Source organism: Schistocerca piceifrons, chromosome 1 (genome assembly GCF_021461385.2).
Source record: "Schistocerca piceifrons isolate TAMUIC-IGC-003096 chromosome 1, iqSchPice1.1, whole genome shotgun sequence".
NCBI classification, from domain to species: Eukaryota; Metazoa; Arthropoda; class Insecta; order Orthoptera; family Acrididae; genus Schistocerca; species Schistocerca piceifrons.
In genome coordinates this window covers 356,729,107-356,801,195 of record NC_060138.1, presented here as the reverse complement: position 1 = coordinate 356,801,195, position 72,089 = coordinate 356,729,107, and the positions used below count along the sequence as shown (strand labels likewise).

General features: G+C 41.4%; 1 protein-coding gene and 1 non-coding gene across 3 annotated transcripts; one reads left to right on the top strand and one right to left on the bottom strand.

Annotated features, from left to right (window-relative positions):
* Positions 1 to 16,578: 16,578 nt before the first annotated feature.
* Positions 16,579 to 16,652, bottom strand: Trnas-cga. The gene has a single exon. It is a non-coding gene; the product is annotated as a tRNA-Ser (tRNA).
* A 443-nt stretch (positions 16,653 to 17,095) lies between these two features.
* Positions 17,096 to 55,576, top strand: LOC124790881 (E3 ubiquitin-protein ligase sina-like). Of its 2 annotated transcripts, none has more exons than XM_047257817.1 (6): positions 17,096 to 17,357; positions 17,462 to 17,541; positions 44,203 to 44,409; positions 45,194 to 45,430; positions 45,773 to 45,945; positions 54,927 to 55,576. In XM_047257817.1, the coding sequence occupies exons 3-6, from the start codon at positions 44,218 to 44,220 to the stop codon at positions 55,120 to 55,122; spliced, it is 798 nt and encodes a 265-aa protein (XP_047113773.1). In that variant the 5' UTR covers positions 17,096 to 17,357; positions 17,462 to 17,541; positions 44,203 to 44,217; the 3' UTR covers positions 55,123 to 55,576. The 2 variants fall into 2 exon arrangements, with proteins under 2 accessions (XP_047113773.1, XP_047113774.1); XM_047257818.1 differs by having other exon boundaries at positions 17,096 to 17,377.
* Positions 55,577 to 72,089: the final 16,513 nt, after the last annotated feature.

The following is a 72,089-nucleotide window of genomic DNA, read 5'->3' as shown; positions in this document are numbered from 1 at the left end:
TTACGTCCATACATAAAGATATCTAACTTACGAAAGTGTGTTGTTAAAGAATATATCGGTATTCGAGTAAGGGAGCTATTGATAAATAAGGATAGTGGCTACATTCTCAATAAAGCCTGGGAACCCATGCTGAGTCTGATTTAGAAGACTAAGAGATATCTTACAACAAACTGCTTTCCAGGCAATCAGAGTTACAGCAGAGACATCGCCAGCTCATGTTTCTGGGTGCAACCCTCTCATGGAACAACTTGGCAGGAGGAGGAGGAGGGGCAGAGGAGACAGTGGACGCACACCCACATCTAGCTATGGACCTTGTACAGAATGCCAGGTATGAGGGAGGGTGGAGGAGATATAAGTCCCGTGTTAGCTCTGAGTTACTCAGTTCGTCAGCGCGCCTCATGATGACTATGAGTCGTTTGCAAAATATTGTGCCTGCTAGACACTCACATCCCCCTGTTCATGAGTGAGCGATTTCATCTTCAATTATGCTGTGAGAAAGAACAGACACCACGCCTTCGTGTACAGATTCGCCTCGATGGGAGTGAATCCATCGCCTTCAGTGAAGATGCCTGATTACACCTGAACTCTGGCAGAGATCTCAAAGTAGGAAACAGAAATAATGGACGGGAACTGTGAATAGGTGGCACTAGGTGGAATGTGGGTTGACTGAGAGGCGTGCTGAGATAGTCCACGCAATTGCGATAGACACTTTGTCCAGGTGGCACAGTGACTAACTTCACTGCCTAGAAAGTAGGAGATCCTGGGTTCGAATCTCGGACCAGCACAAAATATCGCTCATTGCCACTGATTCCATAGAATATCCCAATGCAGCTGACGTCAGTAATCCCTTCCCTTTCCTTTCCTTTCTCCACCCCCCCAGCACCTTCAATTTACATAACATGCTTCACAGTTGGGGATTCCTCATGGTGTCTCTTCTTTCGGACATGTCCAAAAGAACGTACACCATGCATTCATATCTGATTCACCCTAATGGGAAATGAATCCACAATCTTTAGTGCGGATAAACAATTACATCTGACCTCCCGTGAGCATGGACTATATGAACAGAAAGTGCAGATATGTGATGCTAGGTGGGAATGTGGGTCAGCCAATAGGCATTCTGACTTGGTGTGTACAGTTGTGATAAATGCTGTCTGGGTGACAAATTGGTAAACTGAACTACCTAGAAAGCGGGAGATCCCAGGATTGAATCCCAGTATTGTACAAATTTCTCTCATCACCACTGTTTCCACAGAAAGTCTCGATGCAGCTGACATCAATAATCCCTTCCGTTTCCTTTCCTTTCTTCCCACCCCCCTTCACTTTCAGTTTACATAATAAGTATCACATCTGCAGTTTCGTGCTGTCTGTTTTTTCAGACATGTCCAAAAGAACAGACACCACACATTTATGTAACTGATTTGCCTCAACGGGCAATAAATCCCCCACTTCCAGTGTGGATGCGCAATCATGTACAACTTCCTGTGGGACTCTCAAAGTAGCGAGCATGGAAGATATGGATGGGGACTGCATGTAGGTAACACTAGGTGAGAGTGTGGGTCGGCCGAGAGGCATGCCAAGATAGTTTGCACAACTGCGAAAAACACATTGTCCAGGTAGAGCAGTAGTTAATACAACTGCCTAGTAAGCAGCAGATCCTAGGTTTGAATCCCGGTCTGGCACACATTTTACTCATCGTCGCTAATTCCACAGAATTTCCCAATGCAGCTGATATCAATAGTCCCTCCCCTTTCTTTTTCTTTCTCCGCCTCCATCTTCAATTAACATAAAATTAAATTTACCACCTCATGAATGTTTACCTAGAGGGACAAAGCTGCTATCATAAGTGTTCCTGGCCGGTGATGCATTTCCAGGAACTCTCAACCAAGGCTCAAAAGAAAGTATTTTTAACTTCTTATTGTCTAGGACCCTACAGTAACGATGGTTGTAGAAAATACATCCGGTATTATGGTCGCAATGTCTTGTGTCTTCCAAAAACCAACGTTGTTGCAGTCTGAGAGGGTATGAACTATCACTATAACAACAGTGTGTCTCAGTTATTTCTTAAGGTGAAATACCAAATTAAACAAATATTACTGCATCGATTCTTATTGTCTACAGAGAGGTAAAGTGATCTCAGTGGCATGGAGATGAGACACTGCAGCGTCATCTATTACTGCACTCTCAAATGTACCAAGGAGAACTTCTAATGCAAAAAAAGAAATTCGTTACGATCTTGCAAATTATTTTGTAAGCCCAAGCGAGTTGTGCCATGATAAAATAATTATCCCTGAGTATTGATATATAGCATGCTATCGAATACGAATAAACACAAACAGTCACAACCTTGTTTACCTATTTATCCACTGTATCCTCTGTTTTTTTTTTGGGGGGGGGGGGGGGGGGGGGTTCCCGAATATCACCTAGGAACTATAGATAATTGAAACCAAAGCACATTGGTTGTTACAAAGAACCTACTCCACTTCAGATTTCTTGTTGTCTTCAATTTTTTGTTTCTCTCGTAGGCACTGTGCTCCAAGAGACTTCATCTGTATTTCCCACATCATTGCTGCTGTTGCCAAGCAACACAGCAACTTTTTGGAGAGAATTATGCTACAGTTTCTACATATACTTTTACGTGATTACTCTGCTATTCACAAGAAAGTGCCTGGCAGAAGGTTCTATGAACCATCTTCAAGCTGTCTCTCTACCATTCCACTCTCGAACGGCGCGCAGGAAAAACGAGCAATTAAATTTTTCTGTGCGAGCCCTGATTTCTCTTATTTTATAGTGATGATCATTTCTCCCTATGTAGGTAGGTGCCAAGAGAATGTTTTCGCAATTATAGGAGAAAACTGGCGATTGAAATGTCATGCGAAGATCCCATCGCCACGAGAAACGCCTTTGTTTTAATGATAGTCATTCCAATTCACATATCATGTCTGTGGCACTATCTCTCCTATTTCTCGATAATACAAAACGAGCTACCCTTCTTTGTACTTTTTCTATGTCATCTGTCAGTCCCACCTGATGCGGATCCCACACCGCACAGCAATACTCCAGAATAGGGCGGACAAGTGTGGTGTAAGCAGTCTCTTTAGTAGATCTGTTGCAACTCCTAAGTGTTCTACCAATGAATCCCAATCTTTGGTTTGCTCTACCCACAACATTATCTATGTGATCGTTCCAATTTCTCTGTAATTGTAATCCCTAAGTATTTAGTTGAATTTACAGCCTTAAGATTTGTGTGACTTACTGCGTAATCGAAATTTAACGGATTTCATGTGAATAATTTCACACTTTTGTTGTACAGGGTCAACTGCCACTTTTCGCACCATACAGATATCTTATCTAATTCATTTTGCAATTCGTTTTGGTCATCTGATGACTTTACAAGACGGTAAATTACAGCATCATGTGCAAACAATCTAAGAGGGCTACTCAGATTGTCTCTTATGTCGTTAATATAGATCAGAAACGATAGAGGGCCTATAACAATTCCTTGGGGAACGCCGGATATTACTTCCTTTTTACTCGATGACTTCTCGTCTGTTACTACGAACTGTGACCTTTCTAACAGGAAATCACGAATCCAGTCGCACAACTGAAGCGATACCACATAGGCACGCAGTTTGGTTAGAAGACGCTTGTGAGGAACGGTGTCGAAAGCCTTCTGGAAATCTAAAAATATGGAATCAATTTGACATGCCCTGTCGACAGTACTGATTACTTCATGAGTATAAAGAGCTAGTTGTGTTCCACAACACCGATATTTTCTGAATCCGTGCTGACTATGTGTCAATAAATCGTTTTCTTTGAGATACTTCATAATGTTTGAATACAGTGTATGTTCCAAATTCCTTCTGCTAATCGACATTAGTGATATGGGCCTGTAATTCAACGGATTACTCTTACTTCCCTTTTTGGGTACTGGTGTAACTTGAGCAATTTTCCAGTCTTTAGATATGGATCTTTCTGTGAGTGAGGTGTTGTACATAATTGCTAAACATGGAGCTATTGGATCAGCATACTCTTGAGAGGAGTCTGACTGGTATACAATCTGGACCGGAGGGCTTGGCTTTATTGAGTGACTTAAGCTGCTTTGTTACACCGAGGATATCTATTTCTATGTTTTTCATCTTGGCAGTTGTTCTTGATTGGAAGTCAGGAATATTTACGTCGTCTTCTTTGGTCAAGAAGTTTCGGAAAACTGTGTTTAATACACTCCTGGAAATGGAAAAAAGAACACATTGACACCGGTGTGTCAGACCCACCATACTTGCTCAGGACACTGCGAGAGGGCTGTACAAGCAATGATCACACGCACGGCACAGCGGACACACCAGGAACCGCGGTGTTGGCCGTCGAATGGCGCTAGCTGCGCGGCATTTGTGCACCGCCGCCGTCAGTTTCAGCCAGTTTGCCGTGGCATACGGAGCTCCATCGCAGTCTTTAACACTGGTAGCATGCCGCGACAGCGTGGACGTGAACCGTATGTGCAGTTGACGGACTTTGAGCGAGGGCGTATAGTGGGCATGCGGGAGGCCGGGTGGACGTACCGCCGAATTGCTCAACACGTGGGGCGTGAGGTCTCCACAGTACATCGATGTTGTCGCCAGTGGTCGGCGGAAGGTGCACGTGCCCGTCGACCTGGGACTGGACCGCAGCGACGCACGGATGCACGCCAAGACCGTAGGATCCTACGCAGTGCCGTAGGGGACCGCACCGCCACTTCCCAGCAAATTAGGGACACTGTTGCTCCTGGGGTATCGGCGAGGACCATTCGCAACCGTCTCCATGAAGCTGGGCTACGGTCCCGCACACCGTTAGGCCGTCTTCCGCTCACGCCCCAACATCGTGCAGCCTGCCTCCAGTGGTGTCGCGACAGGTGTGAATGGAGGGACGAATGGAGACGTGTCGTCTTCAGCGATGAGAGTCGCTTCTGCCTTGGTGCCAATGATGGTCGTATGCGTGTTTGGCGCCGTGCAGGTGAGCGCCACAATCAGGACTGCATACGACCGAGGCACACAGGGCCAACACCCGGCATCATGGTGTGGGGAGCGATCTCCTACACTGGCCGTACACCACTGGTGATCGTCGAGGGGACACTGAATAGTGCGCGGTACATCCAAACCGTCATCGAACCCATCGTTCTACCATTCCTAGACCGGCAAGGGAACTTGCTGTTCCAACAGGACAATGCACGTCCGCATGTATCCCGTGCCACCCAACGTGCTCTAGAAGGTGTAAGTCAACTACCCCGGCCAGCAAGATCTCCGGATCTGTCCCCCATTGAGCATGTTTGGGACTGGATGAAGCGTCGTCTCACGCAGTCTGCACGTCCAGCACGAACGCTGGTCCAACTGAGGCGCCAGGTGGAAATGGCATGGCAAGCCGTTCCACAGGACTACATCCAGCATCTCTACGATCGTCTCCATGGGAAAATAGCAGCCTGCATTGCTGCGAAAGGTGGATATACACTGTACTAGTGCCGACATTGTGCATGCTCTGTTGCCTGTGTCTATGTGCCTGTGGTTCTGTCAGTGTGATCATGTGATGTATCTGACCCCAGGAATGTGACAATAAAGTTTCCCCTTCCTGGGACAATGAATTCACGGTGTTCTTATTTCAATTTCCAGGAGTGTAACTCTGCTTTAGTAGCACTGTCATCAGTGACTTCGCCGTTGTTATCGCGCAGTGAAGGTATTGATTGCGTCTTGCCACCGGTGGGCTTTATGTATTTCCAGAATCTCTTCGGAGTTTCTGCCAGATTTCGAGACAGAATTTCGTTGTGGAAATTATTAAAAGCATCTTGCATTGAAGTACGCGCTATATTTCGAACTTCTGCAAAACTTTGCCAATCTTGGGGATTTTGCATTCTCTTAAATTTGACATGCTTTTTTCGTTGCTCCTGCAACAACGATCCGACCCATTTTGTGTACCATGGGGGATCAGTACCATCTCTTATTAATTTATGTGGTATGTATCTGTCAATTGCTGTCGATACTATCTCTCTGAAAACGTTCCACAACTTTTCTACACTTACATGATCAGATCGGAAGGAGTGAAGACTGTCTCTTAAAAAGGCGTTAAGAGCATTTTTATCACCTTTTTTAAATAGATATACTTTGCGTTTCTTTTTGATGGTTGTAGGTATTACGGTATTCAGCCTAGCGGCAATTGCCTTGTGGTCGCTAATCCCTGTATTTGTCACAATACTGACTATTTGTCCAGGATTATTTGGAGCTAAAAAGTCAAGTATGCTTTCGCAACCATTTACGCTTTGGGTGGGCTCATGAACTAATTGTTCAAAATAATTTTCTGACAAAGCATTCAATACAATTTCGGATGACGTTTTGTGCCTGCCGCCAGCTTTAAACATATAATTTTTCCAGCATATTGAGGGTAGATTGAAGTCACCACCGACTATAATTGTATGAGCAGGGTACTTATTTGAAATGAGACTCAAGTTTTCTTTGAACTGTTCAGCAACTATATCTTCTGAGTCAGGGTGGGGGGGGGGGTGGTAAAACGATCCAATTAATAGTTTATTCCACTTGTCAGGTATAACCTACACCCATGCTATTTCACACAAACTATCTACTTCAATTTCGCTACAAGGCAAACTACCTCTGACAGCAATAAATACTCCACCACCAACTGTATTTAATCTATCCTTTCTGAACACTGTTACATCGTTTGAAAAAAATTCGGCAGAACTTACTTCCTGCTTTAGCTAGCATTTTATACCTATAACTATTTGAGCTTCAGTGCTTTCTATTGGGGCTTGGAGCTCTGGTTCTTTCCCAACACAGCTACGACAATTGACAACTACAATACCGATCGTTTCTACAACTACCTTACTGTATTTTACCTGCCTCCTTTTAGACGGACGTCCTTTCTGTGGTTCCCTGAGACCCTCTAATCTAAGAGACCGCCCAGTCCCTTCCACACAGTCCCCGCTACCCGTGTAGCCACCTCCTGTGTGCAGTGAACTCCTGACATATTAAGAGGAAAATAGAAATCCACCACCTGATGGCACAAGTCAAGGAATCTGCAGCCTACTTGGTCACAGAACCGCCTGAATCTCTGATTCAGACCTTCACCTCGGCTCTGCACCAACGGACCACAGTCGGTTCTATCGACGATGCTGCAGATGGTAAGCTCCGCCTTAATCATGGAAGCAAGACTGTCAGTCTTTACCATTTCCACTAGCTGCCCGAAGCCAGAGAGAATCTCCTCCAATCCAAAGTGACACACGTCATTGGTACCGACATGAGTCACCATTTGCAGTATTAGTATAGTTGTAACGCCAACTTAGAACATTGCAGGGGCACTCCTCTGTCCCATAGAGAGTGAAAAACTCGTGATCTATGTTTCTATTATGTTTCTTGTCCAATCCATATTTTCTACTTTCAAAAAGGAACATACAAGCAACAGAAGACAGTACACAACACTGGACAAAGCAGGAGAGAGCATAAACAAATACTTGCAAAGCATAGTGGCATTCAGTGGTAACAGACCAGAAACAATGTTCCTTTGAAATGTACTGACCAGTGATCTCTGCTGCCGATAAAGTCGTGGAACATGGTGTTTGTGTGTGCAACGAGTTGAAAAAATCGGTATTCTATACAAACTGCAAACAACGTTGTGAAAATTGGCACAGAATGTGTTCCGGACTCAGTGTAAACGCACATTTAAACCACAAAGGTATTTACTTGTGCCATGAAATAAGACATCCTCGATTGCTCTGGTGTCACAAATCTAGGTGCCAAGTGCCTGATGGTAGGGGATTGAAAATCTGTCAGCTACAGGCGGACTAGTACAGAAATGAAACGAACAGAAACGTTAAATTTTTATTACCTTTTACTGGTCCTTATCTTCTATTGGATTTTTTTCATTTGTTTTAGATAACTCGGAAAAAGTTTTTGTTGTGTGTTGAGTCATCAGCATATTTCTTTTTTGTATATTCTAAAAATATTATTTATGTTATTTATCATAATATTTGTTCATGCAGTAACTTTCCCATATTTTCAAGCATCATTTGTTAACAGTATCTAAAGCCAGGTTCACACATGCAACTAAAGTGTCGCCACAGCTGGTGGCATACTGCAGTCATGTGTGAATTCCCAGTTGCTAGTGAACCAACTTTACAGACTCATTTGTCATACCACAATAAGTTCAACATGGTTGTGAAAATAGTGGTCGACAGTAACATCGCAGTCTAACATAATAGTGTTGACGCTCTCTGCTGTAAAAGCTGTTGCCGTTTAACAGCTGGAGCGACACTAGCGCTCCAAGAGGTGAGAAAGGACAATATCAGGTGTGTCATAAGCATAATGTTTGTTCTGTATCCCTTTCCTACGTGATTTACAAAATATTTGAGTTACTTTTTTGCCTTCAAGAGTTTATGTAATGTCAGAAGACATAGATGTTTCTAAAAATGATTCTAAAATAAGCCCAAGTAGGGATAAAAATCATGAATCCAGTAGAAAGTTACAACGCATTTGTGAAGAAACACTTGTAACGTTGGACAGAAGTGCAGCTTACCATGTAAGAAGCACGGACATGTACCTCTGTGTGGAAAAGTGATCTACACCCCATTTGTCGTTCTATAGGACTACTGTGTTTTAGTCATTGTCGCCTGTTGACATATAATATTATTATAAGTGTGACAAGCAACTACCAAATAGTTAGAGAAATATGCTGTGCATGTAGACTGCAAGTCCTCTAAGCCAATGACACTGTCAGAAGTGCTGTCATATGTTAAATTTGTCATTAGAGACATTTCATACAATGTCATATTCACTAGTTTATCAGAATCAGAGAAATGCTACACCTTCTGCTTCAAAAGGTGGAATATTTTGTCACTTAACCCACGTTTTATTTTTATGCCTTCCGCATACATCTGTAATGTATGCACTGATGGAAGCGTAAAACATTCTGACAATACCCGTATGCCTGAGCGCCGTAATATAATAAATTTAGAGGAAACAGTTTATTTTCGTTTTTCCATCTTGCAGCACGTCTCTCCTTCAACGGTATGGTTGGTTCAAATGGCTCTGAGCACTATGGGACTTAACTTCTAAGGTCATCAGTCCCCTGGAACTTAGAACTAAGTAAACCTAACTAACCGAAAGATATCACACACATCCACACCCGAGACAGGATTCGAATCTGCGACCATAGCAGTCGCGCGGTTCCAGATTCTAGCGCCTAGAACCGTTCGGCCACCCCGGCAGGCTCAACAGCATACTAATCTATGTTAATGTCAAGTCATTGGGATCCTACTCCAGATAGCACAGTAAGCTGGTTTCAAACTTGTTTCCAGATGTAAAGTTCAAGTATGTAAGCTTGATCAAAGCTGGAATATTCAGGCCTGTTAGTTGGATTCAAGCTTGAAGCAAACATCAAAGTTGGCAGAGTTCAAGATGTATTTCAAGCTTGACTTATCAAGTTTGGCTCCAGCTGTATCTACACACGTGGAATACAGCCTGGTATTTACAGCTTGTTTTAAGCTATATAATTATTAATCTGAATTTATTGAACCTAATTAATTAAATAAATATCAGAATGGAAATGGTGTGAAACAAATTATTAAGACAAGTATGTTTAAAAATTTTTATTTTCAAAGTGTTTAAAATTGTTTTATTTTAAAATTTAATTATTCTGAAGCCCCTCCAGCCCCAGCGCACAGACCAGAGCAGGATGAAATATCGCTGACTTCTGCCGGTATAATGATCCTGTAACAGGTAAAAGAAAATGTTAGCCATACCTAAACATAAAAAATGTAAAAAATTGAAACTGATCAACCTAAATATAATTTATGCCCCAGATTACCAAAATAACTTGAAACTCAGTGATGAAGTAAGAATCATTAACTAGTATAAACGTCACTGAGTAAGCAGCTGCTTCTGGTGACTTCATTCCAAAGAGTTTTTAAAGTAATTTGAAATAACTTTTTGTTTGAAATTTTTAAAGTAAAGATTACATTTCGGTAATTTTGCGATGACTTCATGAAGAAGCCACACATCACTATTTCTAACAGTTTCAGGGCCATTTAATCTGAATTATAAAGAAACAATTACTTGAAATTGTGGTGTCACCGCCAGACACCACACTTGCTAGGTGGTAGCCTTTAAATCGGCCGCGGTCTGTTAGTATACGTCGGACCCGCGTGTCGCCACTGTCAGTGATTGCAGACCGAGCGCCGCCACACGGCAGGTCTAGAGAGACTTCCTAGCACTCGCCCCAGTTGTACAGCCGACTTTGCTAGCGATGGTTCACTGACAAATTACGCTCTCATTTGCCGAGACGATAGTTAGCATAGCCTTCAGCTATGTCATTTGCTACGACCTAGCAAGGCGCCATTATCATTTGCTATTTATCTTGTGATGCATGTACCGTCAGACCGATGTTCACCAATTATGGATTAAAGTTAAGTATTCCAGAAGCTTTGTACTTTTCTTGCTAGTATAATTACTTTAACTGTTCCAGACCTCAAGCCAGCCTGTGTGAGATTAAACGTGTGCCTTTCGGCTACCCGTCACTGTGGATTGGCTGTCTTGTCAGTCCACAACAGAAATCATATACACCTCATACTGTAAGCTTGTAAGGAAACTACTGTTTAGAAAAATGTAGACGTTTTATTCTATCCACAATTATGTTAGTGCAAGTAAACACACACTATTTAAGCTAAATACAACATTAAAAAGGTACAAACATTCATAATAAACTCAGATTTTTTTTAAAGTTCTAGTCAAATGAGAAGTGTCCCATGTTGTTCATAAATGTTGGAATATGGTAAGCTTTCTCAACAGTACTACAATCATTCTCAATAGATTCATCCTTCACAGTGCAGCCCAGATCCAAAATTTGCCACTACTTTCCATTAAAAGTAATGTTACACTTATTATGAATATTCTTTACTTTTGCCAAGCATGAGTCACAAGAAATTTTGTGTCCATCATCACAGAAAGAATTAACAGCTTCAACAAAATCTCTCAAGACTGATGGCGTAATAACAGACTTGAATTTCTTGAGTATGTTTACTTTGTACAGGAGTGTCATACTAACGGGAAGAAATTTCATATTACCGCAATTAAAGAGTAGTCAAAGCTACGTAAATAAAAAAGACTGACACCTATGTAGTGACTGGTTCTTGATGTACTCTGTCCCGTTCACCATGTCATTACTATTTGTATTCGCAAAGAAACTTTTCGCACTTCACGATTATTCATTCATTCATTACAAGTAAACAAATGTAATAGGGCGATATATATATAAAGGCGAGATTTTAAAAAGGTAAAATAACATTAAGTTTTAATTTATTAGTGAGATGTACTAGAGAGCTAGTTTGAAATGACCTCTTTTTGCTGAACAACTTGTAATATGTATTCTTAGCTGGTAATCCATTTCACTTTCACCCAGGCTCAATATTTCTACGTAAAAGAATATGATATTCCCTTACGTTACATGATAATATTTATCATTTGTAATATTAACGTACCACTAGAGAAAAATGCACCAACGTATCTGTAATACACTAAGACACTATATATCCTCTTGAGACCCGGTATAGCTGTAAGGCAGGAGACGCCACACATTTACCGAACTATTTTCCAGTATAAAACAAACTTCACAACAGTCAACGATCATTAACGCGCGACAAAAAGGTAAAATGGCCGTCAGTGCAACGCTTATAAACGCTTGTGGCGCTTCCCGTGGACGTGTATGGAATCTATGTTGCGCGCGCATCGGCTGTACAGCCTTCCAGGAAAATTACAGATTATTTCAAGCTTGGGAAAATTATTTTAATTCAAGCTAAATTTTTACAGCTTGATGTAAACTGTGTAACAGCTTGATTTTTCAATCTTGAATTTTCAACTGAACCTAAACTCAATATCCACCTTGAAATAAGCTGTGTAACAGGTTGATTTTTCAATCTTGAATTTTCAACTGAACATAAACTCAATATCCACCTTGAAATAAGCTTGAGTGCTAGCTGGGACAGTCTTCAAAATTTGCTTGTACTCCTTCACTTGATCCTTCTAATGCAATTTCTGTAGCGGTCTGTACTTAAAATGATAGGCACATCTTTGTCCCATAATAGTTTTGCACGAAGTCTAGCAATCTGCACATTCTGAAACGTCACACGCTTTTGCGAGACACAAATAACTTCACTTAATCTAACAACTTCATCGGCAAAGCAGGTCTGTGTTGACGAGTAAGGTGAAACTGGCACTGATATATGGGTAGTTGAACTGGCTGCTTCTGTGCCATAGGACTGTTTTTCAGCTTTATACGGATTGTCAAAGTTCTGTGGCAGTTTTCTTTTCGTCAGTTCAGGTGGCTAATCTGAGATGTCAAACACAGTGAGTACTGCACTCCACAGAAGTTTATTATTGTCTCCATTCATGAACTGGTTTGGTTCGTAGTGTAGCAAACAAAACATAACGTTATTATAAAGGTCAACAGGGTATTTTTTCATAAGATCTTCTCGTCTGATATTCACTAGCCATTTTCTGCTCCTAAAACGAAGCATTAATGCACATGTAGTTTGCAAGCGAATCCTAACGATACCGTTTAGTAACATGATGGTGTATACCTCTCAGGGTCCTTAGGAAACCTAAAACAAAAAGATGTGGTGTCTTCTTGTTGTTGTTGTTATTGTTGTTGCTGCAATTTATTGCGCTACAGACGCTACCGTTTGTAAAAACCGTTCTACAAACCAAAATAAGCAACTACTATTCGCTTTCACGACCGTGCCGAACTGAACAGTTTTACTTACGGGTCTCTTGGCACACTGCTGGCACAATAGGCAACAAAATTGACGCGAAGTGTCGCGACTGTCATGTTAGATTCTAGTAACACTCGCAACTTCTGGAATTACAAGAACAGCAACCTATGTTTGATTTTCTGCAGCAATGTGTGTGTGTTTGTGTGTGGACAATATTTGCAAACTAATGATATATTCCACAATCTTCAAAGATTGTTTTGATGAATAAATAAATAAACATAATATATGTACCTCCTCAGGGGACACCGCCTTAACGTAGCACTGTCCATGCGGGTGAGGAGGTTTGTGTGCTCTGGATCCAGACGGCTATGCTGGTAGTGGCGTAGCTACCAGCAGGGCCACCCATGCTGGACAGGCTAATGGGGAGGAGTCAGACGAAGTGTGTCCCACAATGACCTATCTCCTGTCTCCTGTCCAATCCTATCCTAAGCCTATCCCTTTCCCTTACCATTCTTGACATCCTACAACACTACAACACAGGGCAGGGAGGGCTCTAGAGACATGGCGAAGCCAGTCTGCCTAAGGGAGTAAACCCAATACAAATCACCTATTGCCTTGCAGTTAGTAGGGAGTCTACAAAGGCTAAGGATGCTGCCCTGAACATGTAGCCAGCTACCCTGCAAGCTGTAAGGGGCAAGCCCCCAAACGGTTGGGCGGAAGATTAACAGTCTCACCCCGTAAAACATCAATTGTTGCGAATGCTAGCAAAGGAATAAGCCGGAGAGATATTTCGATGACGACCCCAGCAAACAAAAAAAGAGATATGTACATAGGAATATGGAATGTGCGGAGCCTATACCAAGCTGGAGCCTTATGTCAGCTGCTAATGCAAGTAAACAACTACAGTATAAAAATATTGACTCTCCAGGAAGGGGAGTGACATAATGGATGCAGGAAATTTCACTATCTTCTATAGTGGTTGGAAGATGATTACCTTTGGAACAGGTTATGTGGTGGCTAAAGAACTGAAACATGCGGTGATGTGCTTCCAACCAATCAATGAATGGATCTCCATATTAAGATTAAGGGGAAAATTTTTCAACATTACAATGATAAATGTACATACACCCACAGAGGAGGCAGATGAACAACTAAAGGATGACTTTTACAACAAGGTAGAACAACTGTATGATCAGTCTCCCAAACACGATGTCAAGATATTAATAGGAGATCTGAATGCAAAAATAGGAAGAGGCCTTTCACCCACCATAGGAAGACATGGCCTCCTTGAAATATCAAATGACAATGGACTTAGGGCTGTAGATTCTGCTATAAGCAAAAACATTACTGTCAGCAGTACATGTTTCCCACACAAAAAAAAGTACACAAAGAAACATGGATTTCACCAGATGGACAAACCAGAAATCAGATAGACCATATAGGGATTGATCGGAGACATCGATCAAACATAATGGATGTTAGGAGCCAACGTGGAGATGACTGCAATTCAGACCACCATCTAATGAGAATTAAATATAAACAAAGGATCTCACTATTGAGTAAACAAAAAGGATACAAAAAAGAGGTTTGACATTAAGAAACTGAAGTTAGAAGAAATACAGAGAGCATATCAGGCAATAATAGAAGAGGGGATTAAGAATGAGACTGACACATCAAATGAACATACAGGGGTAATGTGGAGACAATGTAAGACTGCAATCCTTGAGGCAACTGGAGAGGTTTTAGGACATGAATGGGCTCAAAGGAAGGAAGATTGGTTTGACGAAGAATGTATGAGGAGAACTGAGGAACATAATACAGCACGAATGAAATTATTGCAGAGAAGAACTCGAGCAAATCTGAATGAATACAATGAAAAGCGCCATGTAGCGAAGAGGGTCTGCAGACAGAAAAAAAGAGCACTAGAAAAAAAACTGGAAAAATTGAACAGCTAGGAGAAGAGAAGGAAAGTTGTGAAATTTACCAAAAGGTTAAAGAAGGAAAGACCAGGTTCCAAGCCACAACAAATATGTGTAGGAACAAAGAAGGGGATTTGATACGGGAGAGTAATAAAGTACTTGACAGGTGGGCAGAATACTTCCAAGAATTACAGAACTCAGAATTAGAAGGGTTAGAATCAGAGGAACTGGTGGAACTAACTTACTATGGACCACAGGTTTTAACACCAGAACCTACACTGGGGGAAGTGATGCAAGCCATTAAGACCTTAAAAAACAATAAGACGCCTGGAGAAGATCAGATCCAGGGCGAACTTCTCAAATGTGGTGGGGAAAGCGCTGTGGAAAACAATTCATAAAATAATACTGAATATCTGGCAAGAGGAGAGCATGCCAAAGGAGTGGAAAACAGCTATAATGTGCCCCATACATAAAAAAGGAGATAAATTAAACTGCCAAAACTATTGAGGAATCTCCCTACTAAATACTACATATGAAGTTTTCTCTAAGATTCCTAACCAACAGGCTTACTCCATACGTGGAAGAGAGAGTTTGAGACTATCAGAGTGGCTTTAAAAGAAATAGTTCAACAACTGACCAGATATTCACATTGCGCATACTACTTAAAAAATGTTACGAACATCAAATTAACATACACCAGCTTTATATCGACTTTAAACAAGCCTATGATAGTATCTCAAGAGTGGCATTGCGGAATGTAATGGAAGAGGCTGGAATACCTAAGAACCTTATTAAACTTTCTATGATGACCCTCAGCGGAACCAAATGTAAAGTAAAAATACAGGGCAAAATCTCTAGAGAAGTGGAAGTGAAGAAAGAACTTAGATAGGGTGACAATAACTCCTCATTGCTATTTAACCTTTGTCTAGAAAAAGTCATAAGTCAGATAGAGTTAAATAAAGGACGAACCTTCTTAAATCGTTCACTACAGTACCTAGCCTACGCTGACGATGTGGCATTACTCGCACGAAACACTGCTGTGCTAGGTGAAGCCTATCAACGACTGGAGAATGGTGCAAGGGAACTTGTCCTGACAGTCAATGTCGAAAAGACCAAGTATATGGCAATGACCAACCAACAAAACCTACCAAAACTCAGGATAGCCGACAGGGAGTTTGAAAGAGTGAGAGCCTTCAAGTACCTAGGGTCGACTATCACTGAGACAAATTACCCATGCTTAGGAGTTCGCATCTATCACGAAAAACCTAAATCCTCATTTACAAAACAATTATAAGACCAGTTGTTATTTATGGTGTCGAAACGTCTACCATGACTATAAATGAGGAAAGGATCCTTAGCATATGGGAGAGAAAGGTACTACGTAAAATATATGGCCCAATATATGATCAAGAAGGTTGGTGGATTCGTACAAATGCAGAACTACAACACCTTTTTGAAGAATCTGACATTGTCACTACCATTAAAATAAGAAAACTGCGGTGGGCAGGGCACATGGTCAGAATGGAAGAAGACAGAACATGTAAGAGGATTTTTGATGGCAAGGCTGGAGGCAGACGCCCCAGAAAGAGATGGGTGGTTAGAGTTGAAGAAGACATGAAAAAGCTGGGTGTCAGAGGATGGAAAGCCATGGATTGGATAGAATGGCAGGATATTGTGATGCAAGCCAAGGTCCTTCAAGGGCTGTAGAGCCGAGGAGTAAGTGAGTAATATATGTAACCAAAAAAGCGTGTCCGTAACCTTCGTGATTTGTGAGACCAAGCATCGTATTAATTGTGGATTATATGCGGGAAAAAGCTCCCGATAGTAATGTGGCAGCTGTTTTAAATGTATCCAGAATGAGATTTTCACTCTGCAGCGGAGTGTGCGCTGATATGAAACTTCCTGGCAGATTAAAACTGTGTGCCCGACCGAGACTCGAACTCGGGACCTTTGCCTTTCGCGGGCAAGTGCTCTACCATCTGAGCTACCGAGCACGACTTAGAGCACCTTTGCAAAGGTCCCGAGTTCGAGTCTCGGTCGGGCACACAGTTTTAATCTGCCAGGAAGTTTCTGTTTTAAATGTGTTTGTGACCCCTGATTTATCTCTGTGCTAAATCTATTTTTCCTTATATTTAACATTTGTCACAGCTCTAATGTCATAACCGGCACTAGAATATTCATACCCATCCATATGATTTCAATAGACATCATATTGAAAGCTGCGCAAATATACAGAATATGTGGTGTCCTGTATGAAAGGCAGCTCACAATGCCACTACGGAAAGCCAAAAGTTGTGGCGCCACATTACATGCGTGTATGAACCCAGCTTAATACCGTCCCCAACTAAGTTTTTAATTTTTCACACTTGGTCAAAAACTTCTCGAATTTTTTCAGTGCTTCGAATCTGACTGTGCTGTTGTGGTAATAAATTTCGACACGTATTTTGGAAGTACGTGGTATTCGATGTATGCATTGGTCAAACTGCGAAAGCCGGGACGTGACAACTTAATTTGTTGTCTAGGGTATTTGTAATTGTTGAAATATACATCAGTGCTCTCATAAAAGAAATTCTTGAGGGTAACAGAAGAAACGAAGGCACAATGCTCTGATGATACTTCAAAGATTGAAGTATGCGAATCAGTTTCAGAAAGATAAGAGCGCGAAGCCACTACGTCATTTAATATCTGGGAGTAGCTTGGTAAATAGTAAATACGAAACGTATGGTATTGTTACGCGGAAACAAATTTATAACATTTATGTTTGCGTTTCGTAGAACCATTCAGTGTGTTAATCTGCTTTCAGGAGACAACCTGATAGTCGCAATTCCGACTACTTGAATCGGATCTTGGTATGAGGGTCCGGTGCTAAGCTGGAAATATTCGGTATGATATTTAGTCGTAGTGATATAACGTATGTTGCTGACATCTATCTGTGACATTTTTGATAACCGGACATGCATTGAGTCTCACAGACAACACAGATGCAGTATCTAGAAGCCGTTTAAGTTTATGATAGTTGCCGTTAGTTTCCACGATTTGGATTCCGATCCATACTTTTTTTATGTTGTAAAACAGAAGCTGCATCCTTTATTTGTTAGTTACTCAGACACATTTAGTGCAACGTCGAGTCACACACATAAAGTGCCGAAAATTTAACTGTAAAATTGAAGTAAATAAATGATTTTTGTCTTTTACGTAATAGAGAGTGTATTATTTGCGTTAACAGATATTTTACACTATTGTATGAAGTCCCATGTATTTCCTATGCTTTCAAAATTCTGCTACTAAAGTAATGATCTACTAAATATACCCATAGCATTTTTGCTAAACAATTGAGGTACTTTCTTTTGTTTGTTCTTATCACATAGATAGCCATCATCACGTTTAAGGTATAGTGATGATGTGTATGGGCAGAAGTTCCTTGATTCAGTGTAATTATGTGCCTTTTCGATTACCACTGGGGGATTCCATTGTCACGGGTGGGACAGCTGCGCTACGTTTTTCAACATATAACATAAAGTATAAACAGAAATAAAGTAAAGATTGACTGGTTGCCTTACAAATAATTGTTTTACCTTCCCTTTAAATCTGAATGTCAGAAGTTTACAAATTGAGCTGTTATTCATCTTTAAAACTTTGTCACAGGTGGGACAGCAAATAGACGTAGCATTGAACAACCACCAACATTTTAGAAGAATTCTGTGATTTATGCACTTATTTTCTTCTGAAAATATTGAATTCACATTAATAAAACAATTCTCTATATGACATAATATCAATAAATATTTGATTAGTAATACTTACTTACAATAATTGCAATCAAAGACTGTCACGGGTGGGACAAGGAATTGTCATGGGCGGTACTCATGTGAAGTACAATTTGTTTTTTTTTTTTTTTTTAAACTGATTTTATTATGTCAGTTAGCTATGAATCAGTAGGTAACATATACTTAGAGGGCACTTTAATAACTTTGTAGAACATTTTTGTTGCTTATAAATAATATAAATTTTGGTATAGTATTAGTTTACAGTTCTGAGTACTTAATTATTTCACTTGAAGAATGTACCACTTCGAAAAAATATACACTTGACCTCTCACCCACTTTCGAAAATGTCTAAATTGCCGGGAAACTCATAATATAAGGTGTCCCTAACATGTTTGACATTTGGATTCGGGAGAATAGCAATAACTTGTTTAAACTCTATGTGTGATACATCCTGCTCATCAGCTTTAAATACCTTTGCTGAGTCCCCAACAGATCGCATACACATAATCTGTATTTCCCCATTGTCTTCTACACGTCTCTGTGCAATTGCAGCATATCTGTATGTAGTAGATTTCTTTCTTGCAGTTTGGAACTCAACTAAAATAAATGTTCCTGGCATGATTTGTTCCGCATCTGGTTCTGAACCTGTAACTTCTTGGGAATTGGGTGTCAACAGGATATCACGATATGATTCCTCATCACTCATCTCAGAATCTGTGTAGATTAGTGAATATATGTTGGGTGAAAGTGGAAAAACATCCACTTTCTCTAAATCTGATTTTAGGAAAGTTCTACCACATACTGGGTTACAGGTATTGTAACCGTTGAAGTAATGCTTGCTGTGAATATCTTTTTATTTTTTTAACAGCTTTCCAGCATCCATCCAGAAGGTCTCTGTTTTCGTCAATATGATATTTTGTCAGAAGAAGAAAGTTTATTCCAGAAACAGATGATTTGGCACAGTCTAAAAATTCCTGTGCATTGCTGACGACGACTTTTCTTTGCTTAACTTTATTCCAAACAGCCCTTTTTGTTACAGCTCCAATGCCATCCACTGCACCTTTCCCATGTGCTGTTGGAAAGAAAAACCATTCTCCAGACACTCCAAAATGTTGTATCATGTAGCAGAGGTTAGAAACGGTGAATTTGTTCTTAAATTGACCTGCGCAACCATCAGAAAAAATTTGTATCGAGGTCAAATTGGGACGCTCTTGTTTCAGCTTACTTATTATAATCTTCAAACATGCATAAACTGAATACTTGTCATGGCACAGTTCTTCGCTCACAATTGCAAATGACTGTAGCCCTGTTTTCATCCAAACACAAATAGTGACCACTGTAATCTGTGTATGACTCCAGTGGGCACTTTGTATCTCATCTTGTGCCAGTGCTACATAGTTTTCTGCAAAATCTATTTGCAATATCACTTCATCATCACTAACTGATGCTTTCACAGTCTTGAAAGCTCGAGATTGCATCCTTTTGACAAAGAAGTGCTCCTTGAATGTTTTTAGTTGAGACTGAAGTTCAGAGAGAGCTTCACAAAGTGTTCCAGTGGTGGTAGTCTGTTTAGGGTGACACTCGTGTTCGGTCCATTTTCTCTAAGATATTATGTCACACAAATCAAACTTTCATCTATTAATGTGTGCTGAATGTTTTTAGTTGAGACTGAAGTTCAGAGAGAGCTTCACAAAGTGTTCCAGTGGTGGTAGTCTGTTTAGGGTGACACTCGTGTTTGGTCCATTTTCTCTAAGATATTATGTCACACAAATCAAACTTTCATCTATTAATGTGTGCAAATTCATGATGCATTTCTTGTATTGACTTGTCACACATATTTCACTTTCTACATCACAGCAAACAAGATTCATAAGGTGAGTGTGAGTAGCTATTTCTTTGTGAATGGCTTCAATGAAGAAGTTGAAGTTAGCATGATATCTGCACACACATACATTGTGAGGCATTTGAGACATTAGAACAACATTTTTAGGCCACAACTCGTAGAATTTTGAAATCTTGATGTCAATATCTGGATTGTCTTGCTTAAAAAGAAAAAAAAATGCTTCCTTAATTGTCATACTCATGTGACGTTTCTGCAAGCTTACTCTTTTCCCAGTTTCATGGTCTACAATAGACTTTACATCCTTTATACCAGGTGTCTGTCTGCTGATTTCATCATTTGTGAAAAATTTTTGTATTTTGAGCAGATTATCATCTGTAAGTTTACGAGATGTTTTCTTCATTACTTTACTACCTTTTTAGGTAAGGTTTCATTTACAAGCTTTTTTTATTACTGCTGATTTTTTTTTTTGAGGGGCTTGAGGGAAGCACCTTCTTTACCCGAGAAACAGCTTTGCCAAGGGACTGAGGACGTTTATATGATCCTAACTGGGAAATACAGGTCTCAGACTAATCTTCAATTAATACTGACTTTAGTTTGACTGTACTTTCTTTTTCTTTCAGCTTCCTTCTTTCGATATTCCAATAAAGATTTTTCGCTGGAGGGTACCTTCATCTTCATATTTTCCTTTCTTCTTTTATCCCGCTCTCTTTCTTTTTCTTTATGGTCATTGTACTTGCTGGTATCTTTCTTCAGTTTTTCTCGAAGTTTTCTCATATGCTCTGCTGATGTTGTTTTCCCCATTTTCTGAATAAACAGTAAGTTTTTATTTAGTTTAACCCATCAAAGCACTTGTTATATCAACCAATTTAACTTAACAATAACAAGAAGTGTTAAATGGTTTAGATTTGAGTAACATCCAAAAAACTGTCATGGGTGGGACACAATTTCTTTTAACATTTATAAATGATCGTTCACAACTTAGAAGATGCCTTAGGGCTCATTGGATGTTTTTATTTATTTTTCTTACTTCTAACCTAAAATATATAGAATTCCTATAATTGCTGAGTTAAGGTAAACTTTTTCATGTTTTTTGTCACGGGTGGGACACTAAATACATAGTAACTTTTGTGAATTAGCTGCATACTTAATAACTTACCTTTCTTTAAAAACTGAAGTTTGTCAGAAAGATAAGATTCTGCTCATGAAATTTAACAATTAAAACATCAACAATCGCTGCAACCCAAATTTAAACAGCTGCCAACACAAAAAGTAAACCTTTTGTTTTTCATCCTCATCTGTAGAATCGCCAACTTTGTTTAACTATATTTCTTCAGCTAATTATGTAATTTTTATAATTTTTTCAGGACAGTAAAATTCAACTTTTGTAGATTCGAAAAACTATAACATTGTTAAACTTGGCATTTTTTCAAAAAATAAGCCTCAGGCTCAGTTTGGCATGGAATGACCCCAGTGCTAAGGCCACCATCATCAAAGAAATGATATCTAAACCATTATAAAAAGTGAAAAGGAAATGCAAATGTTGTGGAGATGAAAATTTGCATGTTGTCACTGGTTTGTGATAGTGTCCCCAACACCCTTCATTATCTTGGTTGTGGTACATTTATCTGTACTGTTCAAGGTCTAGGTTGGATTGTAAGATTGCGGTTTAGTTGTGAGTTGGCAAAGACGGTTAATCTAAATACAAAATGAAGGCTAATATTTGCTCCTTGTTTAACATATTTTAGAATAAATAAATGAAATGATGAGGTAAATTCAGGAAAGTTGTACTGCAAAACAGCCAGATTTTAGAAATATTGTGTGTGTGTTATGAACTTTATCATACATCAGGTTCTTCCAGTGCAACTTTAGTTTTGTTTCCCAATCATGTTTGCGGTCTTGATGCCTTAACTGCACATGGTTATTTTCATCATTCATACCAAGAAAGAGGTATCCAGGATTATATGGGAATATAAGGAATTGTACAGGGATTCAATGATAAATTAGAAAAATAATAAATAATAATGAAATAATAAAATATCATTGTGGCAAGGTAGGTTTGTAGTTTAACAAATTGAGAAGTATCATGCATAATTCTGTGTGTTTCAATTTTTCTTGCAGAACATCTCAACTTTTTTCTCAACTATACTTATGTCTTTTAATGTATGTAATGCTCTGCTTTATTTAATAAGAGCATTGGAAAATCAAAATGCAGTACTGATCGTCATAGAAATAAGTAATATTAGCAATGTCAAAGTTGATGACACAAAAAGTGAAATACGGAACAGAAATACGGAAGAAAAACTAAGCAAAGACAGTAGAGCGGAACCTAGTAACAAAAGAGACTGTGTGACCAGATCAGTATGAAAACACTTTGACAGTCGCAGTTTTTCTCCAATAGGTGGGCAGGTGTGTCAATAACTTGCAGATTACAAGTTACTGCTTGTGTTTTGGCTACCTTCCTGTATCAGCAATCATTGATGCATGCATTTCGATCATGGCTAGTGAAGTATTGTGTTATATTCACAATACATTCATCACTGGTTGGTTGCTTGAGAAAAGGATATGGTCAGTATTTGCCAAAGTTTCTGAGGAGTGACGCTATCCACACCTGTAGAATTTAATAAACTGCTTTTGCCAAATAGCAAGCACCTCAGAGACTCATGCCTGAGTTCAGACTTGGCAAATCAAAGGTTTTTCCACTTAGGGCTGGTCAACGCCACCAGTCCTCTAATACTGTAAACTAGGGGGCACGCTTTAGTAACAACTGTTGAGTATGACAGTTAAATACTGTGTGTGTTTTGGCAGTGGGAATCATGGCTCAGTCATTCAGATATCAAATATGAGAGCACATCTCTGTAAAATTCACTGAAGGAAAAAATGAGTTATATGCTCTTCATATGGATTCTTGTCCAGGTGAAACATTCATTTGTAACAATGACTGAAAATTATTTCAAAATGGGGATTCACACAGAGATTTCATGCTGGTTGCAAACGTTCACCTTCACCAATTAGGCCAGTCTTTCAGGACTGGTTCAAGATGTGTCAAGCTGAAAGATCCAGGGATGTTAATACCCATGAAAACAATGAAATAAATTAATCAAATCCATAAAGCAGCCACGAAATCTGAAGTTGTATGGAAAATATGCCATAAGTACTGAGCTGTGCCGTTCACTGTACTTTATAGGAAAGGGATGTTCAGTTGTATAGCAAAGGGATGTTCAGTTGCAGTATACGACACCAAAGAATTGTGAAACAGTTGGGGAGACTATTCAAGACAGTGGAATGTTGTGCATTTCATAGACTGAGGCTTTTGGCCTAATTGATTTGAATGTGTGTATTATAAGGGGGGGGGGGGATGACTGTGAAACTATCTGACACATTTTACTTGTATTAGTCTAAGACAGAAAACCAGAGCTCCTTCCATAGACTGCTACTTGCATCAATGGAACATTCTTTCAAAACGTGATAGACTGATGTAACATCTAATTACTGTCCAGAAGTCTCAACACTCTAAATGTTGTTAACAGTATTGTCATATGCAAAGGATTTGCAAAAATGATTCATGGGTAGAGTAATGTATGCAACATGTTGAATATTGTCAAAAAAGAGTTACTTGTAATTTGAACTAGATTGTAGGAGTAGATGGGGAAAGAAACAGGCAGCTTTTCTTGTACTTACTTTCAAATCACTCATTCTGCCAGGACATATGAAAGTTGATTTTACTCATCTGACAGCACACCTCTGCTGTTCCAATCCTTTGTAATGTTTTAAATACTAGAATTATGCAAGGTCTTGTTTTCATGAACAAGACAAGCAACTTGTGAAAAGTGATGCACACTCACAATTTAGCAATTCAAAATATGCTAAGATTATCTGTTGTGGTAAATTGGTGTACGGTAAGAACTTTTTATTTGTCCCGAACAAGAGGACATTTTGTAGCTCTAAGGTATGTTATGCTGAGCCCAAAGAAATACATTTGATTTGATTCATGTGCTCATCCAGGGATCATCTCACAATGATAAATTATTTTTCATTGTAATACAGTGAAAATAAATAGCTCAAAATATACACACACACAGAATATGTAAATATGTTTGTATATAATAGAGGGAAACATTCCACATGGGAAAAATATATCTAAAGATAAAGATGCTGTAACTTACCAAACGAAAGCGTTGGTATGTTGATAGGAGACAATAAAAAACACACAAACACACACACAAATTTTGAGCTTTCACAACCCAAAGTTGCTTCATCAGGAAAGAGGGAAATATGAAAGGATGCGGGTTTTAAGGGAGAGGGTAAGGAGTCATTCCAATACCGGTAGTGGAAAGACTTACCTTAGGGGGGGAAAAAAAGACAGGTATACACTCGCACACACACACATATACAGACACATATATGTCTGCTAGTGTCTGTATATGTGCAGATGGATATATATGTGTGTGTGTGTGTGTGTGTGTGTGTGTGTGTGTGTGTGCGCGCGCGCGAGTGTATACCTGTCTTTATTATTCCCCCTAAGGTAAGTCTTTCCACTCCCGGGATTGGAATGACTCCTTACCCTCTCCCTTAAAACCCACATCATCTCGTCTTTCCCTCTCCTTCCCTCTTTCCTGATGAAGCAACCTTGGGTTGTGAAAGCTCGAAATTTGTGTGTGTGTTTGTATGTTTTTTATTGTCTCCTATCAATATACCAACGCTTTCGTTTGGCAAGTTACAGCATCTTTATTTTTAGATATAAATATGTTTGTATATAGATAGGCCAGGTGGTCAGCTTAGGCTTTGCTGAAGGAACTATCCCTCCGTTTGCCTTAAATCATTTAGAGAAACCTAAACCAAGATGACCGGACAGAGCAAAGTCCACCCTCCCGAATATAAAGTCGGTATCTACAACTGTATTGCCTGATTTGGTTGCTCCCTGTTGCACAGTGTTCTTTGATTTACAGACAATTTGCACCTAATAACTTATAAAACGAAATTTTACACTTCATCACTGCACACTATGGACTCCTGGACCACGAACATGCTGCTATGTCCCTTGCACTCCCTCCAGTATGTGCAGGAAACTGATCACATGCCTGTAAACTTGCACCAATGCCACATGCATGTCTTCATGTTATCCCTCAGCCCCTCATGCGATGGTAAAAAGATTTAGGCACTAGACCCATGTTTGGGAAGAACCAGGTTCACATTTCATCTGACCATCATGATTTACGTTTCCTGTTGTGTTTCTGCATGAGTCATGTAACACAAATGTCAGAATCATCACTCCGGTAATGGATTTATCAGGAATGTCACTTCTGGTAAGCCTGGTGCTCACTCATTACTTGCCTATGAGTACAGCAGTAACACATCCATTTCATGTCATAATTTTTCAAGAAAATAAGTTGCCATAGTCAGTATCTTACCATCTAGATTTTAATATCTGGCCCCACTGACAGGGAAAGCCAGTGACAAAGTAATAACTGAAAACCTAGCAAGGTGATGGAATGGTAATACAGTGGACATTCAGGAAGATTATTGTTTAAATCTCCATGCTTCTATGCAAATTTAAGTTTTCCAGGGTTTCCAGAAATAGCTCATGGCAAGTGCCAGCATTATTTCTTTTGACTAGGGTTTGGCTGATTTCCTTCCCAATCTTTGTACTATCTGAGCTTGCAGCCCAACAATGCTCCTTCCTTGGTATGACAATTTTTTGAATTTTGTCTTCAGTAGCTTCCCCAGTTGTTGGAGGTCCTCTACCATAGCAGCAGTACTCCGTCTTCAGGCCACAAGTGGCACATCGGGACCACCCGACCACCATGTCATCCTCAGCTGAGGATGCGGATAGGAGGGGCATGTGGTCGGCACGCTGCTCTCATGGTCATTATGATGGTTTTCTTTGACCACAGCTGATACTGTTCGGTTGAGTAGCTCCTCAATTGGCATCATGAGGCTGAGTGCACCTCGAAAAATGGCAACAGCAATTGGCGGCCCGGATGGTCACCCATCCAAGTGCCGGCCACGCCCGACAGCATTTAACTTCGGTGATCTGACGGGAACCGGTGTATCCACTGCAGCAAGGCCATTGCCACTTCTCTGCCATAACAAGACAATAAATAAATCACCATTAACACAGTTTTACATTACAGTTGGTCCTAAACTGGTTTAGAACTCATATGAAAAAACAAGCTCTTGGCGCAAAGAAGACATTTCTGCATTTGCTGACAAGACAGACTTTATCCAGTTATCGATGATTATGTGCTGAGAGGTTTTGTCCTCCACCAAGAGGGCATTTGCAGTGCTGCATAAGCAAGTAAAGGTATACTAACTTTACTTACCACCACTTAAAACTGTTATGCAATAGACTAAAGAAAATCCAGTCAGTCAAATCATTACCTCTTTTCTGCTCCTTGGATACATTCATGCACATCTGGCCAGTTCTGTGCATATAAACTAATTGGAAATCTGCTGTATGAGGAAATACTATATAATCTACACAGAGAGTATGGCATGTAGTTAGGCACATCAGTGTTACCCGATTGCTCACTGTTACCTTATGTGATCTTCTTGCTGATGTTAAGCAGCTAAAGATCTGCAGTCATATGACAGCTTTCTAGTGTGGATTAGTTTATATAATAGGACGTCCCTTCAAAGAAAGCTGCCTAAGTGGATTTTCTGTTATGTCAACAAGACACTGTCCAACCATTTTGTAATGTTTGTATGTTGAGACAGTGATCAATAAATGACGAACCATCATGCCAGGTGGCCTTTGCAGTGGCTGGGTGGTGCCCATGGGGAGAGCCCCTGATCGTAGTGGGTGGCGTCAGGGCGGATGACGTGCAGTGAAGTGGACCAAGTCATCTCTCTCTGGTGACCGCACGGCACCAGCAATCTCTAAGAAAGGCAGGATGGGAAGGAACGTAGGGCTACAGAAAGAAGAGAGCTATATTCACCTCTGTATTTAGTCTGTAACAGAATGAATGGGGACTCCTTTCTGTCTATGAAGCCTCAGTTTTTCGTTGAACATCTTGAGGATAAGTTTGGGGAAGTGACAGTGCTGTCCAAGGTGAGAAACGGTGCAGTCTTGATTCAGGCAGCATCCCCAGCCCAATCCTGGGCTTTACTCGCCTGTGACCGGTTGGGTGATATTCTTGTTTCTGTCACTCCCCATAAAAGCCCCAGCATGGTCCAGGGGATTATTTTTCATCGTGACCTCCTCTTGCAGTCTGATGACAAGCTCACCGCCAATCAAGAAATGGCAGAGTGTTCACTTCATCCGGTGCGTTTACAGGGGACCTAAAGACAACAGGGTTGCTATTGGTGCCTTCATCTTTGCCTTTGAGGGTGATTCATTGCCTGAAAATGTAAATGTGATGGTTTATTGCTATGACATTAAACCATACATCCCTTCCCCTATGTGGTGCTTTAAGTGCTGGAATTTCGGGCACGTCTTCCCGCTGCACTTCCAACGCCACATTTCGAGACTGCAGACGTCCACTGCACCCAGATACTTCGTGTGCGCCACGTCCAACTTGTATCAACTGTGGAGAGCGGCACTCCCCCTGCTCGCCAGACTGCACAGTACTCCAAAAGGAGTGGAAAATCATGTAGTACAAGACCCTGGACTGGTTGACTTACCAAGAGGCTAGGTGTAAATTTGAACGATTACACCCCATTCAGTTAACGTCCACATATGATCTGCAGCTACTTCCACATCACCATCACAAGTGCCAGTAGTTCCCCACTCTGTGCCATGAACAGTGGGCCCTCCGGGCTGCCAGAATACATTCGCCCCTTGTTGGTAGGGGGAAATCTCCTTCCACTGCCCCCAAAGCACCTACTTTGGGAGCAATGTCCCCCCACCCCCACCCTCCAAATGCAGGGGACATCAGTTCCCTCTCCCCAGCTGGAAAAGCAACAGTGTCCTCCGCCCCTCGTGCGGAAGGGGTCCCTTGGGACACTTTCTTCCAAGGTCTCTACTAATGCCACAGCGGACACAAGCCAGTGGCTAAAAGAGCCAAGAGCTGCTGGATGAAGAGCTCCACGGTCTTCCTCCATGCCTGAAGCTACTTCAGAGCAGTCCTCCCAGCAAGTCCCTAAAGAGAAGCAAGAGGGCAAGCAAACCAAGAAGAAGACTGGTAGGAAACGAGGTCTTCCAGTGGTCCCAACACTGCCACTCCCTACCACTTCTGCATCTGAGGATGAGTTGGAGATCTTAGCGGCTCCTGTGGGCCTGGATGTCACTGATGTCTCATCCGCAATAGGAATGGATACAAATACTCAGTCGGCGGCAGCAGGTGACCCTGAGGCGTGACATGCCTCTTTGCGTGCTTCATGCCTTCTCAGCCTCACAATAATGTCATCCTCCAGTGGAATTGCAACGGTTTCTTCCACCAACTGGCTGAGCTACAACAACTGTTAAGCTTTACACCTGCTTTCTGTCCCCCTGTGAGTCCAGAGGTTAGAATAGGCCCGAGGTATCCATGCCTGTTGTAAGAGGTGACAAAGGATTCTCACACTATTTGGCCCTATAAGTTCAGGTCCCATTTTATGCTTCAACTTGCCACTTTCCAAATTCTACAGAAGTGCGGGCCATATGGGAAGGATGCCTTATGTGGTGCATGAGTTACCCATAGTGCCCTTAGATTCAGTCTCCTGAATCTCTTGTCATGCTTTGAATCTTCACCTGCAATTCAACTATTTGGGCGAGGACACTTCCCGGGGTATGTCATCTTCTTCTGTTGTCTCTTGTCCTCTTTCGCCCCCAAGTCAGTATTGGATTTCTCTGTGCCCAATATCCAGCATGGTAGCCAGTCCATTGTAGTGGGGCTGTCATTTACCCATTTCGTGGTATCCCCCTGACAACACAGGCATCGCACTGCTGATGCCTGAGCTGTAAACTCCCCAAGTATGCCAAGGAGTAGATGCCTGTCTTCCTGGGGCATCAAGACTCCTGGCAACGGCCATCATGCCAGGTGGCCTTTGCTGTAGCTGGGTGGCATCCGTGGGGAGAGCCCCTGATCAGAGTGGGTGGATGACCTGCAATGAAGTGGACTGAGTCATCTCTTGCTAGTGACAGTATGGCACCAGCAGTCTCTAAGAAGGGCAAGATTGAATACAATGCTGACATGACCCTAAATCATTTCCCTCCCTCGCTACACCATGGGAGGAACATAGGGCTACAGAACGGAGAGAGCCACATTCGCCTTGGTTTTTTGTCTGTAGCAGAACTGGTGGGGACTCCTTCTACCTATGAAGCCTCGCCGGCCATGGTGGCTGGGCGGTTCTAGGCGCTTCAGTCCGTCAGCAGGTTCGAATCCTGCCTCGGGCATGGATGTGTGTGATGTCCTTAGGTTAGTTAGGTTTAAGTAGTTCTAAGTTCTAGGGGACTGATGACCTCAGATGTTAAGTCCCACAGTGCTTCAGAGCCATTAGAATCATTATGAAGCCTCAGTTTTTCATTAAACATCTTGAGGGTAAGTTTGGGGAAGTGACAGCACTGTCCAAGGTGAGAAGCGGTGCAGTCTTGATTCAGACAGCATCCCCAGCCCAGTCCCAGGCGTTACTCGCTTGTGACCGGCTGGGTGATATTCCTGTTTTTGTCACTCCCCATAAAAGCCTCAACATGGTCCAGGGGATTATTTTCCATCACAACATGCTCTTGCAGTCTGACGATGAGCTCCGAGCCAATCAAGAATGGTGGGGTGTTCATGTCACCTGGTGTGTTTACAGGGGACTCAGAGACAACAGGGTTGCTACTGGTGCCCTCATCTTTGCCTTTGAGTGTGATTCGTTGACTGAAAAGGTCAAGGTGATGGTTTACCGCTGTGACGTTAAACCATACGTCCCTCCCCTCTGTGTGGTGCTTCAAGTGCTGGAATTTCGGGCACATGTCTTCCTGCAGCACTTCCAATGCCACATGTCGAGACTGCAGACGTCCACTGCATCCACATACTCCCTGTGCGCCCCCTCTCACGTCTATCAACTGCGGAGAGCAGCACTCCCCCTGCTCGCCAGACTGCACAGTACTCTAAAAGGATTGTAAAATCATGGAGTACAAGACCCTGGACTGGTTGACCTACCAAGAGGCTAAACGTAAATTTGGATGGTTACAACCCATTCGGTTGGTGTCCATATATGCTGCAGCTACTTTACCATCACCATCACAAGCACCAGTTGTACCACACTCTGTGCCACGAACAGTGGGCCCTCTGGAATACATCTGCCCCCTTGTGGTAGGGGGCAAATCTCCTTCCATGGCTCCCAAAGTACATACTTTGGGAGCAATGACCCCCCCCCCCCCAAACGCAGGGACATCGGTCCCCCCCCCCCCCCCCCCCCTCCTCCTCAGCCAGAGAAGCAATAGCCTCCTTGGGCTCCTCTCATGCAGAAGGGGGTCCCTTGGGATCCTCTCTCCCAAGGTCTCCATTAATGCCACAGCACACACTCGCCAGTGGCTAAAGGAGCCAAAAGCTGCTGGATTAAGAGCTTCACTGTCTTCCTCTGTGCCTGAAGCTACTTCGGAGAAGTCCTCCCAGCAAGCCCCTAAAGAGAAGCGAGGGGGCAAGAAAAGAAATAAGTCTACTAAGAAAAAGGACCCTCCAGTAGCCCCAACACGACACTCCCTACCAGTTCTGCACCTGCAGATGAGGTGGAGATCTCAGCGTCCCTGAGGACCTGGATCTCACTGATGCCTCATCCACAATAGGAATGGATATAAATACTCAATCGGTGGCAGCAGGTGACCCTGTTGCGTAACCTGCCTCCTTGCATGCTTCATGCCGTACCAGCCTCACAATAACGTCATCCTCTAGTGGAATTGCTGTTGTTTTTTCCACCACTGGGCTGAGCTACGGCAACTGTTAAGCTTTACACCTTCTTTCTACATTGCCCTCCAGGAAACCTGGTTCCCAGCAATGCAGACCCCTGCCCTTTGTGGCTATACGGGATATTTCAAGAACCGTAGCGACTATAATAGAGTGTCAGGTGGAGTTTGTGTCTATGTCCTGAACTCAGTATGCAGTGAACGTGTGCCCCCTCCAAACCTGTGTTGAAGCTGTGTGTGTCAGGATAAGGATGACACAGGAAACAACTGTCTGCAACGTATATCTTCCTCCAGATGGTGCGGTACCCCTGAACGCATTGGCTGCTCTGGTTCAACTCCCTAAACGTTTCCTACTTTTGGGAGATTTTAACACCCATAACCCTTGTGGTGTGGCACTGTGCTTACTGGCCGAGGTAGAGATGTCGACACTTTCCTGTCTCAACTCGACCTCTGCCTCTTAAATACTGGGCCCCCACACATTTCAGTGTAGCTCATGGCACTTACTTGGCCATTAAATAATCCCTCTACAGCCTAGGACTTTTCCCATCTGTCCACTGGAGAGCCCACGATGACTTGTGTGGTAGTGACCTTTTTCCCATTTTCCTGTCACTCCCCCAGTGACATTTCCCCGGACGTCTACCAAGGTGGGCTTTAAACCTTTAAACAAGGCAGACTGGGAAGATTTCACCTCTGCTGTCACCATAGAATGTTCCCCACGTGGTACCATCGATGTGGTCGAGCTCTACAGTGACATAAGCAGCTCCCTTCCCTAGAGCACCTAATAGCTTTTAAACGGCTCCGTGGCTGCATTCTCCAGCTTATAAAAAGACTGAAACAGGAGTGTTGGGAGCTCGACCATTGGGTGCCGTATGTCACCTTGCCAAGTCTGGACGAAGATCAGATGTGTTTGTGGGTACCAACCCCGATAAGTGTTACTGGCATTAACATCAATGGCGTGTTATCTACTGATGCAAACGCAATTGCTGAGCACTTTGCTCAGCACTATATTCTAGCCTCGGCATCAAGGAATGTTCCCCCAGCATTTCGCACCCTCAAACGGAGGATGGAAAGGAAAGACCTCTTGTTCACTGAACGTCACAGTGAACCATATAATGCTCCACTTACAGAGTGGGAGCTCCTCAGCATCCTTGTACATTGTCCCGACACAGCTCCTGGGCAAGATCAGATCCACAGTCAGATGGTCAAAAATCTCTCGTCCGACTACAAGCGACATGTCCTTGTCATCTTTAACCGGATCTGGTGAGAGTGTCTTTCCATCGCAAGACGGGAGAGCATCACCATTCCAGTGCTCGAACACGGTAAAAACCCGCTTGATGTGGATAGGTATCGGCCCATCAGCCTCACCAATGTTCTTTGTAAGGTGTTAGAACATACAGTAAGTCAGCAGTTGTGTTGGGTCCTGGAGTCGCGTGGCCTACTGGCTCCATGCCAGGGCAGTTTCCTCCAGGGTCGCTGTACCATTGATAATCTAGTTTCCCTCGAGTTTGCCATCTGAACAGCCTTTTCCAGACGCCAACACCTGTTTGCCATCTTTTCTGATTTACAAAAAGCTTACGACATGACCTGGCGACATCATATCTTTTGCACGTTATATGAGTGGGGTCTCTGTGGCCTGCTCCCGATTTTTATCCAGAATTTCCTATCGCTCCGTACTTTCCGCGTCCTAGTTGGTGCCTCACGTAGTTCCCCCCATATCCAGGAGAATGGGGTACCTCAGGGCTCTGTATTGAGTGTATCTCTATTTTTAGTGGCCAGTCTAGCAGCATCTGTCTGGTCGTCAGTCTCACCTTCTCTGTATGCAGACGAATTCTGCGTTTTGTACTGCTTCTCCAGTACTGGTGTTGCTGAGCGGCACCTACAGGGAGCCAACCACAGGGTGCAGTCATGGGCTCCATCCCACAGCTTCCAGTTTTCAGCTGCGAAGTTGTGTGTCGTGCAATTCTGTCGGTGTTGTACAGTTCATCCGGAACCAGAACTTTACCTTAATGACCCTCCACTCACTGTAGTGGAGACATATCAATCCGTAGGACTGGATTTTTGACGCCAAACTGACGTGGCTTCCTCATCTTTGTCAGTTGAAGTGCCTCAATGCCCTCAGCTGCCTGAGCAACAGTAACTGGGGTGCAGATTGCTCTACATTGCTGCAGCTCTACGGAACCCTTGTTCAATCCAGCCTTGGCTATGGGAGTCTGGTTTATGGTTCGGCGGCACCCTCAGTGTTGTGTTTACTCGACCCAGTGCACCACTGTGGCATTCAACTGGCAACAGGACCTTTTAGGACGAGTCCGGTGACCAGCGTCCTGGTGGAGGCCGGAGTCCCTCCATTGAAGGTTAGGTGTGCACAACTGCTCGCCAGTTACGTTGCACACATTCATAGTTTTCGTGATCATCCAAATTACCGTCTCCTTTTCCCATCCCCAGCGGTTCACCTCCTGCGTAAGCGGCCCAGGTCTGGGCTTAAGATTGTGTTTCACATCTGATCTCTTCTGTCTGAAGTGGAGTCCTTGCCTTTACCACCTATACTCGAGGTCCATTCACGTACACATCCATGGTGTACACATAGGCCGAAGCTTCGCCTGGACCTTTCACATGGTCCTAAGGATCAATTTAACCCTGTAGGTCTCTGCTGTCACTTCCTCTTGATTCTTGACATGTACCAGGACCATGAAGTGGTTTATACTGACAGGTCGATGGCTGAAGGTCACATTGGCTTCACGTATGTTCATGGAGGACATATTGAACAGCACTCCTTGGCAGATGGCTGCAGTGTTTCCACTGCAGAGCTGGCAGCCATTTCTCTTGCTCCACTCGTGCCCTGGCGAGTCGTTTCTTCTCTGTACTGACCCCTTGAGCACCTGACAAGCTATTAACCAGTGCTACCCCCACCATCCTTTGGTAGCAACCATGAAGGAGTCCATCTATACCCTGGAATGGTCCAGTCGCTCCATGGTGTTTGAGTGGACCCCAGATCACGTCAGTTTCCAGGAAATGAACTAGCCGACAGGCTGGCCAAACAGGCTACACAGAAACCGCTTCTGGAGATCAGCATCCCTGTTACTGACCTGCCATCATTATTATGCTGCAAGGTGTTTCAGCTTTGGGAGACGGAATGGCATAATCTCAGTACACACATCATACTGCGTGCGATTAAGGAGACTACGAATCTGTGGAAGACCTCCATGCGGGCCTCTTACAGGGACTCGGTGGTTCTCTGCCGGCTGTGCATAGGCCATACGTGGGTAACACATGGCTATCTCCTCCATTACGAGGACCCACCTCGGTGTCACTGTGGCACACATATGACTGTCGTCCACATCTTGCTGGACTGCCCACTTTTAGACGCTCTGTGGCGGACTTTTAACCTTCCCAGCACTCTATCTTCGGTGTTGGGTGACAGTGCTTCAACAGCAGATTTAGTTTTTACATTTTATTCGTGAGGGGTATTTTTATCGTACCATCTAAAGGTGGGCATTTAGCCTTCCCTCTGAGGTTGCCACCCTCCCTCCATTTTAACTCAGTTGCAATTACTTTACAATTGTTTGTCTTGGTGGTCGTCTTTTCCATACATGTGTTCATCTTGCCTTGTCTTTTTAGGGTGGACATTTTACATGTTGCAAAGTGACTGGCTCATCCTCTTTTATTATTGTGATCAGCCAGCCCGGACCATATGCTCTATGGTTTTAATACCTTCTTCTACTTTTCCTGTGGTGTATGTTTTCCCCGTTTTTTGTTCGTTCCATTTGTTTTCTTTTTGGGTGTTGGTGTTGGGTGTTTTTGTACCCTGAGCCTTGCTTGCATCAGGAAAAAGGGACTGTTGACCCTGTAGTTTGGTCCCTTTACACCCCAAACCAACCAACCAACCGACCAACTTGCTTTCTGTATTGTCCTCCAGGAAATCTGGTTCCTGGCTATGTGGACCCCTGCCCTCCGTGGCTGTAGGGGATATTACAAGAAGCATGCAGAATATAATTGAGTGTCAGGTGGAGTTTGTGTCTGTGTCCTGAACTCGGTATGTAGTGAACCTGTGCCCCTTCAAACTACTCTTGAAGCTGTGGCTGTCAGGGTAAGGACGACACAGGACATAATCATCTGCAACATATATCTTCCTCCAGATGGTGCAGTACCCCTAAATGTATTGGCCGAACTGATTCATCAACTCCCTAAACCTTCCCTATTTTTGGGAGATTTTAATGCTCATAACCCCTTGTGGGGTGGCACCGTGCTTACTGGCCGAGGTAGAGATGTCAAAAATTTACTGTTTCAACTTGACCTCTGCCTTTTAAATACTGGAGCCCCCACACATTTCATTGACCATTGATTTATCACTTTGCAGCCCAGTACTTCTCCCATCTGTCCACTGGAGGGACCATGATGACTTGTATGGGAGTGACCACTTCCCCATCTTCCTGTCAATCCCCCGGCGTCATGCCCGCAGACTCCTACCCAGATGGATTTTTAAAAAGGCCGACTGGGAAGCTTTCACCTCTGCTGTCACCATCGAATCTCCCACACACGGTAACATCGATGCTGTGGTTGAGCGAGTCACCAGGACAATCATTTCTGTGGCCGAAAACGAGATTACTTGTTAATTAGGGCACCCCCGGCGAAAGTCAGTACCTTGGTGGTTGCCAGAAATCGCTGAGGCAATTAAGGAGCATCGGCAAGCTCTACAGTGACATAAGCGGCACCTTTCCCTGGAGCACCTAATAGCTTTTAAGCGGCTCTGTGCCTGTGTTCGCCACCTTATAAAAAGGTGGAAACAGGAGTGTTGGGAGAGGTACATTGGGTGCCATATGTCACCTTCCCAGGTCTAGATGAAAATTACACGTATTTTTGGGTACCAGACCCTGACAGGTGTCCCTGGCATTAACATCAATGGCGTATTATCTACCGATGCAAACGCAATTGCTGAGCAACTTGCTGAGCATTAAGCTCGAGCCTCTGCATTGGAGAATTACCCCCTAGCCTTTCGCATCCTCAAACGGCAGATGAAAGGGAAACTCCTCTCGTTCATTGAATGTCACAGTGAACCTAATAATGCTCCATTTATGGAGTGGGAGCTCATCAGTGCCCTTGCACATTGCCCCTACACAGCTCCTTGTCCAGATCATATCCACAGTGATTATATGTCTCTCATCGGACTACAAGCGATATCTCCTCATCATCTTCAACAGGATCTGGTGCAATGGTGTCTTTCCATCACAGTGGCAGTAGAGCATCATCATTCCATTGCTCAAACCTGGTAGAAACACGCTTGATGTGAATAGCTATCAGACCATCAGCCTCACCAACAATATTTGTATGCTGCTAGAATGTATGGTAAGTCGGCAGCTGTGTTGGCTCCTAGAATCACGGGGCCTACTGACTCCATGCCAGGGCAGTTTCCTCCATTGTTGCTCCACCATTGATAACCTAGTTTCCCTCGAGTCTGCCATCCAAACAGCCTTTTTCAGGCACCAACACATGGTTGCTGTCATTTTTTATTTACGGAAAGCTTATGACACAACCTGGTGACATCATATCCTTGCCACTTTCTATGAGTGGGGTCTCCGTGGTCTGCTCCCGATTTTTATCCAAAACTTCCTGTTGCTCCGTACTTTCTGTGTCCAAGTTGGTGCCTCCTATAGTTCCCCCCACATCCAGGAGAATAGTCTTGCAGGGCTCCGTATTGAGTGTGTCTCTACTTTTGGTGGCCATTAACAGTCTAGCAACAGCTGTAGGGTCGTCAGTCTCACCTTCTCTTTATGCAGACGACTTCTGCATTTTGTACTGCTCCTCCAGTAATGTATTGCTCCTCCAGTACTGGTGTTGCTGCGCCAGCTTCCTGGTGGAGGCTGGAGTCTCTCCACTGAAGGTTAGGTGTGCACAACTGCTTGCCAGTTACGTTCCACACTTTCGTAGTTCTCCTGAGCATCCGAATTACTGTCTCCATTTCCCATCCACGGCAGTTCATCTCCCGCATTGGCGGCCCAGGTCAGGGCTTCGATCACAGTTCATACCCAATCCCTCCTGTGTGAACTAGAGTCCTTTCCTTTACCATCTCCCTTCTGGGTCCATCTGCATACATCTCCATGGTTTATACCTAGGCTGCGCCTTCGTCTGGACCTTTCGCATGGCCCTGAGGACTCAGTTACTCCCACAGCTCTCTGCTGTCACTTCCTCTCAGTTCTTTACATGTACCGGTGCTCTGAAGTGGTTTACACCGACAACTCTATGGTTGATGGTCACGTTGGCTTTGCCTACGTTCACAGTGTACATATTGAACAGCACTCCTTGCCAGATGGCTGCAGTGTTTTCACTGCAGAACTGGTGGCTATATCTCGTGCTCTTGAGCACATCCGCTCATGCCCTGGCAAGTCATTTCTTCTCTGCACTGACTCCTTGAGCAGCCTCCAAGCTATCAACCAGTGCTACCCTTGTCATCCTTTGGTAGCATCCATCCAGGAGTCCATCTATGCCGTGGAATGATCCAGTCATTCAGTGGTGTTTGTTTAGACCCCAGGACACGTCGGCATCCCAGACAATGAACTGGTCAACAGGCTGGCCAAACAGACTACATGGAAACCGTGTATGGAGATCGGCATTCCTGTAACTGACCTGTGTTTGTTATTATGCCGCAAAGTTTTTCAGATTTGGGAGGCAAAATGGCTTAACAGTAGGCACAACAAATGGCGTGTCATTAAGGAGACTATGAAAGTGTGGAAGTCTTCCGTGTGGGCCTTTGGCAGGGACTCTGTGGTTCCTCTGCTGGCTCTGCAAAGGCCACACTTGAGTCACCCACGGCTATCTCCTGCGTCGTGGAGACCCACCTCAGTGTCGGTGCGGCACCTGGTTGATGGTGGCCCATATTCTGTTGTGGTGTGCTTCTTTGGTTGCCCTGTGATGAAATCTTTGGTTATTGGACTCGTTGCCATTAATTTTAGCTGACTATGCCTCATCGGCTGATTTGGTTTTATGTTTTACATGTGAGGGTGGGTTTAACATCCTATCCAAGTTTTAGTGCATGTCCTTTGCCCCTCTGTATCCTCTACCCTATTGCTTTTAGGCTGGAGGTTTTAATGTGTTGTAGAGTAGCTGGCTTCTCCTTTTTATTTTCGTGGTCAGCCAGCCGTGGTAATCTGCTTTCTTGTTTTAATCTCTTCTACCTGTTTCTTGCACCTCTCTATTTTCTTGTCCTCTTTTGTTCATGTAGTGTTTGTTGCATTTCTGTCATTCTTGTGATTTTTCCGTCGTTTCGGTATTGCGCTGTATGTCTCGTTTTGTTTTATTCTTTCTCTTGTGGAATTATTTTAACAGGAGCAAGGGACTGATAACCAAGCAGTTTGGTCCCTTTCCCACCCTTTTAAACCAACCAACCAATATAGCACTACACCTTCAGAACTTAAGAGGTGATGTTGCGGCATAGGCATGGTACTAATACTATCTAATTTGTGACCTGAAGAAAGTACAGACACACATCCAAAGTAGGAGTACATACACAATCTCATCTATTGGAATCCACAGCCAATCTCCAAGTAAAGTGAAGGTGGTTGTGGGAGGACCCATCCCTAAACATGTTATTAGCAACAGAGGTTAGTGATGAGTAAAGCAATATTAAAACCACTATTTGTGATTCTGTTAGAGCTGTGATGAAAAATATCCTTTATTTACAATGACTAGGTTTGGGCACAATGTGTATTATCAAACCATTGCTTTCATTGTAAGTATTGAAACATAATACAGCCAGTACATTTTCAGATAGCCACATTCATCAATCAAGAGTCACATGTACAAATCAGCTATAATGTATTATCAGTGTTTCCTGCCACACAGTATCCTGGTAGCTAAAGGATACTGTGTGGCAAGAACCACTGGTAATATGAGGTTGATGATATGTACGTGTTACTCATGATTGTCAGTTTTGGGTATTTGCTAATGTAATGGTTGTATGGAGTTTCAATACTTATGATGAAGCCAATGGTTTGATATGGATAGTACGTTCGAAACTAGTTGCTGCAAATAAGGATTATTTCTCGATGCAACTTCAACGGTATTAAAAATATTAGTTTTAATAAATTAAGAAAAAAAAAAAAAAAAAAAAAACGTTGCTGACCCATTTCTCCTGTATGCTGTGACTATGAGAAAGGCCGAGGCTGGTACAACTTGTTGCTAGAGTATTGGCTGAGGCATGTTATAGATGAAACTGATGCCCTCAGATGTTACACCCCTGTCCTGGTCAACAACATATATAGCCATAAGTGGCCCGTTCATGTCACTTCTAAGAAGGTGCAGATAGGGTGATGAGATGATGCACCAAGTTCTGTCCACAACATTATTTATCAGGACAGTGTGTGCATTTTTGCAGCAGCGGCAGCAGCAGTGCTTCTCTTGGCCAGTCCTCACTTTTTCATTTTACTTTGAAAATCACCTTCTTCAGTCATCAATGTCGCACTTGACCAGAATTTTTATGTATTATAACTTCGAAAATTGTGGAAATTCTTTCTGTGTCAGCTACTTTTTTGCACATTGAATTTTGGTCTGCAACCGGATCATATGGGACCAAGATGTTACTATAGAATATTATCTAAATAGTTTAGAACTGTTTCTTGATAAATATTAAGTTCATTTCAGATATCATGGGTGCTAATATGCGAACATTGTTCAAGTTTTGTCAATTTCATCAATGTTTTCAGTGCTTTGTGAAGAAGATTCAGGTACATCTCTGACATCAAAATTTCCAGGCAGTGTCTTTTTTTTTCCATCTCATTTACTGATACCACTTCGTGTTCAAAAACATCACATAGTAACCCATATTCATCACTTTTTGTAAAGAAATTTAATACGGTATTGTTCTTCGGCATTTTCATTCAGGTTTGAGATATATAACCTTCACTTGGCCATGTTGTGTTCAGTAATGCCAGATTGGAATAATATTTTCAAAGTTATGCAATCGCAAAGCTTTTTATTGTAGTGCATCAGGAAACCCTTTATGTCACATTTGTTTTTTTATTATTTATTTTATTTTTTATAGCAATAATACTTACACATGTAAATTCCTCCTTCTGCATACGCATAAAAGCCTCTGCATACTGATTGCAATTTTTTTCTTTCTGAATGAAATTACACTTCAAAAATATTAAATATGTTTCTGTCACTAAATTGTTATTAATGTGTCATGCTAAGCTAATTTCTAATGGTATGACTGATAAAACAAAAAGCTGTTGAATTTTACCTTATCCCTTATTGAAAATCTATAAAATATTAAAATAGAACTGTTTGTACCATACAAGATTTTCCAATTTTGGCAATGTGTAATGCATGCCCTTAAATGTTGCCATCCCCTGACTTAAGGCTAGTGGTGGAGTAATTCCTTTGAGGAGTTTGTGGTTTAATTTCACCTCAAACCTGAGCTTGTGCTCCATATCTAATGACCTTTTTGTCTTCGACACCAGTAGACGAGCAGCAGTGTCTGGTGGTACTGTCCAGATCACTTGACAGAATTGCAGAATTGTAATGGGGGACACCCGAGCTGCCATCAGTCGGTCTCCTGGTGAATACTGGCATCCATTGGCTTGTCAGGATCTGTATAATCCTCCACTAACAAAGTTTAGTCTCTTTTGCTGGTGACAGTAGGGAACAAGTTGTCCAGATTCTATGTGCCCAATGTAGTGGAGTCCTTCAGTACCTACAGGTGCATTGATACTGTCTGAGGCAGGGCCGCCTGTGTCAGGAACCGTGCCTTTGTCACAGGATACAATAGTGTTGGTGATGAAGAGGGTACTGTCAGTTGGGGAGGCAACTTCAGTATAACCGGTTATGTTAGTACTTGTAAGTGCCATATTTCATTGCCCTCGTGTGTATGAGGTGAACTTATAGGGTGGAGAAAAACAGTCTGATAATAAGGTCAAAGTATTGTTGAGGACATTGAATCAAGCACAATTTTTCAAGTCACCTTAGGTCAGAAATACACTGTTGCGAAGCTGTTGCTCGAGACTATGACTATCAAATATGACATGCCAGGTATTTTGAGAGAAAAAGTTACAATTATTTTTTCAATGTTGTCAACCTTGTACGTTGGAATTTTGAGCATTTGCTCTTAAAAATGTGATTTGAGAAAAAAAAGTTTAAAATTTATTTTCTGTTTTCTTTTTTACTGATTAGCCGTCAATGTTATGAAAGTTCATTTTCCCAGTACATTAACAAAAATCGAAATATGTGGCCATTGCATTTTGTTAATAACATAGGCACCTCATGGCACCATGTTGACTGTATTACTGCAGTGCTGTTTTTGTTGTACAGCTTATTATCTTAGCAGATCAGTGACATTTCAGTATCTTTAGTATAGTTTAATTTATTGTCTAGCTTTAGACAGTAAACGTCACATCAAACTTGTGGTTAGTGTACCCAATCATGGACAAGAATTTAAAGCTTGCTCAGCTCTGGCTATTTAACTGAAATCGTTAATTAGTATGGCTCCCTTTAGCATAAAGTACTAGCTGTGCCTAGTTAGTTCAAAAGCACACCCTTCTGTGCACTCATTGTGTAGGTATTATCATTTTATGGCCATAGCAGTATATTTTCAGCCTGTGGTTATTTGTAAAATCTTCCTCAATTTGATGTTGCCTATCCTGTAGCTTTTACTGAGATTTATCTTTGAAAAATAGTTACTACTCATTGATTTAGACTGGAATGAGACTCTACAGTAGATTGGTGTTTACTGTGGAATCAAAATTGCCACATTGTAGCAAATGAGCCATTGGACTTTTTTCCTACAATAAACAGTGAGGATTTGCACGAATAAAGTATGTTTTGTGTTTCTAAATGGTCATGTTTCTGTTTGAGATCAGTTTTAGTATTGAGAGAGATGGAAAAAAATTAAAAAGAACTGGAGCATTACTGCAGATTTGAATATTGACATCTGCCTAGAAGTTGATTCACACCCGAGACCTGGTGGGAAATAAAAAAAGCTGAGAATTATTGAAACGAATTGTCTAAGACTGGAAAGGGAATCCTACATGAGATCAAATTTACATTTTCCAGATCTGAAAAACTGAAAGGGTTGGAAGTGTGATGAAAATATAAGTAGGATGAAGTAAAGGGATGGTTAAAACAAACAGCTTGTGATAAACCTATTGTTACATAGTCTGGAGGAATCTTTCCTTAATGGGAACTTGTTTACCTGCAGAGATTAACCCATGATGGCCCAGGGACAGCAGTGGCACCACTAAGGTAGAACAGGATTCAAATCAACCACCTTTCAGCCATCTAATTTCCAAACTGTTATTTTATTTGACTACAAGTTTCGGTGATTTACTATGCCATCTTCAGACCTCCTAACTGATGTGCAGGAAGATTCGAACCTCGGTTCTGGTCAAAATTGGGGCCAGCATTCAAGTACTGGTGTCTGTAGATTTCTGCTTGATACAGTGATCATTTCATCTGCTGAAATTGAAAGGTGTTTGATTTACTTGAAAGTAGACTTCACATTTTGTAAAGTAGAGCATTATGAAAACTTTACAAAGCTTATTAGAATCAAAAATGAAAAAAAATCGGCCTTCAATTGCAAGGTAAAATTTTATTAGTTTACCTAGGTTTCGATACTAATGATGGTATCTTCTTCAGAACCTATAAATTAACCCATATGGACGTATGTTACACATTGAAATATATCACCAGTCTAATTATTTCATAATAAAGAAAATCATGGTACTTACAAAACTTAAATTATTTTGAGGGCCAAACGTTGGCCATGTCACAGAATAAAATTAAAACAGAATAAAGACGCATAGCCATAAGATTATGTCTGTCAAAACTAAAAACATTAAGACAAACTTAGACGGAGCTACACCAGCCAGGAATAAGAGTCACATGTAAGCAACGAGGAAACTAGGCATCGCAAGCAGTTCCACGGCGAGGCTCAGCCAGCAGCCAAGCACATGCGCAAGTGCAAGCACTAGAGACAAGCTGTCTCAAAATTACTTAGAGCAAACCTAATTTGTAAACCAATTGTGATCGGAAGCAGTCCTACAAATGGACAAACCTACCAATTGGTATAGTATATTAAACAATTTACCTGGGAACTAACTAGAAAGTCAGGGCATGAAAATTTACATTCAAATATTATAATAAGAGGGCGAAGCCCCACTACAGTAACTAATAAATTAGTATGGGAAACACAAATGTGCGAAGCATAAAATATCTTAAACATAAAACAGGCAAATTAAGAAACACCTTAGCAACCAGATGTCATTACCAGTACAATACAAAATACATAGACACACATTGTCCAATCACACTGTAATAAAGGGACAAAGCAGATAGGAAACAGCATTAGCCACTCGAAGCAGACTGTGGGTCAACTCCTCTGGAGTAAAGGTTGAAATCCTTCGAAATAATTTCTATTTTTTAGTTGCAGCTGATCATTAAGTAAATTTTCTCTATCGATAATAAGATGTTTAAAAATTTGCAATTCTTCAAGGGTGTCTAATTTACCTCTTTTGACTTCATTATGCAAAAGTTCTGCATCTTTTAGAGGCTTGGTAGCATGGGCCATTAGGGACAAGATGTTCAGCAAATGTAGATCCTCGTGTTCCATCACCGCTTTTAGTCGGCAGATGCTCTTTAAACCTAACGGACAGGCCCCTTCCTGTCTGGCCAATGTAATAACAGGAACATTCAGCACAAGTGATATTATTGGCATCGAAACCTAGGCAAACTAATAAAATTTTACCTTGCAACTGAAGGCTGATTTTTTTTTTTTAATTTTTGAACAATTCACAGTTGCTGAAGAGCTGCACTATGTTAAAGATTTGGTGTGTGATATCTCAGGTTTTCTCATTGTGATTGATTACTGGTGTGCTTTCTGGTGAAGAGTGGAATTTTTTGTTTCGTTTTATTCACAATATTTTGACACCCAACCCAGCTGCCTTCATATGATGCAGTAGGCTGCAAATGTAATGTAGAGCAATTTTTCCCCTGTGTTTAAAGCCTATTTTTTGCATTAATCTTGTGAGGTGCTACTTGTAAATGTGCCATATTCCATGGATTAGAATTTTCACATTTCACTAACTATTGTAAAATTAGCAGGCCTTACCAGGTTTTTAATTATTCTCTTCTTTTGTCAACAGAATATCTCTTCAAGTATGTCTTCATTATCTGTTGAAGATATCAAAACAACGGGGACAAGTTTGTCCCCAGAGGATGAGGTCATGAAGGAACTGGAGTGCCCAGTATGCCTTGATTTCATGTATGAGAATATACGTATGTGTGAAGCTGGACACAACATATGTTTTGGATGTTCTGACAAGCTAAACACATGTCCCCTTTGTAGAAAGGTATGTTAACATTCAGTGTATTCACATCTCACTCATTTATTTGATTTTTTAATAACTTATTGATGGTACATATATTTATTAATACAACTCTTTGTCAGATCCAGAGGGCTTTTTGAAATCTGAAAACTACAGACATATGAATAAAAAAGTATATGTTTGTCCTGTGTGCCTCGTTACATGCAGTGGACATCTTTTGGACACAGGATAATAGTGATATACCACCATACAGCATTTATAGCCTTCAGCATGCTGTGTTGGCATTTTCCCCAGCAGTTGTATAATTTTTCCATTCAGTATTATGTTTCCAGGATGTTGTGTTTGTTTTGTTATTGGAAATTAAGTAATAATATTATTTAAAATTTATGGCTTATTTTTTCTGTTTGAAAGAAGTTCTCTTCTCCCCAGCATATACATTTTAATTGCAAACTATAATTTGAACTTATCCATTTCACATATCTTTGCAAAACTTTTGAAGTAGTTGAAGAAAACTGTCTGAACAGTGGGTGGGAAGTTTTAGTTGTTTCCCACACAGATGTCTTGCCCATGTGTACCAATAACTCGTAGACTGCTGGTATGGATAGTAGGTGCCACATCACCAAATAGACCATTTTTATTTGTTTTCATAAACTTTGTAAATTCGTTAATAAGACAGAGATTTGTCTATGGTATAGTAAAAGCATTGGGTATAGTGCTCCATCAGCTTGCTGAATTATTTTGTATGTGCTCTCATTAAAAATATGTTTGATGGAAATTGTGTAGTTGCACAAAAATTATTTTATTACAGAATATGCTTGTAGGGACGCGAAATAGAGCACTGGAGAAAATGGCATCACGAATGACTTTCCCATGTCGATACCACACTGCAGGATGCTCTGAAAGCTATCCTGCAACTCTGTTAAGTCAGCATTTGCTGGTGTGCCCTCGTCGCCCTTACTCTTGTGCAGTAGATGCTGCAAATTGCAATTGGAAAGGTCAACTGCATCAGATGGTTTCACATTTACAAGAGGAACACCATGAGCAGGTTAGCCACTGATATCTTATTAGACTTCATCCAGTTAGTAGATATTGAACTAATTCCATGGCTCACACATGTGATGTTTGTTTTGATGTGGAAAGTGTCATTTTCTCAAAACTCTCTCTCTCTCTCTCTCTCTCTCTCTCTCTCTCTCTCTCTCTCTCTCACACACACACACACACACACACACACACTTGATATGTGATCCACAAATAAGGTCTTGGAGTCATACTGATGCTACTCAAGACACTGAGAGCCTGTTATGCCTACAGGCAATAATTTAATATTCATCATTCTGTATTTTGATGATAAAATGCTTTTGTAATGACCTTAAAATGCCATTTTCAGCTCTGGGCAGAACAGAGTGTGACATTTGTGTACACAAAATTTGATGGTACAAATATGGATGTGCTGCATGTGCTGGGAGGAGAAATGTTTCTTATCCATCGTCGCATTGATACAACCAAACAGTTGTTTTATGCAACAGTCCAGTATTTGGGCCGAGAAGAAAATGCAAAGCAGTAAGTTGTATTTTTCTTTCTTCTCCGCCTCCTTCTCCTCATCGTCATCGTCATCGTCATCGTCATCATCATCATCATCATCATCATCATCATCATCATCATCCCATGTTGTATGTGGAATTACTCTAAGTAACTGCATTCTAGTTTTGTATTAATATTCATTTTTAGCATTGTTCCATTGGTTTTGATTACTTAGTTACAGTATTGAAAATGTCGTGTCTCTTTACTTCACTGAAGTAGACTGGCAAGTTTAGTTTTGACATCACATTGGTGATGTGTTTGTGAGACAGGTGTAATAATAACTTTTTTCTAAACACATCAGTACCCTAAATTTTTAAAGCTTTGACGTGTACATTATTTCCAAATTCATGTTTTGAAGTGTTTCACTGCCGAGTTTGGTAATCAGAAGTCCTGGTAGAATGTGAATAACTTAATAGTAAAGATAACTATCAAACAAACAAACGGTAGAGGCATTGGGTCGTCAGAGGCCCATAGACAAGACTGAAAACTTTGCTAGCTTTTGGGTTAATCCTTTCTTGAGCTAGTGCCTTTCACATTCAATAAATGCTGGGTGCTCCCCCCTTATACTTTACGAGTAGGCCTCATGGTTCCATGCCCTAGTATACATCTTTATGTACACTATAATTAAATATTCTCTGGTAAAATTAAAAATCTACTTCACATTTTACACTTCCTTCTTAATACTTCATCTCATATCCTACAGTCCTCCTTTACTCAACAACTTCTAACGATGTCTATATGCTCTGTTCAGTACATTTTACTCAAGCTATAAGAGTCCCACTATCATCCTACAATTCAAATTCATCAGAATATTTGTTAGACTGACCTGTCTGGCTAATGTTCTGTTTCCTTACTCACACTTCCTACTTAGGTATACTCGATGTAAAATTAGCATAGTTCTTCTATACCTATGCACATAGGCGATATGGAACGATCATTGTTCTTATATATATACATGTGTTTGTGCTGTAAAACAGTTGCAATAAACAACAATGTGTGCATATTTCACGATGTACACACCTCTTCCCCCACAATACTTGATGGTTTTAAATCTCTCCTTTCATTGTTTGCGTCTTTGTGTTCCGTTGTGTGTATGCTTAAGTGTGTCTGTGTATCCTGATTCTTCGGCCTACTCATATGAAATAAGTTGAAGGTTATTGGAAACCACGGAAAATAAGGACTTCAGCAATAGAAGTATATGAATATGTAAAGAGGGATGGTTAGACAGGTACTCAAATGAGAAGTAAGAAAGGAAAAAGTAGAAGTGTTTGCTAAGATTGAAGAAGAGAACGAGATGGGCCCAAAGACAAGAAACCTTTCCCATCCCCCTTCCCCAGGACCCTACCTCGCCGGTACTTCAGTGAGAAGCTGGAGGAACGGACATTCTCACCTCCACCCTTGAGGTCCCCGAAGAAAAATCTTAGCAACACCTGTGGAACAGCAAATGGTGAAGAATCAGTCACACTTGTCTGTGACGGTTGTCTGGAAGGTGTGATGTGTGTTTAGTGTTAGTCATGATTTATCTATCGGTGTAGATCATGCTATTACTTACACTACCCTCCCCTTTCAAAATTGATACAAACCCTCCCATCTACATCACATTTCATGAAAGATATAAAATATTCTATACTAAATAGAAAATTATACACTATGCTAAATAGTTCTTTAGTCATTAAGTTTACACTATATTTCTATACCCACATAAAAGATTATGTTCAGTTTGTGTCATCTAGATATCATTCTGTTCGAATAGTACCATCATATTATGTTTTCCACTAATACTATATACTGTTCATTGCATTTTGTGTTTACACTGTTCATCTGTGATTCTCTTAAGTCTGTTATCTTTTAGTCATTATAGTTTCCTAGGTACTAACAATATGGGATAGTTTAAGAATTCAAGAAGAGATCACAGAATAGTTTTAAGATTTGAAGGGAATTCGGTGCAGGAAAAATAGTACAGAAGAAACACTGAAAACAACTAGGGATCCAACGGTTGTCCCTCCACCTGTTAACAAAGAACGTTAACATCCCTGGGAGACAGATGTGACTCTGCCCGGATCCCGTGGATCTAACCTTAACGTCACTCGGTTACTTATGGACCAATACTGCTCATTAAATTTTGTGTGAAAGCCTCCCCACAACAAAACAATTACCACTTTATTAGGAAACACAACATTAAGTAGTTATTCTATTTTCTACTCTGTCATGGACAAGTGTAAATTCTTCACACAAGTTGTCTATAGCATTGCTGTTATCATTAAATTTAGAAAAAGCAACAGTCAAAACGTTTCCTTCCTCATGGCAGCTTTTTGATCGATTATTTCCTCTACCTGTTCCTCCAGATTACTTATATTTATTAAGTCTGAAGTTACTAGTTTCTCTTTAAAATTTCTTTCCATGTTATTAACTCATGTGTTAACGCCTGCAATTTGCAATTGGAATATAGGTATTAATTTATCCTGTTTTTCCAAACTCTCTTTTAAGGTGTGCAATCTCTGCTTTACAGCATCAAATGTAACATTGCATACACTTTGAAATGATCCTAACCTTTTGCCAAGTTCAGTTTCTACATTATTAAATTTATTTTCAATATCAAATTCTAGTTTTTTTAGCTAAGTCCTGAAATTGTTTACTCTGTCTCTGACTAAAGTCAGTGAACAGTTGGTTTACATGGATAGTCATGGAATTACTTAATTCATTCTTTAAATCTAATTGCAAACTCTCCACTTTATCATTTAAGACACTGAACTCAGCATTTAAAACCTCGCCCTGTGCTTCTAATTTTTCACTAAAAGTAGCACTTAGTTCCTTTCTTCTAGCAGCGGAATCCGCTTTCTGTTCATCTAATTTAGCATTTAGTTGAGTTTTCACTGAGTCTAATTTAAGACTTAGTGCTTTAATTACATTTGCTACCTCAGTCTAGTCTGGCATTTCTTTTCTTGCTGGCATGGCCATGGCTGGTTCTGATGTTTCCCCAGTTTTTTGAGTATTGTCCATGTTCCCCTTACTTTTAGCTCTAGTGATCATTAAAATAAATTCACCTCTGATTGTGATAACTATATTAACAGTCTATTATTGAACCATGTCCTTAACTTCTCACTCAAATAATTATTGTCTTTTGCTCATCTCGCGTAGAGTCTTAGGCTGCGTCGGTGAGCCGGTGTGGAATCAGCATCAGTGAACAGCATGGGCGCCGGCGGTGTCGAAGGTTGGTTTCAGAATTGGTAGCGGTGAATGGATTTGTAGTCAGCACTGGTTAGCAGCAGCTGGCGCCATTGGTGTCGCTTGCTGGTTACGGGGCTCACGCCCCCGTGATGTGTATGAGGGCTGCTTACTCTCCACACTGGATCTTCATCACCGCATAGATCTCGTCGTAACTCTTCTTAGTCTAAACTGTTGAGATTTTCCTTGCCTCTTTTCTTGTATGGTATTTATTAATTTTCACCCCTTTTTACTGTTTATGCAGAATCCCACTCTGCGAAAGTTTCTCTGTCTTGTTACTATTGGTTGCTATGGCAACTCAGAATATCTTTTTATCTTGATTTTGCTTCAAAATTCCTCTTTTTCGAGCCCTGATCACATCGGTCGCCACGTTCTAAAGGTTTCGACGATAGAATGTGTAAAGTCGGATTGCCGTCCTTATTAAAAAAAGTAGGCAATTCACGATGTATTTTTACATCGTCAAATTCTCTTCTTAGACATAAATGTCTCCGTCATGTTATATTGCACTCATACTTCGGGCTTTAGAAAAACACTTAATTAACATTTACAAATGAGTTTCGTTTAAGAATCACTCGGAAATTCAAAAACAGGTCTTGCTTCTAGGAAGTCTAACACCAAGATTAAGTAAGAGTCTCTAGACACATCATGTTTCAATTGTCTATAACAATTACAATTATTCGACCACCAAGGAATAATATGTAGTTACTCCTTGCACCCTCCATACAGGTTCTATAGCACGAGCAGCAAACGCTTGTCGGCGTCGCTCATCTGACGCAACTCCTGTCCTCCCATGACCAATGTCCATCCTGCACACACGGACATGTGTTGCGCAGTAAATAAGCGCTCTCTCTCTCTCTCTCTCTCTCTCTCTCTCTCTCTCTCTCTCTCTCTCTCTCTCTCTCTCTGTGTGTGTGTGTGTGTGTGTGTGTGTGTGTGTGTGTGTGTGTGTGTGTGTGTGTGTTTTAATAGATAGGCAAGAGTTGAAAGATTATTCAGAAATGATACACTGAGCAGAGAAGTGAGAAATGAATAGACAAATGGCCAGTTTAGAAACCATTGTTATTTCTAGACTAGAAAAGGCATCATGTGATCAAGGCTGTACTGGGAGGGGGCCGAGATAGGACACCTTAGGCTCACAGCAGGTGAAAGGGCGTGGGAGGTGGGGGGGGGGGGGTGGAGGAGAAGGAGGAGGAGAAGAAGAAGAAGAAGAAGCTACCCCTCAGGTTTCTACTTCCTACCTGCAAGAAGAGGTTTTCCCTCAGCCTGGGACAATATATGCATGCTGGTGTCACATTGTCATTGTGGCCAAATAGAACGCAAAGAAACAACTACTGCTGAACAGATGTCTATCACTAACATGACAACATTACACACAGTGTCCGCCTCGATAGCTGAGTGGTCAGCGCAACAATCATCATCATCTCATCCCCATCGATGTGCATTTTGCTGAAGTGGTGTCAACTCAAAAGACTTGCACCAGGCAAATGGTCTACCTGATGGAAGGCCCTAGCCACACGACATTTCATTTCATTTCAGTACACTTGGTGCACACAGCTGCTAAGTATACAACTCACTCCTGTTCAACAGTGTTCTTGTGTCTACTTCAATATAATATTGTATGATCTCAAAGTTCAGTGACTTGTTGCTGAAACACATATGCTATTTCATTGTAGACTTCCAATTTCTGACAACTAGGTACTGAGCAAGACGTGGTTGTGGAGGAAGCAAGGAAAAAAGGTGGAGGGGATAAGTAGTAATTTATTTGCCCCTCCAACCGGTACTTTTTTGTTATCAAGTTTTGGTCTGTAAAATCTGGTGTTTAAACAAAAAAGAATTCAATAGTAATATTTCTGTAGGGGTTAGTCATCATGCTTGTAAACAGCTATCCTCTGTTCACCTAAGTTGAAGCCTCATGTAAACAACGGTATGCTCTGCCATTGGTTATCAGCAACAATTGATCAAGTGTCTGATGCCGTAAACCACTGGAAGTAGGCCTTACATATGTACCAGATATTTGGATATTATTCTGTTTGTTCAAATAAAATAATGATACATACTAAAACTTCTTATGCCTTAAGTTTCTTTGCTAAACATTTAAACCATGTGTAGTGTTGTTCAGAAAGTGTGGTGATTTTCGCATAACAAATTACGAACATTAATTTTTGAAAAAAGCATTAACAAAATTCATGAACATGTTCAACACATCTTGTAATTTCAAGTATAGACAAATGTATGTTTCGTACGACCTCTACAGCACTGGCATGCAAGAATTCTGTCCATGAATTCGCTATGATTTTATGACAAAACTCCACTTGAACTTCACCAAAATCACAAATAATTTCCTCATATAACTCAGAGATGTGAAATATCTGATGCAGCTGACCTTTCCAATTGCAGTTTGCAGCTTGTACAGCACAAGAGTAAGGGTGATGCGGGCACACCAGCAAATGCTGACGTAGCAGATTTGCAGGATAACTTTCAGGGTGTCCACCAGTGTGGTATCGATATGAGCAAGTCATCCGTGATCCCATTTTCTCCAGTGCTCTATTTCGTGTCTTCTATGATAAAAAAATTCTTGCCTGCTGTGTAATTTGCTTCAAACATAAATGTTTTCAGTAAGGACACATACAAAATAGAATGTCAAATCGAACACCTCTCAGCTGTTTAAATTTTCAAATTGCTATTTTATTGGGCTATCAGTTTCGACAATATATTATGCCATCTTCAGGCTCCTGTATACAGACATCAATGGTAAAAGTATGACATAGATAACAAAGGGGGGGTGGTGCAAGTCATATACAGTGGTAATATGTAATAACATAACAATAGCAAACTGTACAGGGAGCTACATCAAAGCTACAGATAATTTAAGAAATAAAATAAGAGAACAGTTGCACACTGTATTAACGTAAAATAGGGAGGCAAATATATGTCATATAATCATAAACAAAAACCTACTAAATGGAGATCAATATTGCATGTTACAATTAGATAATCAGGGTGTAAATCTAATGCAATGCATGTGAAACAACTGGAGTAAACAATATAGTCATTCACTGTATGTGTACAGACTGAATGTAAAACATTTGATTACACGTTGTCGTATACTAGAAGAACATAAACCACTTACTGGAGGTAAGTTCTCATGAAAGTGATAGGTTTGTTGGTAAGCAGGCATGTGATTGGGTGATACACCAAACCGTAAGCTATGAAATGAGTCTAAAGAAGAGACTGCGATGCATACACAGAATATTAGAAAGTTACATATTTCAATCAGAACAACCAAAGACATGTACCTCTATACGTCATGTCGCCCTTAAACAGGTGGACAAAGGGCAATATGACCTACAACAGAGAAACCACCAGAAAATGTGACAGGGTATACCATACAGTGTGTAATATGACAGTTGGTACCTTTATGAGAAGATGGTTAATTGAGAATGTGAATGTCAGGGAATATACCAGAACACTGTATTGGGTATTATCAAGGCATTAGAGATACAGTTGTGCTACCTGAATAAACACCTGTGTCAAGTAATAAAGGTAACAGTTGCATGAAAACTAACACTTGTCATGTACCAGGCTTACACCATAATGACAACAGATGTGTAAAAACCAGAGAAAATTTAGAGAACCGGCATTTGAAACTGACTGCCGAACGATTCTAGTGCCGCCAACATACACCACGCATAAGGACCACAAAGATAAGATATGAGAAATTAGGGCTGATACGGAGGCATGCAGACAATCATTTTTCTCTCGCTCTATTTGCAAGTGGATCAGGAGGGGAAGTGACTAGTAGCAGTAAAGGGTACTCTCCACCATGCACCATTTGGTGACTTGCGGAGTATCTGTGTAGATGAAGATGTGGTTTTTGAAGGTAAGCAAATAAGGCAAATAAGTAGGTCAAGACAATATTAACTTACGTCATACAGGATTTGTGAAAAAACTCGGAAAATACAAAATATTAACATCATCTGTACTATCTCAAAATAGTAACTCCACAATTGTAGTGCAGCCTAGAAAAATGATGTTACAAACCAAGTAAGGAATATGGTGTAATATATTGCTGAAACTGGTAGCCCAATAAAATAACAATTTGGAACTCTTGACATTTCAGTCTGCACAGCCGAGATCCTGCAACCATCTCCGTAAAGGTGGACGTACAGAAACATACAAAATAATTCAGCAGAAAATAGAAATAATGAACTCACACCATTGATTTAAGATAACCCTAAAAAAAATATCACAAGGGATTCAGTTGCATGACCTTGGTTGCCAGTGTTGGTCTCCATTACATGAGATGAGGTGATCCAGAAACTGCTCATGGAGCAACTCGGTTGTTTTGCTGAAAGTGTGACATATGGCACCATCCTTTTGAAACGACAACTCTTGAATGTCCATTCCATTGAAATGAGGCCACAAAAAGATCTCTTATTATTGTATGGTATTGGTTTCAATTAATTGTCACAGCTTCCCCTGCCTCACCTTAAAAAAAAAAAAAAAATTTGGGTTGATGATGCTACCCACCCGAAAGCCACACCAAGCTGTCACTCATTGTGGATGCATTTCCTTCCCTTGAACCGTGCAAGCTTTGGAAATTCGACCAGGGATGCGAAGTTGCCTTGGTACAGCTCTGCTAGTGGTACATAAGGAGGCTTTCACTAGAAAAGATATATGGCATCCTGTGCAAATGCTGAGATCACACTGATCATTCCCAAATGCATATTCTCCCAATCAGCAGAGTTCTAAGAAACTCTTGCTCTACTGGGAAATACATGTTGAAACACTTGGTGCATGTGTTCGAAGTAACTAAGGAGATGCATTTTCAGGGTATGTATGTTTGGTTTGTCTGAGATAGTAAATGTCATGTGAAATAATTTCTGTGTGTGGCTTTTCAATCCAATATTAAGTAGAATATTTTTTGTGACAAAAAATCAGTTTTCATGCTAAGAAATACAGTAGATATTAGTTGTACAATTTTTTTCTGGTTTTTGTAACAAATGACAAATCTTAAATATTTGTAAACTATAACAGATTGTATCTTCTTCAGCAAAATCACAAATAGTACGTGCCACAATAGGCATGTTACATAAAGTGTTACTGAAATTGTATCTACGCATGAAGTAAAGGAAATTAAATATTTCTCACTAAAAGGTCCAATCATACTACAAAATAATGACACATTTTTTTATTATAGGGCGGGGGGGGGGGGGGGGGGAACAAGGTACTGGGTGCTAATTTCAACATTCTACCATTTTATTTATTTATTTTTCCTTCTGAAATATTGGCAATAGCATTTCAATATGTGCCTTCCACAACTGTCACAAGAAAAGTTCAATGTACATTAAGACATCATTCAGCCCTGTATAATTATATTTTCTTCAGATTTGGAGTTAGTGTTTATCTTAATTATAAAGGATTCTGCTGTAGATTTAGTGCACCTGAAAACTCACAGCAAACATTCTATCTGAAAGGGAGTTTGCTGAATGCTTTGGTAAAGGCTAATGATGACCCCTATCATTGGCTAACCTAATTGTGTCTGTGAATTACATTTCTTTGAAAGAAAGCAGATTTGTTTCAACTGTTGTTACTAATTAAGTAAACAGTTTCCTTTCATATAATTTGCACTTTTTTATGTCTGTCTTAAATATGTATTTGATTATTTCATTCTCCAGTTTTGTACTTCACTCAGTTGTAAGAAAGAACCTGTAATATTTTTAATTCAATTACAGGTTCAAGTATACAGTGAGGATTTTTCGCCTTGATGGAAGAAAAAGTGTGTCCTATCAAGATATGACATTTCCTGACACACAGAATGTCGACACTATACTTGAATCTGCCAATTGTGCTTGCTGGTGTATGGACTTTGTGCGAAGCTTCATAACAAATGGTGAACTGTGGTGTACAGTTGAAGTTTCCTATTTGTAAGGTTCATGTGATTCTGACTACATAGTAAAGTAACTCAGTCTTTAAAAAATTAACAAAAGAAAGTTGTACTACCTTTGTTAACGTTAAGCTAGGGTGTTTGAGAATAGAGCCAGCTAAAAGACTAAGTATAATATGTATTGTAATTAAAAGAGCTGTGTTCTATATGGTATTTCTGTATGTTGTATATGAATGATTTTCTTATGCATTTGTTATTACTTGAGTTGTCTCACCAATACATTTCTGTCATGTTGCAAGGACCAGAAAATTTATAGCATTTGATGCTGAATTCTATATTATATGTGGCTCAAAGCCATCTGTTGATTAAGAATGTGTGTTATTTTCTTGAGGCAGTATTTCTATATTGAAACTGTTGTAAATATAGATGGATGTTCAAGCTGAACACAAAGTATTAATGTTGTGACTGAATATTTTGGAATAAATATATTTTATGTAAGAGACAACCTAATAACAGAATAGCACATCCCAATTTTTTTGGCAGTACTAAATATTAACTACTGATGTGACATTGTATAATATATTGTTGTGAACACATCTTGTAAAACATTGCTGCAGCTCGTTGACAGCAGCATTCTGTCTATCCTATCACAGTGGTTTCACCTAAGACTTGTTTAGAACAAATTCTTACAAAAGACAGAAATGCATAGCAAATGATGTTGCATTTGAAATTGGTACTGTAAAAGAAAAACATTGCTGTGTGGCTGAATCTATGGATCTCAACTTACACTTAATAATTATTATTATTGATCAAAATGTAAGAAATCCTCTCAAAAACATGCACTTCTAATATCAATAACGCAAACCAGAGGGCTAGAGGTATATCATCCAATGTGCTTTTACATCAATGCAAGCTGATATCGTACTGTTGCAGAATAAATAAGAGAGGCATTTCCCAGTGTTTTGTTACATGTGTGGCATTTAAAAGTTTAATAGTTTTCACACACCTTCTAATTTACAGATAAGTATACAGTTAGAATAACCACTAATCACAAGTTAGAATTTTATTTTAGTATATAAAATAAATTAGTTTACATCTGTGTGGAGAGTGACAGACAAAATATATGGGAAAAAAAATCATTTTGGTAATTTGAGGAAATCTTTTGAAAATTTGTTGTTTAATGGTAGCCAGAAACTTCCTTTAAGCTTGCATAGTTAGTTTTTTAATCTCTGCATTAATCTAATTTATTAGACATACTTCTTGTGTTTTTGTCAGTGTCTACATAGTTCTGCAGCGTGTGTTCATAGTCCTTTGTTTGTCTATATAGTGTAATTTTCCACAATCTTTAGTATGGATAGGGACTGTGTTTGCTGTGTGCAGATTTGAGCCGAATTGGTGACACTTTGCTCTCAACTCCAGGTTATGTTGGCTTGAGTTACAGAGCTTGAGGCTTGATGGTCATCACTGTTGTAGACCAGCTGTGAGGATCCAACGGACACTCAACATGACCCATGAGTCCGCCAATGAGTATGCACCAGTGGGACAGCCCAGTTACTGCTCACATTGAGGTTGACCCGTGACCCCTGGTCGAGTGGGAAGCCGTCTCGGGGGCTGGCAGGCTACGAAAGACTTCCTGGGGGGCCGAATATAAGGCCTTCCCAGTTAGTCTGACAAACAGGTTCCTGGTGCTGTGTGTGACTGACACTGTCCCTCAGCCAGATGGAATCACTTGTGCTGTTTCAGAGAAAACTTCTCAGCCTGCAAGATGTGGGCAGTCACAGAGGGTGGAATTATTGGTAGTTGGGGGCCCCAATGTTAGGCGCATTATGGGTCCCCTTAGGGACTTGGCTGCCAAAGAGGGGAAGAAAGCCAATGACCACTTGTATATACTGGGTGGAATCATTCCAAATGTGGAACAAGCCCTTCTGGATCCCATGAAGAGTAAAGGGTGCAACCAACTGCAGATGATGGCTCACGTTGGTACCAGTGATGCTTGTCACTTTGGGTTGGTAGAGATTCTCTCTGATTTGGAGCAGCTATCAGAAGAAGTAAAGGCTGCCAGTCTTGCTTTCAAGATGAAAACAGAGCTCACCATTTTCTGCACAGTCAACAGGCCTCTAGTATAGAGACGAGTGGAGGGTCTGTATCAGAGGCACAAATGGTTCTGTGACCATGTAGGCTGCAGATTCCTCAACTTGCACTATAGGGAGGTGGGGTTTCAGGTTCCACTAAATAGGTCAGGAGTCCATTACATGCAGGAGGCAACTACAGGGTAGGAGAGGCTGTGTGGTGTGGACTGGGTGGTTTTTTAGGTTAAGTGTCTCGGGGAAACTCAAAATGGTCTTCAGTCTCAAAAGGTGCAGGTCAAACACAGGAAGAACGTAGATCTAGGGACAATCAGTATAACAGTTGTAAATTGTTGTAGCCATATTGGGAAAGTACCAGAGCTCCAAATGCTAATAGAAAGCACTGATGCTAAAATCATTATAGGCTCTGAAGCTGGCTAAAGCCGGAGATAAGTTCAGCCAAAATTTTTGTGAAGGATCTGTGGTGTTCAGAAAGGATAGGCTAAATACAATTGGCAGTGGCGTGTTTGTTGCGGTTGGTAGTAGTTTTATCTTGTAACGAAATTGAAGTAGATAGTTCCTGTGAGTTATTATGAGTAGAGTTCATTCTTGCCAACAGGAATAAAATAATAATTGGATCCTTTTACTTAACTGCCATCTCAGATATACGGACCACAAAGAATACCTATGTCTTATTACAAAAACCTATTAGACTCATACGATTATGGGTGGTGGTGACGTCGATTTACCCTAGACACATTAGCGAAAATACATGTTTAAATCCAGAGATACGCATAAAACACCATCTGAAATTGTGCTACATGCATTCTCTGAAAATTATTTCGAGCAATTAGTTGATGTGACCACTCAAATAGTAAATGGTTGTGAAAACACACTTGGCCTCATAGCTCCAAATAATCCTGAACTAATAATGAGCACAAAACGGATAGCAGGATTAGTAAACACAGGGGTGTTGTAGTGAGAGTGAATACTCCCAAATTGTCCAAAAATAAACGAAAAATACATCTATTCAAACAAATTTGCTTGACCCCTTCCTGAGGGACAGTCTCCAATCCTTCCAAATTAACAGTGTAATTTTAGACTAGATGTGGCATGAATTCAAAGAAATAGTGTTGACAACAATTAAAAGATTTATACCAAATAAATTAACAAACGATGGAGCTGATCCCCCATCGTACACAAAACAGGTCAGAGCACTGTTGCAGAAACATGAAAAAAGCATGCCAAATTTAAAAGAACACAAAATCCTCAAGACTGGCGATCCCTTACAGAAGCTCAAAATTTAGTGTAGACTTCAATTTTAGATGCTGATAATAGTTTCCACAATGAAATGAAACTTTTGTCTCAAAGCCTAACAGAAAATCCAAAGAAATTCTGGTTGAATGTAAAGTATGCCAGCGTTAATACACAGTCAGTGCCTTCTCTGCACGATAGCAATGGAAACACTTTCAATGATAATACTGCTAAAGCATTGTTACTAAACACAACCTTCGGAAATTAATTCACCAAAGAAGATGAAGTAAATATTCCAGGATTCGAGTTGTAGAATTTGGGTAATGAACACGATGTTCATAATGTGTAATGACTGTCAACGTTACCGATACATGTACATGATATTTATTTATCTACACTATACGGACAGTTACAATTTAAACATTTTGTGTCTCAGCACGCACTGCTGCGATATTCTTGAGGATAGAAGTCCATAGAGCTTGTGTCCCCAAAGGGCACCTGCCCCCCCCCCCCTTTTCAAAGGCATGGAGTGCTGAAGTTGTGTTGCTGTGTGGTGCAGGTCATCTTTGGAGATGCTGTCTAGCTCATACTCGTCTAGATGTCTTGGTCAGTGCAGCGCTCTGCCTGTTGGTGACGTCGGTACTGGCTGAGTAAGTGGTACTGGAGGTGCCATGGTTAGGTCATCTGCTGGTGATTGTTTGTGACCCTGTGTCCAGTTTTCCGTGTTGTGGTCTGTGGTTGACACACGTAGGATGCCGTCCCTACACAGTGTAGATAACAGTGCAGCTGTATCAACTGATTGTGGTATCGATGTGGAGTGGTATGATGATTGCAACACCACGTTGCTGCCGACCTGTCACTTTTCATATGTGGCAAATACCACAATCGTTGTGCCATGTAGAGACGCTCTGATATCTTCAAGAAGGGAGTGCTTAACATCAACTGTGATGGAAAAAGGGGTTGTGTCGTGGCGTAGGGTCAAAGGGGCAGTATTGTTCCCCAGCGTCTCCGCCAAAGTCCGTCCTGGCTTTAGTCTATTGATGGACACAGTAGAGGGTTTGTCGGCTATCATGATTTCGATGCGTTGTGTTCCCATCTTAGTACTTTATATGGTCCACTATACGCTGGGTACAGCGCTGGCTTGATGGTGTCTGTGCATAGCATTACGTGAGTGCAAGTCTGTAGGTTTTCATGCACAAATACAGTGGGTGTTCTGTGGTGCAACGGTGGGGGGCTCTGATGCTGCCTATCCATTCTCTGATCCATCGTACGAGGTCTGGGAGGTCCTCATTGCCTTCACTGTTGTCTGTGTGACAAATTCCGCTGGGAGGCTAATCTTTTCACCATAGAGGATCTCTGCTAGTGAGGCATATAGATCCTCTTTGTGGGCCTTTCTGATACCCAGCAGCACCCAGGGTAAGGCCTCTGAGCATTCAGTATCATAGCACACCAGTGCTGTTTGCAATGTGCTGTGCCACTGTTCAACTAGGCAACAGTTTGACTATGGATGGTAAGTTGTGGTATGGAATCAATGGCAGCCGCAGAGGTGGCTCAGTCCTGTAAACAGGGTCAATTCAAATTGTCTACGCTGATTGGTTGTTAGCGACTCAGGGCAGCCAAATCTCGTTATTCATAGGTCGATGAACAATCTCGCCTCTGTATCCGCTGATATGTCCCTGAACAGAGCGGCCTCCACCTACTAAGTCATTTGGTCGATGACCACTAGGATATAACAAAATCTGTTAGATTCAGGTTGTAGCCCCACTAAATCTATATGTGCGTGGCAAAAATGGCCCTTCGGGACAGGGAAGCTCCCAAATGGCAGCTGGTTGTCATCCTGTCTTCGTCCTCTGGCAAGGAATACACACTCATAGAGTGGCACAATCCTTCTTCATATTCAGCCAGGCATAACATTCCGAAACTAGTTTCATCGTGGGGCGCACTCCGGTGTGAGCTAAGTTATGGGGGAAGTCAAATATTGTTCGGCGATAGTTGACAGAGACGAAAGGTCATTGCTTCCCCATTGACAGATCGCACCAAACTAGTTTGTTGGTTCCAGGCACTGGGCATTGTTGTAGTTGTAATCCCATGTCACCGCCTGACAAGAATCGCTCCAGCTCTGTATCTATTGCCTGCGCATCCACGAGGTTATCGAAATCCAGTTGAGTTGTCATGGCCACTAGGCAGGACAGGTAGGCTGCAACTATACTGTCCGCTCCACTCACGTGGCGAATGTCTGTTGTGAACTGTGCGATGTGGTCCAAGTGCCTAAACCTGCGTGGTGTGGCACTGGCAGATGGATTCTTTACTGCATCAGCTAATGGTCGATGGTCTATACAGGTAGTAAGTGGTCGCCCTTAAATATTGTCGCAGAAGTAGCGCACTGCTTTATACATGGCCAGTAGTTCACGGTCAAAGTTTGATCACTTCCTTTGAGAGTCCGTCAGTTTCCTTGCGAAAAAACGGAGAGTTTGTGTCATCCCTGGCACTTCCTGCTGTAATAGAGCACCTATCAGTCGGTCACTCATGTCTGATGTAATGATAAGATGAGCATCTGGTGACGGTAGTGCGAGTGTGGCCTAGTTGAGTTTTAATGTTGTCAAACGCAGTTTCTATCTCAGCTGTCCATGTTAGCTTCCTCTTCCCCCATGTATTTTTCCCCTGTAGAGCTTCTGTGATGGAAAGTAGAGTTTCAGTTGCATGGGGTAGGTGTCGTCATTAGAAATTGGCAACACCAAGATATTTACATAGTTCTTGGTAATTTGTTGCAGGGTACCTGTTAGTAATCTGCTCAATTTTGTCCTTTGTGGGCCATATGCCTGTTGCGTCGACTAGGTGGCCGACGAACGTGATGCAATGCTGTTACAGTTGGCATTTGTCAGGATTAATTTCCACCCCGTGTTGTGGCAGCTTGCCATATACTCCACACAGGTGTCATTCGTGTTCCTCTGTGGATTTTGAGAATATAATTAAATCGTGTAAATAGCAGTAACAGTGTGGCACATTGAAAAATGACACATCAGTGAATCTTTGCCACGTCTGTGCGGCATTTTTGAACCCAAACGGCATGAATAAGAATTCATATAAACTAAATGGATTGATAATGGCCGTTTTGTGAATGTCCTCTGGAGCTACGGGTATTTGGGAGTGCGCTCTTGTACAGACCAGTATGCTAAAGATGGTTGCCCCTGCCAACTTGTGTGCAAAATCTTGGATTTTCGGGACCAGGTAGCTGTCTATAATCATTCTGGCATTGAGGCACCAGTAGTCGCCGCATAGGCGCCATGTACCATATTTCTTTGGCCGCATAGTGATAGGTTATGCCCATGCATCCTGGAGAAATTCTTCAGTGGCAGCTGTGGCTGCTTTGAGCTTTTGGGGGGCTAAGCAGTGGCGTATGGGCAGTCCTAGAGTGGTATTAATTCTGTGTACGGTGCTGTCCATAGCTATGCTAACTGTTTTGTTTGGCAGGTGTGGTCCAGGGGGCAGAATCCTGTTGTCTGATCTGTCCTCAGAGGTGGTAGCCCTGTCAGTGGGTAACTCGCTTGTGAGAGCAGAAACATTTGACCCACCCACTTGAGCGTAAACACTGTCACTGTTCTACCCGCTCGCAAGAGCTCTGTCACCAAGTATAGTGGGCACTGTACTAACTGGTGTATTCATGATAGTGCTTGTACAGTTATCCTGTGTGTCGCGGGTACGCCGGGTCGTCTGTAGTTGCTGCTGGATTCATTGCAATTGGCTGTCCAGTTCGTGATGGCAAGTGCATAGCTGCTTGCTCTCTGTACATGTTTTGTTGTTCTCTTTGCAGATGTTCTCGTAGGCCGTGATCTTTTTGTGGAGTTCATCGCACATTGTAGCACGTTGTAATGCAAGATATGCTGTGTTCTCCATGTCTAGTGATGGAGAGGGAGGATCTGTGGTGTACAGTAGACTGTCACTGCAGACACACCCTGTAGGGTGTAGTCCATCGCCTTGTAATAACAGAGCCCTGCGAAGATCCGGAATGAAGCAGTAATGATGGAGCAAGTTCACTCCGAGCACCTGTTCCACTGTTTCAGCCACAAAGAAAGTCCATGGACGTGGTGTGTGGCTGTAACAGTTGCGCACTGTCTGCCCATGTGTGTGGCATGTTATGTGCTTTGGTATCTCCAGTAGAAAGGCGGTTTGTTGTAGGGAGGCGGGCTGATGTGCTTAGACCAGTCTGCTGGTGTAGTTTGGGTAGCCACACGGTTGTCGGCAGCGGTGTGCGTTGGCGCCGAATTGCGCGTGAAACCGGTTGTAGCTGCTTGTAGACTTGTTTTGGCTGGGCTGTGTTGTGGCGGCTTGGGTGTTGCCCGTCTCCCTTGTTTGTTTATTTCCTGCAGGAGCTGGGTCCATGCGCCATGATCGTTGCTACGCTGCAGCGGTTGCAGCCTGCAAGTTGGCTGGGGTCCAGTTGCGGAGGGGGGGGGGGGGGGGGGAGAGGAAGAGTAGGAGGAGGGGGAAGTTGCCTGGGGTTGTCATGCAGTGTTTTGCGATGTGTCTGCGGCTGCTGCCGTCCTTGTCTGTTGTGCACTTTATTTGTTGCTGGCATGGGGGTCGTAGGTAGGTGTCCTGACACTGATAAGTGTCGGGTGGTGTGTGAGTGCCAGCATCCTGTCTGCCTGTTATAGGCATGTTTCGAATGGTGTGTCCGCATGTTCTAGAAGTGCTGTCTGTATTTGCTCTGGGAGCTTGAGTAACCATAATGATCATAGAGCCCAGTCTGGTTGTAGGTTGTTATCAATTTCCAGGCTCAGTTTGTGCCATACACCGATGGTGTGTCATTGTCCAGCGTCATCTTGTTTATGGCAAGGTGCAGTTGTTGCTCCAGTGTGCGTGATAATTGTTGCAATATTAATGACTTCACCATCTTATACTTGTGCGCAGTCGGAGTATTTAGCAGCAGATTGATGACGAGATCTGCATGTTCACCGAGATGGTTGAGAAGGATTAACAGCTTGCTCTGGTCGTCCTCGATCCCTGCTGTCCTCATCATACATTCGCATAAAGCAAACCACACAACCACACTTCTAGTGTAGGCTGCAACAAAATAAAATAAAATCATAAGGATGGCTGTAAGTGTTTTATTTTCTCACAACACTTCAGGTGAGTGTGTGAATGGGCAGCGGGTGGAGTTTGATAGATGGCGAGTGGTTCCCATAGTGGTTGTTTTGTGTTGGTCCCACTGCGCTGTCGCCATGCAGTAACAGCATAGTGTTGCTCAGACTGACTGTGGTGACCTGATGAGGTATGTCCACTGTTTGTTGTGCCTGTTGGCATGGTGTGGTGTGATATTGTGGTTGGAGCTGTGGTCCGTCGTGTAGTGTGGCCGGCCGGGCAGTGGCATCATGCTCTTGGAGCAGCGAGTGTTGCGGCATGGTTTATATCTCTGTGCCATCACTTGTGTGACATATAGAGGTATTGGTGGACTACGAGGAAATATAGTTCTGTTGGATATCACAGTTTTCTGGCGGTATTTGTCTGTGTGCCCACTGTGCACACTGTTCTGTTAGTCACATCGAGGTTGCTGTGGTGGCATCGGTGTAACGAAACGTAGCATGCATCACAGGTGGTGTAGCAAGTAATTACATATTAATGGCGTTGCACCCCTTGGTCTTAATGCACATTGCGGTAGGTGGAGTGAAGTCACGATCGGCCAGAGGCCATCACGGCACAGGTCTGTGCAGTGTGCCCATAGGGTTGGCAGTGTATCGTGTATTCATTGTTGGCTGGGTAAATTCGTGGTAGATCGTTGGCCCACATGGTATGGAGTTCACTGTAGGCTTGGCAGTAATGTCTGGCTCGAAGTTCATGCTCTTCGTTGTCAGTGCGGGTGGTGTAGCAGTCAGGCTGTAATTCTGATATCCACCTTGTGGTCGTAGTGCTGTTGATGCGTCTGTTGTGGCATCCTGGTAGCTGTTGATGTGTGGTCGTAGTAAAATGGTCGTGTCATGCGTCCATACGAGCACGTGGCAGGCATCAGCGTATCCCAGTGCGAGCTGGGGTGTGGAGAGTGGTGTGGCCGGCCGGGTCGGGCCATGACGTCACGCCCGAGGTTTGACGTGGTACACAGCGTGGCTACCATAACATCACCCGTGTGATGTGTGTAAGTGAAAGCGGTTTGCAGAAGTATGCCATTCATTTTAAAATCACTGTTAACTGGCACTATCTGTCCCTGAGACCACCAAATACACTGGCCTGCGTGTTTGTTTGTTGTCACTGACTGTTCGGCGTTTGATATGTCACTGTGGTTGGTGTCCGTAATTAGCCTGTCAATGCCTGGACATCTCTATAACGGTGGTCAGTCGGCTGATAGGGAGACTTGTGAGTAGCATTAGTACTGGCTGAAAGTATATCAATTGGAATATTGCACTCGAAAATGGTGGGGGTGGTAGGGTAGCACCATTGTTCATTACCGACAATCGTCGTCATCCGTTCGTTATGTAGTCTGATGAAGTTAGTGTCCACATAAGCACTTGTAGCACTATTTTCAGTGTTCGTTAAAGGCCCTGTGGTCGATGTAAGTTCAATATTGGAGTCCCTATGTGCGCACTGATGAGACAATGGTTACATTGTTGTGCGGGTATTAAACACAGAAGTATTGCAATTTCCGTCTTGTAACCATGAAAAATCATTAGATAAACGCTCGCAACATGTGCTATTGTTGACTGTAGCTGGCTGACCATTGGTGTGTGTGTAGGGTCCACATTGGCAAGGTGTTGCATTCTCACGTTCGGTGCAAGTGGAGCAACGCGTCACACGAAAATGTCACGGCGCAGTTGTCAAAAAACTCGGGGTCACCAATGTAGGATTTTGGTAACAAAAATGATGTTCATGATGTGTAATGACTGTCAGTGTTACTGATTCACATACACAGTATTTATTTACAAACATTATATGGACAGTTACAACTTAAACACTTGGCATCTCAGGACACACTGCTCTAGGTCCAGAGATACCGTTTTTGCTGCAATATTCTTGGGTACCGAACTCCTTAGAGCTTGTGTCCCCACTGAATCAAAAACATCTGTCACCATGACTAACTTAGAAGTAGATATCCTCTGAGTAGTGAAACAAATTCTTAATAAAAGCAAGTCTTCCAGTCCAGATTGTATACCAACTATGTTACTTTCAGAGTATGCTGATGCACTAGCTGCATATTAAATAATCATATACAACCCTTTGCTTCACAAAAGATTCATATCCAAAGACTGGAAAGTTGCACAGATCACACCCAAATTAAAAAAAGGCAGTAGGAGTAATCCACTAAATTACTGGCCCGTATCATTAACTTCAATATGCAGCACAATTTTGGAACATATATTGTGTTCAGACATAATGAATTACCTGAAAGAGAATGGTTGACTGACACACAGTGAGCATGGATTTAGAAAACATCATTTTTGTGAAACACAAATAGCTATTGACAAAGGATTTCAAATTTATTCCATATTTCTAGATTTCCCGAAGGTTTTTGACACCATGCCAATCACAGGTGGCTTGTAATGAAATTGTGTGCGTATGGAATATTGTCTCAGTTATGTGACTGGATTTGTGTTTCCCTGTCAGAGAGATCACAGTTTGCAGTAACTGATGAAAAGTCATCAAGTAAAACCGAAGTTATTTGTGGTGTTCTACAAGATAATGTTATAGGCCCCAGTTACTTGACAAGGCTACATCCATCAACTGTCATTAAATTATAAACAAGGCAACATTATGCTTAAAGTAACTAGTTAACACATGTTGTTCCCAGAAAACCCAAAAGCAAAAATCAGTTCTTCCCTCTTACCAAGTAGTTGTATGAGTAAAACAAATGCTATGTCAGTGGCATCAGCCAGAACGTATTCGTCTGATATATCCAGCCACACAAAGAATATATTTTCTACCTCATTTTTGTCACACAGTGCAAGTAAATGTTCCTGATCCTTTTTACACGTCTTCCCATTGTCCCTCAAGACAAACAGTAAGCTGAACAATTTCTTCTGCAGGAACATATAAATTGCGTGGTTTTCTCAACCCTTGATGCAGCTTCCCATGCAGGACACTTAGCCCTACTGTATTCTTGACGTCTACAATTCCTTTAGCTATATCTTTTCCATGAGCCATTGCAAAAAGCTCCAGTCATCTGGAAACTCTGAGCTTCTTCATTGTGCAGAAGGTTCTCAAAAATAAATCTACTTTTTAACAGAGACACTGTTCCATTCAGTCCAGTAATGACAGAATTAATTTTATGGCCCCATTATTGAAAATCATTGAAATAGCATTATAAAAGTCAACAACAGCATACTTGTTATCTTTTGTAGAATCAGATACACCACCATATGAAACTGCCTTTAATTCACAACCACCAGTATCACAATAGTATGTCACATCTGTGAATAATGTTTTAGTTTCAGAATCACAGTGAGCTTGCAGTGGTTCCTTTTGAACTTGATGACATAATTCTCTGTGAAATCAGAATGTAGAGTTATTTCACCGTCCTTAAAATTTGCCTTCAGTACACAGAGTTCTCTATGCTGCTGTAGGCTTGAAGAGAGAAATCTTTTAGTTACTTTTTAAAAGGGTAAATGTCTCTGTGATAATTATGACTTCAGTCATCCTTGTTGAAGCTGGTTTTCCATAGACCCACTGGATGAGGGAAGTGTCTTCAGTAACATCAACCTGAGAAAGAAATTCGTACATAGTGTTTATTCCCCAATTTTAGAATTCTTGTTTTTCACGTGTGATATTGTCAGTTATGCAAACTGTTTTATCATTTGCATTGCCTGTAAATGATCATATTTTGTTACAAAGTTTGTTCTCAAGTAACTACACTGATCAGCCAGAAAATTATGGCCATGTACCTAATAGCTGGTATGTCCACCTTTGGCGTGGAGAACAGCAACACATCATGACATGGAAGCAATGAGGCCTACACACACAAGCCACCTAATTCCCATAAATACCGGGGACGTGACAATGAGCTCTGTCGCCATGTTCAGTCACATCCCACATGTGTTCAATCATGTTCAGATCTGGCATGTTGGGGTGCGAGTACATCAGTTGGAACACATCACTGTGTTCCTCAAACCACTCCACGACACTTCTATCCTTGTGACACGGTGCAATATCTTGCTGAAAAATGCCAGAGCTGTCAGGAATCATGATCATCACGAAGGGTTTACATGGTCTGCAACCAATGTACAATGCTCCTTTGGCTGTCATGGTGCCTTGAAAGAGATCTTCTGGAACCATGGATGCCCCAAGTGACTGTACCCCATAGCATAATGGAGCCACTGCCAGTTTGTCTCTGTGCTGCAGTACAGGTGTCATGGAGCCGTTCCCCTGGAAGATGACGGATTCGCACCCTCCCATCAGCACAGTGAAGAAGGTATTGGGATTAATCAGACCACGCAATGCTCTGCCATTGCACCAATGTCCAATGCTGATGGTCATGTGCCCGTTTCAGTTGTAGTTGCCGATGTTGTGGCGTTAACGTTGACACATGCATGGGTTAACAGCTGCGAGGCCCATTGTTAGGAGTATTCGGTGCACTGTGTTGTCAGACGCTCTTGTACTCTGCCCAGCATTAAAGTTTGATGTTAGCTCTGGCTCAGTTCACCACTTGTCCTGTTTTACCAGTCTGCCCAGCCTGACATCCGACATCTGTAATGAGGGGTAGCCACTGAACACAATGACATCTGCACATCTTGATAGTAGGTCTGGATGATCAGTATGCACGTTCTCATGACATATGCACACGCAGACCTCTTCAGGTTTCTCAGTTGTAGGAAGTATGAGGCGTCAGATATGAATAAAACATTGAAAAAATCTATATTTATATGTGGAAATTTCAGTGCAGGGTCTACTAAATAATTTGTAACCCCCTTTGGCATGCTTGTTTAGGTGTCTTTTCTGAAGTGGACACCGAGCGAGGTGGCGCAGTGGTTAGCACACTGGACTCGCATTCGGGAGGAACACGGTTCAATTCCGTCTCCGGCCATCCTTATTTAGGTTTTCCGTGATTTACCTAAATCGTTTCAGGTAATTGCCGGGATGGTTCCTTTGAAAGGGCGCGGCCGATTTCCTTCCACATCCTTCCCTAACCTGAGCTTGTGCTCCGTCTCTAATGACCTCGTTGTCAACGGGACGTTAAACACTAATCTCCTCCTCCTCCTCCTCCTCCTCCTCCTCTGGAATGGAGCTCTTCTTTTATCAACTTTTATGGATTTGAATGAGAGACATCATCCCATATCATCACAACATAGAAAGCATTAATCACCTCACAGATATTATGTACTGTCTTGACAAATATCTCCTTCCATGGTGTTTCACCAACAACTATCTCTTAATTATTGGTGATCATTTGCTGCCATACTACTGTCTGTTTATTGGGTAACTTTGGCAATATTTTAATATCTCTGCAGGATGTTTCCCCTCAATGCTTGGAGGGAAACTTTTTGGTCACTTGTGTCTTGTTGGTGCTTTTTAACTTTTTCTCACTCTCACTGAAAACATTTCCTTTTTGCAACTCCTTTGCATTGGTCTTTCTCATCGTGCAGTGTTGCAGTACTTTCCCATCAAAGGCAGGGTTGCCTGTGAAACAGCCATGTGACCTACAAGCCAAGCTGCAACCACTGTGTGTGTGTGTGTGTGTGTGTGTGTGTGTGTGTGTGTGTGTGTGTGTGTGTGTGCAGGTACATGATGAAAAACCCCCAGGATGCTGTAAAATTAAGATTTATTAAAGAAAAAAGAAGAGAAAGAAAAAAAATGAAACACCAAGGGCCAGAAAGCTGGCAAAGATATTAATTATAAATGCACGGTAAGGAGCAGACAAATGAAAGGAAAAACATTCACTCTTGTACTTTTCATTTTTTTACTCTTACAGACTCCCTCATATGTAGGACAATGAAGATGTGTGATTTTGGATATGAAGTATTGCGAGACCTATGTATCATATGTGTGCGTGAATAATAATATGTTCGACAACAGTATCAAGTGGTTTTTTCTTATTTATTGAAGTGAAGTAAAGAGAAGAACATATAATGAGGATTTTCTTGATTATGACAAGCGCCGTTGTTCCCGGAGTCCGCTGCCTCCAGCTACAATTAAAATGTGAGCGACGTCCAATGCCCAAAGGATACAAATAAGCACAGAACATTTTAATAATGCAATTGTACTACATTCTACAAAAATGTGCCTTCATATGCATAACCACTAATATTTAGTAATTTAATTAATTTTATTTTTTTTCTATTACAACTGTCGACCTGTATGTCACTGGTTGTGAGTAATGTTTGTTAACTATTGTGATAGTAACAAATTTCTATGGCATTGTTATGAATCATAAAAACTAATTGCCTGTATTTTCTGTTTGCATGACGGGGAGCAAGTATTACAAAAAGGCAAAAATTCAGGAGAAAAATTTTGAAAGGAATAAGAATTGGACCTAGGTTATGTAAAAATTTCCAATAGTAAGCCATTTTGTTGGGCACAGCAAAGGTAGGACAGCTACGCAAGTTGCTTGCATGGTTACGCTTGGTAGCGCCTCTTTTGATGTAGATAGAAACCTTTTCCTCATTATTCCCTTCTTTGAATTTTATTTACGAAAAATTTACAAAATTTTTCAGTGTGATACATATTATCAGTAAAACATAAATAATTGTGACAATAGTTAGCACATCATAATAGACCTAAAACAGGCTACAATTTTCAAGTATAATGATTAGTATATGAAATTTTAACATTTTTGAGAATTAAAATTTTTGCATATTCATATAACATGGCAGAAAAATATATGTCCATTGTTGATATTGATAGCGAAAACACAATCAGTTAAGATGGCGTAGAATTGCGTGATCAAACAATTGAAGTTCAGGCGCCATGCATGCCTGTTGCAGAAGGCGTAAGTAGATCAGAGATGAGTGTCGCAGGAGTGACAAATGATAGTGACACTCCACAGCAGAACTACCTTGATGACACAATGTTCAAAATTGACGAGACAATGTCATACATCTTCCAGAGGGACGTACCGCTCATGAATGAAACATCAAAGAGCAATCCCAATGTGAATTTTGACAACACGTTACAAACACCACTTGGTCACAACACAAACATTAACTTGGGAAGTATAGCTGACAGCAACCACAGTAGTACAACTGAAGCACTGCTATGGCAGTTACTATCTACAATAAATATGAAATTTGATGATATGAAACAATATGAACACGAATTTCAGTAATTTGACATAAGATATGAACATGGTGAAACAGCAACAAAACACTGTTACACAAGATCTCAGTGCAATGAAGGAAGAACAAAAACAAGTATTCAAGTATTTGCAAGACACAGTTTCACAGAAATTCAATGACTTAGCCAAAAATTTTTGCACTGAAATGGACGAAAAATTGAATGATATGAAAACACAGGTAAAGCATGGGGTACTTGAAGTGAACAGTAACATTATGGAGTTTAAACAGAAGGTAGATTCTTTTAATGACCATCACGTTCCAGTAGAGCATCAAATAAAGAAAATCACAGAAGCAAACACAAGCATTGAAGCCACACAAAACCAGTTGCTTTTGACAGTAAAAAAGGTAACCACTGTCATTAACAAACTAAATAAGACTATAAATGAGTACCTCTAGCTGTAGAAGAGCTTACTTTAAGGGAAGCAACATTAGAAGTTGACTCAACATGCGCTAAGAAGGAGAGAGAGAAGATCAATGAAAATCTGAGTGATATTATTAGTCAGGCTGAAGCAGGTACATTAGATAAGGGTAATACCATTGCAGATAAGTTAATAACTGATCGAAAGTTATACGCAGATGTAGTAGAAAAGGCTATCCAGAAAAAAGAAAATGAAATTGTAAACAAAGTAAACATTAACATACAATCTGCAGAAGATAGGACCCACAATCTTTTTGTAGAAAATATTACTGGATCTCGAAATATGCATGTAAATAATACACAGGCTACAGCAAACAAACTACAACCTGTCGGTATTTATCCACAAATGGTCACGAGCCCCACTGCAGGTACCAGTGACAGTTGTAGAATGCAAAATGTAAACATACTCACAACTCCAATAGCTGAACAGTTACCAGCCGGAATTACATGTAACTACAATAACAACATAAATACGACTGAAAATGCCACATTTCTATCAACTATTTTTGCAGACGAAGGTTTGCTGAGACATCAACAGTTTCCTACACTCACTACCGAAGGTAAAAAAATGAATCCTGTAGTATTTCCACGCAACTGTACGGAAGCACAGGAAATCAGTTATGTCATCGGATATACACAAGGTGATGTGCTTTTATGGACAACTGAAGTGGCCGAACATTGCAGCACTTATATCCAATTTTAACGAACTTTCCTCGACAAATACTGTTCTGAGGCAGAGCAAAAAAGACTCTGATTCGAGGTTTTCAACACTGTACCTTTCAGTGGTCTATGTGGATACTTTGAAAAATACCTGAACAAGACATGCTGCTGGATGAACCGAATATCACAGGTAGATTTGTTAAAAATTTTTAAAAGTCATTCACTATCACACATTAGAGAAAAATTAGTCACAATGCCAGAGCATGACACTGAATATTTTCTGTCAGTGCTTGATTCTATCAACTTAATCTATGAGGAAAGAAGACCTGTACTCAAAAGAGCAACAGAAAATCAGGTAC

Excerpts from the sequence above, each read along its gene's own strand:
- LOC124790881 (XM_047257817.1), top strand. The coding sequence starts at position 44,218 with ATGTCTTCATTATCTGTTGAAGATATCAAAACAACGGGGACAAGTTTG. Across the intron at positions 44,410-45,193 it reads CATGTCCCCTTTGTAGAAAG|AATATGCTTGTAGGGACGCG; the intron begins GTATGTTAACAT and ends ATTTTATTACAG. Across the intron at positions 45,431-45,772 it reads AAGAGGAACACCATGAGCAG|CTCTGGGCAGAACAGAGTGT; the intron begins GTTAGCCACTGA and ends TGCCATTTTCAG.